Source organism: Phalacrocorax aristotelis, chromosome Z (assembly GCF_949628215.1).
Source record: "Phalacrocorax aristotelis chromosome Z, bGulAri2.1, whole genome shotgun sequence".
NCBI classification, from domain to species: Eukaryota; Metazoa; Chordata; class Aves; order Suliformes; family Phalacrocoracidae; genus Phalacrocorax; species Phalacrocorax aristotelis.
This window is the reverse complement of record NC_134311.1, coordinates 1070120-1142208: the sequence shown is the minus strand read 5'-3', so window position 1 is coordinate 1142208 and position 72089 is coordinate 1070120. Positions and strand designations below refer to the sequence as shown.

The window sequence follows — 72089 nt, the reverse complement described above, 5'->3', positions numbered from 1 at the left end:
GTGATTAGCTAAAAAAAATTCTAACTTGAAATTTTTTTATTTATTTATAGTTACAGCAAACAGGCTGGAAAAAGAGATGTCAGGAGATGCATAAAAGAACTTACTTTCAAAGAAGGAAAGAAAAGCAGGGAAAGGGAAATACTAATTTTTCACACAACATTTTGAAGGTGGCACGTGCCTCTGCTTCTGAGCGCCTGGGGATGACAGTGTTTTGTCCGGGGGGAGCTGGGTGCAGCAGAGACCCCCTCTCCCCTGGGCTGCCCGGCGCTGCTGCACAGCCGTCGCTAGAGCTGCCGGGCAGAGCTGCTGGGGCCGCGAGCCCAGCCCAGAGCTCGCAGAGCAGGCACGTGAGGCTTCCCTTTCTGAGCTGCAGGAGACCAAGCTCCAAACACCAGAGGCAACAGCCTCCCATGGGGTCCTCCAGCAGATCGCGTCTGGCTGGGGGTCAGCATCCCACACACATGCGAAGAAATAAGGCGGGAACAAAGGAGTTAACCAAACTCTTCCAAGCCTTAAAGGTTAGATCTTTGCTCAAGCTGAGGTGTGAAGAGGGAAAGGGAATAGTTATTTATCCGGAGAACTTTTCCCATCGCATTGGTTCCAGGTGTGCTGAGGCACACGGCCCAGCACTGCCTCACGCGATGCCCCACCGCCAGGATCAGATGATCCCCCTGGATGGGGATGGGGATGGGGACCGGGAGCTGCACAAGGTGAGGAGACAGGCAGGGAAGGGCACAAGCCCACACCAGCATTTGGCCTGGAAATGCCAGGTTTGTCTGCAGGCGGGGCAGCGGCGGGGGCTCCGGCAGCCCTTCCCACGGCGGGGGTACCGCTGCGGCACGGCCCAGCCTTACGGCTGCACGGGTGCTCCTGGAGCCATGGAGACCCTCCAGTTAAGGCTTTAGCTGTAGCTCCAATCACAAATGTAAACTCTTGATACACCAGTGCCTGTTCCTTTTGCTGCAGTCTTGCTTTTTAGAGTTAAAAATGCCACTCAAATACAAGTTCATCCATGTCCGTTGAGCCCAAGTGAGGATGGTCAGTGATCTCCACGTGGTTACTCGAGGGAGGACCTTCCTACAAGAGTTACATCTTGATGCTGAATTCAGCATATAGAAAGTCAAAACTAGAAGATAAGAATTAAAAATCCAAGTCTTGGCTGCGAGGTGAAAAAGCCTAACACACACACACACACAGAGTGGAGGAGAGAACACACACACACATGCCACTCTGGTAAAATAACTGGAAACCACTTTCTCCTCGCACTGAAGCTTGACAAACCCATCCTGACGAGGCAGAGCTCGGGACAACCACGCTCCACACACGGCACTGTGCGGTGCTGCTGCAGCCCCAAAATACTCCTGCACTGGGGGCTGCTTAATCTGTCCTTACAAACTGCTTTTGGGCATCTTCTGAGAGCACAAACCCTCTAACCTGGGGCTCTGCAAACTTCGTGCATTTCTGACACAGGACCGGCGCCAAGTGCGGTTGTAGCATCACGCCGGCTCCTGATTCAGGGAATTGTCCATCCATGAGCCTAAATCTTACCTTGTGCAGAGTAACACTTCAGCGTCACCTTAAGAGCGATCCCAAACTTGCATGTTTTCCTGACTCAGTAGCAAGAGGTTATTAATACATGGCTGGGTTGAAGCAGCAGTAAAACCATGGAGGGAGAAACTACTTTTTTGAATCAAAGAGTCAAAATGTCAGGTTTTTTAAAATTCTATGATTCTGATTCTGTTATTCTTATTGTATTCTTGTGTGATTTTTTTTCCCTGGTTTTACTGATCTCTTCTGGCAGTATGTTTTATTTCTATGTTCAATATAGATTCAGAATATTTTCATTTTGTACCTTCCATTGATAATTACCTAACACATGGCAGTATGCAGCTGTTCTTTAAATGGGTACTAAACAGCCATGCAATTTCAAAACCTTTAAAAGGATGGAGAAAGGCACACTGAATCTGCCTTAATAACTCCAATTTCAAAATGTTTAAAAGAATGGGGAAAGCTGGACGGACTCTGCCTTAATAACTCACCGAATGTATTGGACTATCATCATACAACCGTTTTGGGAACAGTTTGGCACATGCAGCTCTAGCGCGTCTCTGCTCAAGTACAGGCTGTTTCTGCTGCAGAGAGCACTCCTCGATGGCTTTAGCGGAAAGTCACCGGGCTGGGACACCCTCTCCTGTTCCTCATCGCAGGACCAGACTCAACAAACTCTGCCCTTTTCTATCCCTCGTTTCTGCCTTGGTGTCTTCCCTTCTTTTCTGATAGTGCTGATATTTTAGGGGGCAGCTGGCCAAGTAACAGCTTAGCCACAACAAAAATAATTTTAGAAGTAGTTTTTCAGGCAAAGAAAACACCGTGTGCTCCTCTGTTCTTGGTTTAAAACAGTTTGGGAATAACTCCAGCTGAATTCATACTGAAGCAGATTATTGAAACTGCTCCCACCGTCGCATGTGCCACCCTCCAACCTTTCAAGCGGTGACTTTTTACACCACTTTGGCTTCACATGGGACTATCATGACCTGGGAAGTCAAAACAAAAGCTTACCTAGCAGCAGTACAGCAAACAGATGTGCCAGGTGTTTGCCTGCATGCATAACAACGGCAGTTTCTTCGGCAGATTTTATTTTGGCAAGCCAGGAAGAGCTAGCAATCGGTGGCACTTCTGCATGTTGGACACGTAGAGCACAAGACTCACATCCACCCCATTTTCTGCTGGCAGCAAGTCAGAACTACCGGGCAGGGGTGGGGAGGATAATTGGGATAACTGGGTCAGTGCCTTTCCCTTTGTAAAGGGAACCCATCTGTTTTCTTTTTGGCATTAGAAATACAAGATCTTCTAGGCCATAATTTCCTGTATGGCCTCCAGCACCATCGCAACTGTGACGGTACAAGAGATAAAAGAGTCAAAAGGGAGCGACTTAGAAAAGAAAGGATTTTTAGTTACAAGTGCAGCTCTGCATCTTATTTCCTTCCCTGAAATATCTGTTCAAAATGTACACTGACAAGCAGCGTTGTATAAAAGATTTCTTTGCCAGAGACACAATTCTGCTATCTTCTGGTGAAGTGCTAATAATAATTACCCCTCATTATTCCCCAATGTTACTGCAGCTAAGGAACTAAGGGATGCTCAAGCTTCAAGCTTTTAGTAATTCTTTGTTGAAAAGGGGAAAATTGAACAATAAAACAACTCCAGCCATATAGTCAGTTGTCTTCTTTAATCAAAAATTAATTAAAAAAAAAAAAGAAAAAGGAAATAAAGGAGGAAAAACAGTATTTTAAAATGTGGCCTAACCCCAGGTTTACTTTAAAAGGCATAATCATATGAGATATCCAGTTCCTGTGCAAGGACTCTTACAAGGGAGAGTATGTTTTGATGCAGTTTCATTTCCAATACGTGCAATACAGGCACTGAAGCTCTATGTATGGGAAAGGCACCATTAGAGTCCAGAGCTTTTCACTTTGCATGAATGGTTTTAGTGTTCTAGAAACAGTACTTTTCCAGTTCATTTCCACCTGAAATGGCTAACTCTGCCAACAGTGGCAGCGCAAGATACTCATCAAGCCGTAAGGCCAGGCCTGAGTTAATTCTAAGATCTCACATGTCGATTTATGCCCATCTCCCCTACAGACAACATACGTTCATTTTCAGGAAGAGTAAGGGCAGAAGACAAAACTGAAAATGACACAAACTGCACCAAAACATTTTCTGATATTTTAATTTCGTAGGGTAAAGGCAGGTTATGGTAATCTACCACCTCTCCTAATCCCCTCCTAATCCTGTTAGGCCTACCTGTAATACATTGGCAGCCCCAGTGATAAGCAGCGCCCTGTGATATGGCATGTTCCCACAAGATGCCGACCAGTTCATTCCTGAAGCAGATGTTGCTGCCTGGAAAACATTCTCAGCCTTGATTTTTAAGGAACCAGATCACCACACTTGCAAAGAAATTTGCAAGACATAATTCATGGGCTAATGGAGGTAATTGATGACTGTTCTGGGTCCATTAAACCTTTTTAATTTACTACACTATAGGCAAGACTTTAACCCCTCTTCAGGTGTACGAAGCCTATTCACTGACACACTGAGTCACTAATTGCTTTTAAAGTTTCATTACAAGCAGATGCCTTGCTAAAGAGCAAATATTAGTCACACTCTGATCAAGGTGCAGCTAGACATTTTGAGCATGAACCGATAGCACAGCTAGTGATGCGGAAAACAGCTGCTAATATCGGGACTGCATTCTCCTCTGTGCAGTTACAATTAGTATTGATAAACGTAAAGTGCCTCGTGGAAATGCAACCTCTTGGATGGGTAATCAGGATACTGGTGGAGAGGAAAGGAAGGATGGGTCCAAACATGAACCGTTGCCATTGAGCTCATTTTCTTCTTTCCTGATTCTAATGCATGGTGGTGAGACAGGCATCTGCCCAAGACACACTCGTGTGTGCAAGCTATTTGAAATTTACAAAATATTTAAGGTTAAGCAATATTCTACACAAGCTAATAATGATAAGCAGCAGGGTAGAAGACCTGGCATAATCAAGGCTTCTGTTTTTACACTATTGTGTGCATTGCTCTGTCTAACTCACTTTGTGTAATTAAGTACTTCAAGAAATGCGTTTCCAGTAGTCCAATTTCTTCCACCGGACACGGGCTTTCTAGAATGATTTTGTGCACAAACACTTGCGGCCTTAACCCGTTGGTCACAGCCTTATTTCAGACGAGTGTGTTCTGGTGCAGCTCATTAATTCAGCTGGTGATCACAGGTTATATGTGGATGAGAAGAGCATCACAGCAGATACTATGGAGGCTGAGCAGGGTACCAGTCCTGCGGAGGTCAGCAACAGGGCCCAGGGAACACAACTTGGGGCAGATGAGGACTGAGTATGTGCACGTACTTGAAAAAACCCACAACTGCTCTTCGCAGATAGCTGCTTCTTCGTCTTCTGCCCTCATCCCATTTTACTCCATCTGCTTTGCAAAGGGTATAAACCAAACTGGATTAATCCAATGCCAAGGCAAGGTAATTGCTGATGAGCAGTGTAAAGCATGACTTCCCAGGATGTCAGCTACCCGGCACCAACTGTCTCTGCTTTTCACCTAAGGGAAACACCAGGAGCTTTGCCCATTACATTGCATTTCCTGAGTAGTAAAAGCACGTGCACAGCTGATTTAGAGAAAGGGAGATATGCTGGAAAGTGTTGCTCCGCTTTATTTGAGGACGGCTTCTGTGCAGGCATCTCTGAAGAAAACTTGTGACCAGAGTAATTCAGGCGTGATTCCTGCATAGGCAGCATAGACAAGCTGCTAGAGAAAGGCTGTGCCACGTGTGAGCCTCTTCTCTGACCCCTCAATCATTTAAATTTAATTTTTCTAGATAATACAGCGAATGAACTGTTGTTTCTATAGTTGCTTGGTGAACTGTAGAGGCTGACTTTGTGAAGCATTACTGACGTCCACTTAGAAGAGCGTCTGTCTATTTTTTTTGATCTGCTCCAAAAGCAATGCCATGCCAAGTTCTGTGCAATGCGCGGCCCTGTGGACAAGCCCTGATTTGATTTCAAAAGCAAAACTGTTCTAGCATGAATTCTAGGCCCGTGGAAAGATGCAGATTTCTCAAATGTTGTTCCTAACTTAGGTGACATTCTAGAAATAGGATTCGGAGGATGATCTTTGGAGAGGCTTTTACAGGAAAACCTTCCAAAGGCATCTCTGTAGATCTCAAAAGAATTACTAAAGTCAACAGGAATGTAAAAGTTGAAAATGTAAGAGCACAGAATCTCCATGGGGTGGTAATGTCAGGTGTCACTCAGCATCTTCTGAAACTCCATCACTTAGATTTGGAAAAGAGATCAGATTGCAATTTTGACAGAACTGGCATTAGGCAGGTGCAGGAGATCAGCAAAAAGTTCTTTAAGAAATGACATTTATCTTTTTAGGCCTGCACTGCATGGAATTATCTGAAATCAGTAACAACTTTTGTAAAACAGAAATGTTGCATTATATGGCCAACTCACTGCTCATATCTTAACAATTTCTTGGAGGCATCCTGGTGAGCATTAATTTAAGAATTTCAACATTTTAATTTAAGGTTTTTTTAAAGATAGCCTTCCTTCATCATGCTCAGTGACCACTGGAGCTAAATAGAGCCTGAAAATATTTCCACAAAAAATTGAGTTTAAAAAGCTCTTTTTTTGGGTTGGGGTTTTTTTCACAATTACTCAGCTTTCAGCCTCTTAGTTCTAATTATTCTCATCACTCTCTGTTCAAGACAGAAAATCTGAACATACAAATATACAGAGGAAAAATAATCCCTGTTTACTCCATATTTATGCCTTTAGTCCCATGTTGCTCAAACCAGCTTTAAAAAAGATCATAAGAAACTATTCTTAGGCAACATCCTTGAAAGCCTCTCCTTGAAAAACAACCCTTCTCAGATATTCTGTTTTCTCTTTACACTTTTAGGTAAGAACAATGCGTGGAGAGGGAGGAAAAAGAAAGGAAAATATCTCCAGAACAGATTATTCAGTTGCCAAAATATTTACATAAAATGACAGCGAAAGAAAAACACAAAGGAAAAATCTATCTCATTTAATTATATTCTGTTTTCTAGTCTTGCTGGAGAGACCTTGAATGCATACAAAAATAAATCTTATTAAAATCTGTTTTTCTCATGCTGGTTATTCAGGCTAGTGGACAGATACTGTAGCTTGCAATCCTTAATAAGTCTATTAACAGTGTAATGAATGCAGCAGACCAAAAGGAAAGATGAGCCTTATTTTAGGTGCTCAGTGGTGCTTTTCATCAAGACCTCACACAATCACTCCGAGCTGCGCTCCTGCTTTTGTGAAAGAAATTGTAGGCACCTCTTTCTTTGGTTATCAAAAAACAGCAAAACCCACCCAAACACACAGAATTTGTCAGAATTCCTTGATGCAGGCACACCAGCCGGCCATTCACAGGGAGGCATAATTTTTTCTTCATAACGAGGTGTCAGTGGAGACTATGCTGAAAGACAGGGAGGGCAGCGTTACCACCGTGTGCCCTCCGGTTCTGGAAATGCAAAGGCCACCATTTCCAGGGGAGAGGAAAAAACTTCTGCATCAGTAAGGCATCAAGCCCAAATCTGCAACACCAGGAAAATATCCTGGAAGAAGCATTGCCCACCCCGTGGTCCTCTCAGCGGTGGCTTCCACAGAGGTGGCACTGGGCTGAGCATCCCTTCCTGGGTCGGTTAAGGCTCAAGAGGATAAGCGTGACTTTGTGATGGGTGTAGTAGATGGAAGCTCTGTGGTCAGAGCACAGACACACACCATATGCTCAGGACCCTTACGTTACTCATTCTTTTGCTGACTCAGGTTCCCCGTCTATGTGCCGAGATATTTCTTACTGCCTTCTGTGTATTGCAGAACCGAGGTGAAATTCATTGGTGTTTCTCAAGAGTTCAGATATACCTCAGTGAGACACACCACTTGGAAGATATATGGGTTGGGATGCCCAAGTTCTGCATGGCTGCCACCTGGCATCTTGCAGCTATTTGACACTATTTTGATTTATATCCCAGTGAGAAGAGACATGAGAAGCCTCCTCCACCATAGGACCCTTTAGGAGAAAGGGCCACTACAGCAGCCGGGCTCCTTTCCCAGGGATGTAGTCAGCATCCCTTTGTACATTACAGCAGAAAAAGCATGTGCTTTTTTATTTCTTTTTATATGGAGGGGTGCAAGATGTTTCTCTGGGCTATTTGCATAGTAAACAATTTAATAATACTTGAAGGATTGATTACTGCACAAAGGGAGAGCAAAAGTGTGGCCCGCCCAGAAGTGACACGTCTAATTTAATGTGTTTCTGCTCAGTTCCTGTGCAAGCACTTTATCAGCTAAACACAGTGCATTACCAAGGACCAAACCCAGAGCTGAAACCCTCTCTGCCACTTTTAGAGGTACATATTGTGGGCTGAAACATCTACCAATGCTTGTCGGAAAGCCCCGCCAGAAGCATACAAAGCTGTTTTGTTAACCCTGAAAGAATCTGACCAAGTTGGATTTAAATGTATAGTGTGTACATTGTTCCCACGGGCTCTATAGGGAGGCACGAGCGACCAACAATAGCTGAGCTGTGCTTGGGTCTCTGCCTGGGCCGTTCTTTGGTGCAGTGCTACCACCAGGCACAGGCAGGGCCGTGGGTGTTTGGGGAGGTGGGCATCAGTGTCAGCCAGTATTTCTCAGCCACAGGTCCTGCAGAGGCAGCATTGGGCTCTGCTTCTGAGCTCTTGCCTCTTCTTTCCTCCAGTGATGGATTTGACCCACAATTCTTATATTACATGAAGGCATGCTGGCAGAAACCCCCCACACTGAAGCAACAAAGCTCCACGGAGGGAACTACTCTCTCCTTGCTCCCCACCATCCCACTTCCAGCAGGACTTTCATTCCAGAAATTAAAAGATCTGGGAAATTCATAACCAGATCAAGCTGACTGACAGACACAAGGATGGGTCCCTCAGGCATAAGTTATATCGAGAAAAGCATTTTTGATGGGGGTAAGAGCAAGCCAGCAGAAGAGCCTGACCTACAACCACGACCAACAGAACTGCGTTTGCATGAGTGCCGTCTTTCAGGTTATCGCTTTGCATGTTGGGAACAGCCCCATTAAATCACTTAGATACTCTCGCACAGGGAAGGCCAGCAGAGCTATAGGGTATGTCACTGGGAGAGAAGTATATGAAGACTCATTTGCAGAATTAAGTATTTTCCCTCTTTGCTCTTCTGTGGCATCTTTCATTATAAACAGTCATTATAATAATGAATGTTTACAAGCCAAGAGAGAGACAGTAATTATTCACCCATTTGGGGAAACTGAAGCACAGATGGTCAAACAAACTATTTGTTTCATGGGCCCACATCATAAGTCAGTTCAGCTTACGGTCACAACTAGGCCTGCATTGTGACAAGTCATGGGGAAAACAAGAAGTAGAAACTGGAGAGCCACCTCCATGCCTTACAGTTCAGGGTCTCTGGAACAAGAGCTGGCCCAGGTCTGCAGAAAAAAACCCTCTTTCTCTTTCGGGAAGAAACACAAAACCTTACAGCTGCTCTGGTCCTGCGTGACTCATCTCATACTCCAATGTAGTAACTCAGATCCAGGAATACACCATCTGAACAGAAAGTGGTACACAAACAATCTCACATCTAGAGACAGATGTTAACGAACCAAAGACATCACTTGTTAGAAATACTTTACAAAAATTCAGTTGCTACAACGGTTGTTGTAAGAACTTGGAATAAGCAAAATGCATTAATCTGGGATGCACCTCTCCTTCCTAAACTCCATCTAAAGCTTAAATGAACCCAGAGTTTTGAGGTTTGGAAGCTCAGCCAAAACTTCATTAACTCATATGATTTTATCTTTATTACATCTTCCTCCGTGCTGGGAAGAACATTAAAGTTATCAAAACAGCTTCACCTGCTACAAGCCTGGTGCAGCTGAGCCAGAACGTGCCCAGCATTTCCATAAGATCAGGTTTCTACACCACAGAAAGAAATCTGGGTAAGCACGTGTGTCGATCATTACAGACTACCTCCTCTCTCCTGACAGCAACAGTTTACGATAATACAGAACAGAACACGTAGAGCAGCTCATGGGAAAGGTGAACAATGATTACTTTATCCTGCAGATGCAGGTGGACCAGTGGCAGCAAAACCCTGCCGGGTTAGGTGCTGCCTACGACACGAAAGCGTCCCTTTAGCACCGATCACCCGTCTCTGCACAGCATCATGCTCGCAGTGTTCATCCCTTTACACGGCCAAGTACGTACCACGTACACTGTGCCGGGCAGTGGTGACAACCCCGGGCTGTCCTATGGTAATGGTTGCTGTCCTTTAAACGCAGTCTGCCTCCTGTTACCTGGGGAAATCTGGGTCTGTAGTCTTGACAGAGGGAGGTGACCAAGTCCGTTGCGTGACTGCCGAGGAATTAATGCTGACAAAGTTAATTAGTAAATATGATAATTTGTACTTTCCCTGCGTGTTCTTTGATTTTACCTTTCTACATTTCTATCCTGTTCCCTGGGTAAACCTATTGAAAAAATGTCAAATTCTTTTGTAACTATACACAACTAAAGGCAGATCTTTGGGGTCATTCACCACATAAATCTAAGGATGAATTATTATACGTGACAAAAAAAGTTCTCTAATTGCCAGGAATTGGACATAAAGTTCCTGCTTGCTATTAGAAATCAAAGTTGAGGAAGGAGAAAATGAGACGCAAATTTAAGTACTGCTTTTAACAAGCAGCAATACTCATCAGCTAAAACACACAAAACCCCAGTTGTTGCCTGGCACTTACAAGACGCCTCTAAACTGAATTTCACCCTCTGTGACAGCCTGTACATTCTGTAACAACCTACAAATGTTGTTGAACATGAGATGAGCATGAAAAGCTGCCCTCATTTTTTTACAGATGGTGAGATCTGAGGCACGGCAGTTCCCAATTTGCCAAAGGTCATCAAGGAAATCGCTGTCAAGATGGGAAGGGGATCCACTCGCGTCTCCACGTGAAGGCCCTGAGCTTTACCCATGTCTGGTGGGTGTGACCTGTACTGGACCATGCCAGGAGAAGATGCTGTGCTGTAAGAAATACAGAGGTTTGGGGGTTTTTGGAGATTCTGGGGTCATAATGGTATCTGACGTTGCACCCAAGGGTCCAGCACCACTTCTTCTCCCACCATCCATGCAGTTTTATTCCTCACCTCGTGGTGAGTTATGCCCGAACTGAAGTTCTGGGTTCTTTGCATTTATGGGACTGAATTTTGAAGCTGCAGCTGACTCTTCTGCAGGGGAAGAGACTTTGCCCTTTAAAGCCCATGCACAGATCAGCTGTAGCCTGGTGTTTCTCCACAATAAGCATGTTTACACATAGCTTTTCAACTGTTTTAGCAACAAACTTTGGATCTCATGAATTGATATATATTGCTGTTCCACAGGCCACCTGGGTGGGGGAAAGCAATGTAGTTACTCTGTAGTTTTGAAATGACTGGAAATTACTTTGGAAGGAGCTATTCAAAGCTGGGTTGACTCTCCAATCCTCTGCCTGGGGACATAAGAACATTTCTGTACCTTTTTTTTTTTTTTTTTTGACTGCCTCTAAGTAACTTCATCTTTAAACAGCCCAACCAGGAGGATTCCTGCTGACAGCTCTTTTTCTTTTGTTTTTTAAGTAGACTTAATTTCCTGCCCTTCTCTCCCTTTGCTGCCAAAGGGGAGGGCTGCTGGTGCTTTATAGGAGTCTCCAGTAACAAAGAGAGGCATGAATGCTAATTTTGCCAGTTCTCAGAGTTGGTCAAAGAAGGTGTTTCCAACAGGCTGGAGGTCACTCTCATGCTGCTACTTAAAGGAGCTAATGGTTGGATTAGGTTTGCAAATATAAATTACAGGATTTCTAGCTTCACTTCCCCACCATCCCTATCAAATTGCTTTAGGTGCCGACTCAATGCCAGATGGCTCCTCACATGTGTCAGATGTCCATGCAGGAAATTCATTTCAGGGGCACTTCTTTGTTTTCTTTCCCTGAAGACGCTATGGATTCCTGCTCCCCACGGAGAAGGATTTTATTGATCTCTTGGGAAAGGGAATGCTGTTTAGATGAAGCTGCTGAAAGCCCAAATCCCTGAAGAGCAAGGAGCAAACTCAGCTAAACCAGACGTGCAACATGCAAGAGTGTGTGTGGGGGGGGTATTCCAATTTACATGCCTTTAAATTGGTTTAATGTCAATGAAGCTCAATCAAGACTTAAGAACTTGATCCTAATTTGCACTAAAGTTCATTTGCCATTGCCATAAATGTTTAGAAGGATCGTGAGGCTTTATTGTGGTGTTAAAATTGAAGTTGATGTAGTTAAACCAGGGTAAACTTCTGTGTGAATAATTACATGTGCTGGCTGAAATTGGCCTTAGGACTTTGGCTTGTGCTTGTAAAAAGAAAGTAATGATGTAAGCTAAACTGATATAAGAGGCTTAAACTGCATAAAGGATGTTCACTCGGGGATTTTTATGGTTCAACTAAATCATTTAAAATTAACAAACTATGTTTATAGGTCAAACGTTAACATAAAAGAAAACCTGGCCATAAAAATCATTATGTTGACCTCTCTGATGACGGGGCCACCCTCTGGAAACAACCGCAAAAGGTGCGTTCCAAAATCATCGAATGCGGCGATCCACAAATATTGGCTGTCTAACTCGGAGAGGCCAACGTGAGCACAGACACGGCACTTCTCCGTCCCGCACTGTGGTGGCTTCAACTCTTCATTGTCACCGCGGTGTCTTCCTCTGCCTGCGAGTGAGCGTCCACGTGCGAGGGCCTGCCAGAACGCCCTCGTCGCTGCAGGATGAGGATCAGGAGCCCAGAGCCTGGAAGTTGCCTGGAGCAGCCAGATTCAAGTACAGCTGCAGAAGATTAAAGCATCCTGGAGTCATTCTGTGCAATAAATCTTTCCTCTGCATGTCCCATAGCAAGTTTGGCGCTGTCTGCAGCGCGCTGCCGGTCAATGCGCCAGCTCCAGCGTTAGAGCATGGGATTAGAGTCGGATGACAGGCTGGAAACGATCCTGTAGAATTTGCTTTCATTCCAAATTGGATTTGCACCTACTAAATCCACTGAAATCAGAAGGGTCTCCAGATGATCGGCATTGCTGCCAGTTTTGAGAGGCGCGGTCAAATAAGTTCTAATTGCCTTCTGCTTTATTTTAAAATCTTATATTTTTTTTAACAAAAGCAGATGGAGACTAACACGTGAAAATAACTTCATTTATATTTGCCATGGGATATGGTTATTATTAAAGAAGGTGGCACTAATGATTATTTCAGAAAAAGCATCTATCTATATATCTATGTACCTATATATCTTTGTATCTATGTATCTCAATACCTACACCTGTATCTATATAGCTATTTTACATACAGATATATCAATGTATTTAGATATATGCATATATATCATGTCAATAATAGGAAGAATATTACCAGTTTACTACTTGGATTACCCTAGAATTACAGTGTCAACAACTTCCTTGGCATTGTATTAGTTTTACTTTTGGTTTAAGTGTTAGGAGAATAAAAGGCTGCACTGAAATTTCTCCACAAATTATTTTTCTGCTACTGTTTCTTAAAAACTAAAAATATCGCTTAAATGAGAAACTTTAAAAAAAATGTGAGTAACATAATTTCTAATAGGTAGAATGATTTACCCTGATGAGGTGATGTAGTGTGGATGCTGTGTTAGGAATAACAGGGCATCAAGGTTGCAGGGGCCGTGTCTACAGAGGGATATTAAAGACTAAAATCCTGCTGTCAGCAACTTTAGGAGCCCTGATACAGGCAGGATGCTGTGACACCAGTTTAAGCACTGTGTAATTAGGCTTGTCCTCAGCAGGATTCAATCAACAGAATGCTTCCAGTCTGCCGGCTGTTGCTCTGCCTTCTAATATTAACACTAAAAGAGCCAAACTGGTTTGAGCCATGGGAGGCAGGCATGGGGATGAAGTCAGGTCTGTCCCTGCGCTCCTCTCCCTCTCAAAGGGCCTTTGCTCTGCCCAGCAGACGCATGAAAATACCCTGCAAAATGATGGAAATTCATTGTAATTAGGAACTATTACACATACATATAAAGCTTTGTCGATGTTTGTGCAGTGGCTGCATGATTCTTCATGGGCAGTATATAGTGTAATGCCTCTTCTGGGACCAGTGTTTTGTGCTGTGAAAGCAGACTAGCAATAATGCCGACTGCGCTACAGACCTATAAAACTGATTGCAAAGCAAAAATCCTCCAGAAAAGTAGGCAGAGAGCACACAGTTAATGCAATTAATCACAGCTGCTCGTCATACAGGCATTTGTTATAAAAGTGCAGCCTTTAAAAACAACAGTTGCAAGGCCACTAACTTTTAAATTTCTCTTATTTCCCTCCTCTTTCTCCCTTGAATCCTTTCATATGGTTTTAGCTGAAGACTGAGGTGTATGTGATGAAGTGCTGGGCACTAATGAAGTCACCATGTATTTGGATTTCTATCTATAGACGGAAGGGGGTGTTCTCCTTACACCAGAGCTCCTGAAAGGGATACTGTCTGGATTTGAACCAAATGGGACACGGCAAGCTCTCAGTGCAGTGTTTGGAGCTGGTTAGAGTCCAGCTTCTTGAGGGTTTGGGGTTGGTTGTTTTTTCATAGCTCATTTCAGAAAAGCTGCTGGCACAGTCTGGAACTGAAGTAATCAAATTAGGTAAATTAAAGTGGAGTGGGAAACCTGAAATAAAAGATACAGCACACAGTGCAGAGGTTACAGCTCTGCAGCCTCATTTTGTCAGCGCCCAGTCACCCCTGAAGAAAGCATGAGTGAGGTGGGCGTTGGAAACCAGACATGGTGAAAAGGATGTGGGGTGACACAGCTGGGATGCAAGCGAGGGCACCTGAAGGGGGTCTTTCGGCAGACACACGGCAGCCGGGCTGGCATCACCTGGGATGTTGTGTGCAACACTGCAGGGCACAATCTAGCCGATTCTGTGAGCTCTGCACGGAAGCCTCCTCCTCCTCCTCGCTGGCCACCACTGCTTCCTCATCCCTGCTCCCCTCGGGCAGGAGGAGCCACAAGCCCTGGGCAGCCGCTGGCCCAGGGAGCAGGAGGACGACAGGAGGGGAGTGCTAAGAGGTAAGGAGACGGTCCTGCCCTGCCCCAGCCTCCACCCTGCTGCAGGGGAGAGCGGTGGCAGTGGCACATCCCTCCCACCACTTTGCCTCCAAGTCTTTTCCCATTAGAAGTTATTGCTTTGGTTTTTGAGACCCGCCAAGATCAGACCACGTTAAGAAGTAAGGATTTGTGTGTCTCTCGTGACATAGTTTGTAAAGTGGCTGTCAAAAGCCTCGGAAATTAAAGGAATACAAAATTATCACAATGCTCTGCTGTGTTTTTCCCTCTTCTCAAGAAGCCAGCCACCCACTGCCTTACCATCTATAGTCAAGAAGAACTTAATTGAAGGGCTTTTCTCCTGAATTAGTCCAGATAAGAGTAAGATGAAGCCATGTGAAAGCTCCTTAAGAGCAGAAAGAAGTACCAGCTGCTCCCTGAACCTGTCCTCCAGCATCTGAGGACACAGCTCTTCACTGCCCAGAGCCCCACTCCATACAAATGTCCCCCCAAATGCCAAGAATCAAGCAGCCTTTTTAATGCCGACAGCAAAGCAGCCTTTGCCCTGTGGGGAACAGTTGGTTCAAATGAAGTGAAGGCAGGACAGGGGCCCCAGATGGTTCCATGAAGAAAATCACGGCGAAGGCCAGAAGGTCTGTGGCTAACTCTAGCTCTTCCTAGTTGTGTTCCTAGTTACCTTTACAGATAACCACAGTGAGGCTAAATTAACAAACACTGCCACCAAAGGCTGCAGAGCTTTGGCTGGAAGGCATGGTGTTCTGGAAAGCTTTTGGACAACACGACAACTTCTCGGAGAAAGGCACGCACAAAAGCAGGTGTAATTCCAATGTAAGAGCCCAAATACAGCACATGAGGCTTTCTGTTGGTACTCACAGTCAAAAGAGGACAGCCCTAAAGAAAAGGCACGGGCTTCACACTGCGCTGATGTTCGTGTGGACAGTTCAGTCTTGGATTGGTGACAAGAAGGGGATGGTCTCAGGCATGAGCATCAGAGTCAACAGCCTAGAGCCATGCCGCGAAACACCCATCCAACCTTGCTCAGGATGAACCAGGCCTCAGTTCTGCAGGTGTAAAATGAGGAAAGCACTTCTGGAACTGGTTAATGACTCTGTGAGATGCGCTGGTGGCGGACACGCTACTTTGAAATAGAAAGTTAGACTCAGTTGTACACAACTGAATTCAGAGTCAAAAGAGTTATTGCTGGTACTAAGGGGGAGGTAGGAACTGGCACTGAGCATGAAAATGAACGCATAGAGGTGATAGGCTGGACTGTCAAAAAGTGCCTAAATCACTTTTGAAAGTATAACCCAAAGGTCCTGGAAATGTTCACTTCAGGCTCTGGCATGTCAGAGGATGCCTCATCCATCAACCCCTCAGAAACCCCCTCTCAGCCACTGTAAGTGCCCAGGCAGCCCACTCAGCCTGGACCCTGGCCTGTACCAAACCCATATGAGTCTACATCAGTTCTGCACCCTGCTTTTACTCGTGTGCTTCAAGACGTAGAAGTACTTTGCATACTTGTCAAACCAAGACTCCTGCTGGGAAGTTTTGTGTTAGGAAGAAACATCTGCTCACGAGCAGCTGTAGAGAGCTGCTCATGCAGCAGGATCGATTTACTTCAGCAGAACTCTCACACAAACCTACCTGTTTTAAATCCCTAATTAAAAACCCAGTGGACATGCTCAGCTCAAAGTATTTTTTGTTAGTGGCTAAGGGTTTTGCTATAAGGTATCCCTAAATACAAGATACATTGCATTGTCCATGATTTTGTTTTATTTAAAGAAATAGAGTAGTTTCCTGAGCACCAGAAGGAACAAGGCCAAGTTCCCTGCAGATTTGCATCTCTTGCATGATTGACTTTGATGTCAAAAGGAAGCAAGAGCTCCATTTGAAATTTGCCTTGTCACTAGAGAATTTATAATGTGTCCTTTTCGCATGAATTCTTCAGGGTATTAGAAAAAAACTGTTTGATATTTTCTATAGTAACTGCAGCATTGAAAGGCTTTTCTGCTTGGCTGCCTCTTTCTTGCACCCTGTAGGAACTTTGCAACATCTACAGGTATGTAACTGAACCTGGATAAGGGAGCTGAACATTATGTTGGGATCATGACATACATGATTGCTCTGTGTCCATGCATAAGCTTTGGTTGTTGTTGGATGGTTCAGCACCTGCAACATTCAGTATCAGCCTTTTCTGCATTCCTATACAGATATGAGCAAGATCACTATCTCCCAAAAAGTTCTTCCTATACCTGCCTATTATCCGACCTATGGGGTGACTTTGCAGTAGAACAGGCTTAGTGTTTCTGGGTGTTGTTTGCTGGAGAACGGGAAAACAAAAGCCAAACTGCAGGTTAACTTCTTGAGTTCTGTCTTGCCAGGGTTAGGCTTTCCTTTCCTGGGGTTTCTGACTTTATTTGGATTAATGCTGGATTAATGCATTCATCCAACTCAAAGCCAAAGGAGACCAAGAATATCCAGCCTAACTTCCAGGCTGATCCCTTTTATCCAGTTACTCCCCTGCTGAGAGAGATAATCACATTTCTATTGAGTTATCTGTGTTCCAAAAAAGTGATTCCATCTTTACTTCAGGACTTCAGGGGAGCACCCCTTTCTCTGGACGTCTGACCTCAGTGATTCTTTGCCTCCCTCCTTATCCGTGTATGATATACAGCTTCCTGTGATCCTGCTCGTGACATTAGCAAATCCTTCAGGATGCCTATATTCCTCCCCCATCAGTACTTTTTGATTATAATCAAGTCACCTTGTAATCTTCCCTTTGACAGACCATTAATGCATTGAGCAGTACTCAGGCACACTGCTCAGCTGCCTGGGCAAACAAATTATCTCTTCCTCTGAAGTTTTTCCCACATCTGTGCGAGCTATGGGGCATGGTTGGGATTCAGGCAGAGAGCCTTGCCTGCCTGTGGCTCCCAGAGAGGTCATCCCCTTCCAGCCACCGCTGCCAGCATTGCCACGCGCTGTTGGTCACTGCCGGAGTTCACCATGCTAATGTCAGTGGTTTGAATGGTGCCTCTGCTCTGACCTGCCACGAATTAGGGAAGTGTAGCCAGGGCAGCATCACCACAGTCCTCCAGAGCTTTTTGTTGATGATGATGAGCTCTCACCCTGCAGCAGCTCAGCAGATTCCCAGCTCATCCATCACCCCACAGAATGGTTTTGGTGCCTTTAGCGTCTGTACGCAAATCTGACATCTGCTGAATCTGACGTATGTCACCTATAGGAGAAAAAACACTGATTTTAATTATTCCTTGGTCTATAAATCTGACATTTTCCCTTTACAGGACTGTGGTGTGGTGCTTCCACCCTAACCCCTTGTCATGGTTTAAACCTGGTCTGCAACTCAGCCCCACGCAGCTGCTCGCTCACTGCTCCCAGTGAGACGGGGGAGAGAATGGGAAGATTAAAAGTGAGAAAACTCATGGGTTGAGATTAAAACAGTTTAACAGGTAAAGCAAAAGCCACATGCACAAGCAAAGCAAAACAAGGGATTCCTTCACCCCTCCCCACGGGCAGGGGGGTGCTCAGCCATCCCCAGGAGAGCAGGGCTCCATCACAAATAACGGTGACTTGGGAAGGGAAACCACCATCACTCCCAATACATCCCCCCTTCCCCCTCCTTCCCCCAGCTCTATATGCTGAGCATGACGTCATACAGTGTGGGACATGACTGGGGTCAGCTGGGATCATGGCCGTGTCCCATCCCAGCTCCTTGTGCCCCACCAGGCCCTCGCTGGTGGGGTGGGGTGAGGAGACAAAAAGGCCTTGGCTCTGTGCAAGCTTCTGTTCTGCTCTTCCGAGAAAACTTCAAAGTCACTGTTAAAGGTTTATCCCATCCTGCAAATGATACAGATTCATCCCAGCAAGGTGGTTTTAAAGACAACAGGATCTTGGGCTCTAGCTCCACTGTATTTATAGGGACAGTTTAGATTTTAAGTGATAAACTTTGAGATCAAACCCATTCTTTGAGGACACATGGCCAAACTTGTGTTTGCCTCAGTTACTCATTTCACTTGGCTTTCCACCTAGTCCTCATCTGGCTCGGGCAGCCAGCAAGTGCCAGCAAGCATCCAGCTGTCACTTAATGAGGAGTAATAAAACCATCTCTCACACAAAGCTGTGCAAGGATGGTACTCCACTGACCAGAGTAAGCCAGAATGTTGCTCTGCCAGCCATGGAGCTATGCAATGGCCACGGTTCTTCTGTATAATTTCCTTTGGCACTGCCCATGTTCCCACAGGACCGAGGCCAAACGCAGCTGTACCTGCGCGGAGTGGTCAGCACATAGCAAGGAAGCCTTGTCCCAGGGCCAGACCATGATGGGCAGCCGGGTGGCTGTCCTCCTGCTGGGACAGACTCCCCACCAGATCATGGACAACCCTGCCAGCCTTCATTTCCCACCTTTGTAAGAAATTACCCAAAGGCCTAAGCTTAGCACATATGTATTTGGACTGCATTTGCTGATGATGGTAGTTGGGCAACGTGGTGTGTGTCATGGCAACCTATTCAAATCTCTTGCATGCGGAGGTCCCTGGGAGCAGGAGGGTGCAGGGGGCTGGGCAAGCGCTGCAAGGAGCATCACGGATGAGGGAGGAAGCACTCCCGCAGCCTGGGCTCTGGCTCTGCCCGGCTCAGGGCCAACATCACGCACAGAAACACCTGCAGGTCCTGTATGGTGAGTTGGTCCCTGCTGGACCAGTTGCTCTGCAAGGTGCTGTAGCACACAGACAGGAGTAGGGTTGGTGGAGGGTCATTCACTGTCGATGACGTCCCTTCAGGAACTGCTTTTAAGAAAAGGATGCATTTTATCACAAACAAACAATTATCACAAATATGAATCTTGATATGGGACATCACAGAGATGCACTGGCTTTCCTGGCATCTCTTTCATTTCGGCTCACTGATGCTTCCCTTTCAAGCACTCCTTTTCTCCCTAACCAGCTTTTCAATTCCCACTAGCTGAGGGAAAAGAGGTATTCAGCTTACAACTTTTGTCTACAAAACTTGGAAGTTTACCTGGATTTTCCCAGAAGCAAAACCTCCGTCCAAAGCTCCGTTCCTCTTCCTGTCCTAACAAGGTCTCACATGGGGGGTCCACCACCTGAGACCCAGAGAATTTCACCTGCCATTTGATTCACCTGGCACTATGTTTAATCAATCTACCCATTAAAATTAGCTTCCTGCTAATTATTGTTTTTTTCAGATGTTGCCAGAGAAAGAAATAGATCATTTCAGGCAATAAATGAGGGGAACTGAAGAGAAAACTCAGCCCAGGGTAACCTCTCCAGCACTCTAGGTTGCATTGAAGCCAGGCAAGACAACTTTGATTGTGTCAGAACACAGCTATTGTGAACAAAGCACCCACTGTCAGTGAATCAATTGAAAATCACAGCTCTTACAAGTCAATAGCTCAACTATAGACCAAATGACAGAAAATTATGTGGACTCTAATAATGTCAGAGCAGTTTTTGTAACATGCTCCTTTTTTAACTCATAATTCCATCCCAAACAAACTTTCAAAGTAACCAGCTGACTTCAGACACTTGCCTAAATAAATCTGGTGGCAGCAGAAAACTCGCCTTACTGCCTGGACATCCATCTCCTCTGAGATTTAGAAACAAAATCCCAGTGCTTTACCTGCTCATTGCCTTCTGCCAGATGCAGAGCGCAAAACTCACACCTGTATCACAAAGAAAAACACACAGAGTATTTTTAATGAAATTATTTGTCTTTTCTTCTGTGCCAAAGTCAGGACTGGGGTTAGAAACAGAGACATGGCATGAAGATACCATGTGAAGCCTTGTTGATAGTGCTTCGCCCCAGCTGGGGCTAGGAGGCAGCACTGGAGGGTGTTAACAGAGGAAGGTCTGTCAAAGAGAACCAGCCAACATTTAATTTTCCGTTGTACTTAGATAAACTGTGCTCAGGCAGAAGTCTTTTCTTGAAGGATATTCTAGAAGTAGGTGCTGGCAGTTTGAATTGAGGGCCTGGTTACTTAAATATAAAACAAAACAAAAGAGGAATGGTTCCCAAGATGCCTCCAGCAGACTCCAGCTTTCTTTGGAGCTGGTCCTGCCTATGCCCAGCTCATGAGCCACCTCTTATGCCAGCCAAGGCAGAGACCTCTGGCAGGTGCCACAGGAGAGGGCGAGGGGGTGGGAGGGCACCAGTGCTCACACATGGAGATGGGAAGGTGTCCACCCCAAAGACCATTCCTGCAGCTGGTGGCTCGTCCTTCATTAGCACAGATCTGCACTACAGCAAAACCAGTTTTAGTAATAAAAGTCATAACTGCAAATATACTTTTTACTGTACTACACACCTTTTGATGAGGCCAGATGTCCAGTGGAGCTGAAGTACTTCAGGAGGAAACACTGATGCTGTCTCAGCAGTGGGGAATCTCCCAGCCATCTCGAATGAAGAAGTGCGATTTTAAATTACAAGTTTTGCAGCCACGGAGTCCTCTGCACGAGTGACAAACGTCAACGTACTCCAGGAGCACGATGCCCTCTAGAGTATTTGGGCTGAAATAGGTGTTTAGTTCAGATCAAGAGTTTATGTCCAGCACACGCCCGTCACTGACCACACTGAGTGTGTGACTGAAGTTAAAAAGTGATTGAACTACTGGAAATGTATCTGGGGCTTCTGCACATCAATCACATCGTGCTGCCACACCAGTTCGCTTTGGAGCTGGCATGTTGGCACTGGGGTTTGTACCAGCAGAGCCGATGGTCTCTGCTAAAACAGCTGTAAAGTGCAGATATTTTCACTCCCAGGTTGGCTCGATAGAGTTGAAGCAGGGATTGTACCCAGCCCATGGGAAGCTGACAGCTAGCAGTGAGGTGGCCTGTCTTGCAAGCTCCCTGCAAGGTCAGCCAGCTCGCCCACCACCTTTTGTGGCTGAGAAAGTGGCTGTTAGAATTTCCCCTGCACAGAGGGTTTTGCACATCAGTTCTGCTGCATCGGTTCATCGTTAAGAGCATCTTGGAAAGGGTCCAACTGGCTGTTCAGCAAGGACTTTGTTTAGTGCGTGGTCTGTAGCCATACACATCTATATGACATGGCAAAACGAGAGCTCTGCTTTCAGAGAGCACATGGGCTTTGGTGTGTGAACTTTGCTCCAGCATCTTCTCCCAGCTCTGTAGGCCTGAAGGGCCCTCATACCCAGGGGATGCCAGCCAGACACTGCCAGCTAGATCTGTCCTACACATTTGCCATGAATCCATTTTCTCATTTAAAACATTGAGCTTCTGCATCCCTGTCAGTGCTGTAAAGGGGTGGCTTTTTTTTTCCTAAGTAGTTTAGTGTGGATCTGTTTAAAGGTACCATTAAAGAACTACAGCCATTTTAGCTTGACTGTGTTTAGCAATAGGTACTCTCCACAAGGTATTCTCTGTCCAGAGGATTAAATTATACATTCTCTCCAGCACAGAATTTCTTCACTGTGTTCATAAAGCCCCAAGTCCTCATTTCTCACCACTAAGTCTGTGTTTCTGTTGTGAATATCAACTCAGCTATTTACATCTCTTTTCATCAAAAGATTTCTTATTTCTACAGACTTCTGTTGTCTTGCTTACCACGTTCCCTGGTGCAAACACAGCACATAAGTGTGCTCTCTTCGCAAGTGTTCTCCTCTCACCTAGAGGAGCCCCAACAACATGAACATCCTTGTCTGGCTCCCCAGCCATTTGAGGCGAATGTCCCCAGGAGCCCGTGCTGCCCGCGTTGCCTGTCGGCGAGGACGCGACAGGCTGTGCCAGGATTCGCTCCTTTCCCAAGATGTACAGCAGGAGATGCACGTTAAGCAGTTCATTATATGTTACAGTCATCTGACAGCCCACTACTGACTTCTTCCCCTGTAGTTACTGATGGACATACCTGGCAGAGACTATTTTACACCCTGCAATGACTTTGTCCTCATTCTCTCTGAAGCAAATGCTATAGATTATGTTGGCATATATTACAACACCGTGAAAGATATGGTGGAGTGAATCTCCTAGCTGACATGTGCACATCTTCAAAACGTCGTAGGCAGACAAACATGCCTTGAAGGACCAGGTAAGCACCTCAGTTAAAGGTGACAAATGCTTGCACATTAACTATTTTAATTAGGCAAAGCAATCCCTTTTGGTCCAGCTGTTTCATGACAGAGCAGAAAGAATTAACAGACAATCCTCCAGGACACAGAGGTAGGTCCGTCAGTAGCTCCAACGTGTACATTTAAGATCGATTTAATGGCACCTTCTCTGCATTTATCAGCTTTAAAAATGATAGTAAAGAGTTCGCCAAAAAGCGTGCCCATGTCTCTGACAGCCTGGCTCAGCCCCAGCTACTGAAGCAGTCTGTAGACCTCGGTAGCCTTGGCCAGTGGCCGCTATGGGTGGCCAACATCCACGAGGTGGAGCTCCAGACGTTACGATGAGCCCTGGAAGGACCCTTCATCTTGCATGTTACACGTTTTCTTCCTCCTACCTCATGCAGAACTGTGGAGCTGTGGCTGGGTAATCCATTTTCTTATTAAATGAGTGCTTATTTCAAACAATAGCCTCGAGGGTTTTCTTTTCCATCTGTTTCTCTGACTTTACATAGTGCCAGTTTGCACTCTTGTTCAATCACAGGAGCTCTAAAATACAAAATACAAACCCAAGTGTCATCTTAGAAAATGAGGCATAGTTGTGAGCAAACAGTGTTAGGTCAGCTTCACTTTCCTCTCATGCAGAAAGCTGCAGAAGGCAGAGATTGTTGATTAATTCAGACAGTAGATAATGACAGTTAATGGTAATTGACACAGGCAGAACCATGCTCAAGAATTTCAAGTGTTTTGCTGAAAATTTTTAAGTAGTTTCCACCTAGCCAATTTCTGTCATTGTGGCAGGAACGTAAGTGTCTTTCCTGCAGCCCTGGCACAAACGGGTCACGGTAACTTTAAAGGATTGAAAGCAGAATGCGTAATTAGACTAATCTTACCTACCTTTACAAGGGACAGTTTGTTCAGATTTTTGCTTGTTTTTCTCATCAGGTTGACCGTAGCAGCGCTGATATCACCAGAGGCAAGCCAGAAAGTTATTTTTCTTTCTGCAGATTACTGAAAAGTTCCTGTGTTTCCATGAGCGATATTACGTGTGCTCCCTCTCCCTGTCTAACCTTTGAGACTCAGCCCCGTGAGCATGAGGCAGATGTGCTCAGCCTGTTTTATCAGCGCCTGCCTGGCCCTGCAGATGGGCTTTGAGCCCATCACCCCAGCCCTTCGGCACCGGTTCGGAGAGGGGATGGGGGTCTGCATCAACACGCTGAGCCTGGACCCTGGTGGGTTTTGGGGCAGAAGGTGCCGGCCCTGGTGGGCTCTACCCCAAATGTCAGCATTTTGGTAACATTATATTGCTCATTCAAACACTACTGAGACAAGGTCCTAAACGCTTAGCACATTGCTTTTCCTGGCAACTGTAATTAATATAAAACAAAATAACAGCCACTTTGATTAGATGTTGTTTGAAATCTGGTGGGTAACCATCACCCTGCTCAGCTCCGTCACCCTTCACCTGACCCCGTTAAAAACAGGCGAGTCGAAGGAGGCCCCTTGCAGGCTGCTGGGCTGCGGATGCGGGGATGCTCAGTGCCAGCCCAGCACCCTGGGGCACTGCCAGGGACCTGCTCACCCCAGGGACACGGCAGAAGCAAGAACCCTGCCTCTTGAAAGAGCCCCGTACGCTGGTGTACGTCCCACCAGATGTGCTTAAATTCCTCTGCTGCTGTTCAGACAGAGATGTTGATTTTCCTGTCACTTTTTGATGAGTGAGTCCTTCAGCTGGAACAGCCGCTATGTATCTGTCACCTGGCTCTGACCTCCTGTTACGGGCGCAGTGACTCACTGAGGCAAAGCAATGCAGTAACACGTGAGGCCGCAGCTTTACTGGCAGGGTGACGTTCCCATCAGGACTCATCAATTAGGGTGCTAATTCACTTCCATTTCCAACTGCTGGAAAACATTACAATTTATTTCAGCCTGTGCAGGAGGGCAGGTTTTGCCCTCTGGACAAGACCTGCTGCTTCTCGTGCCCTGGCTTCTCATTCTACCTAATGACCTCTGCTCCTCAGCTGGTGCTTCAGCTCTCACCCCAAGTCCTGCTGTGTGGCCCAGACCGCCTCGCTGGCTGCTATTTTGCTCTGACCCCTCTCATCACTCATGGTTAGACCTTTGGCATCTCTCGTGCCTGATTCCAGGTGCTTTGCTCGGAAGGTTGGTTTCTGGCCAGGGAATGATAACTCGCACCTCGACAGCTCCTGCTGAATGCCTCCGGCTCAGCCAGTCCTCAGGGACCCAGTTCAATCACCGCTGGAGCCTGGCTTTTGGTGCTGCCGGACCCTGGCTGGAGGCACTCGTCAGGAGGGGGTCAGGCATCTCTGCAGTGCAAGCTCACCCATACAGGTGTGGGATGAGGTGGAGCACTTTAAGAAGCGAAGCACCGGAGACTTGTGCCTCTGACCTCTCAGAGCTGCTCAAGGCATGACTACAAAAGTAAGCAAAGGGCTGAAAAAGCCTCCACCAAAACCCAGAATAACATCAGCCAGATGGGACGTTGGAGAAGGAAGGCAAAGAGCTAAAAGCGTGGGTATAAGAGACACTCAAGTCTCTCATACCTGTGCTTGTGTGCTACATCTTATAAAATACATATCTCAAGATTGAGACACATGAAATATTTTCTAAATGAGGAGTTACACTATGTGTTTACACCTGAAAAAATGTTCCTTGAAGCTCAGTATTGATCAGTGATATTTAAGCAATGGTACCGAGAAGCTGCCTGCGGCTGCCGTGACCAAATCTGACAGCACCTTCATTCCCATACCTGTACCCGTACCTGTGATGCCGATGAAGGCAGGCTAGCAGGCAGGGCATGCTTTAGCAAGCAGAACAGCTCCTTTCCCCATGTGCACCAGGGAGACAAGTTGGGGTTAAATGTCCCCAAGACTCACAGCGGCCACAGAGGTTTAATCCCTGCGAGCACAACTGACGTGCGGTGGGCAAGCCAGGGGGCACAGTCCCTAAGCGGGGCAGGACAGAATAAGGGGGATTTTCCCCATCCCAGGCACATACCTGTGCTTTGTACCTCAATGGATCTCTCCACAACCCGATCCACCTGCAAAACAGCAATATTTGGGGCTGCCCCCTCCCCAGGCAAGGCCTTCAGAGGGGAGGGAGGGACGAGAGGACAGTGGGTTGAACATCTTCCTTTCCAACAGCTGAAGTTATGATGCCTCAGAGATGTTGCTTTTATCGTTGGTTTTTTTTCAGTTCAAGTTTCAGTGCCTCAGCCCCAGGACTGAGAGGGAGAGGGCAGCGCTGACTCGACCCCCCGCTGCTGGAGAGCTGAGCTGCCTGCAAGGCTGTTTACATCTTTTAGTGGAGGAGCATGTGCCTTAAATGCATTTATTTATTTCCCTGTGTTCCAATACAAACAGTTTCACAAACAGTACCCCCGTGCAGGTCAGGGTCCCTGCTTTCAGGCCGGAGGGAGCAGCTGAGCCCCCACCATGGCACCCGATGGGGCTGGGCGAAGGACCTCATCCCACCTGCAAGAGCCCTTACCCCAGGGACAGGCTTGCTCCCCGTCTGCCACTATTTTGGGCCGGGCTCATCCCACTCATGACATGCAACATGTGCAGGGGAGCCCTCACCGATGCAGCTCTTCCCACTCCCGAACTTTTGCTCAGGTGGCATTAAAAGCACGGCAGGAACAGCAGCAGTTCCTGGCTTTGAGCATAAATACAGAGCAAAGGGTTGCCAGCTCTTCAGGGAGTATTTGCTTATTGCTTTGAGTTACGTTGTGTTTTGCGAGGGGGATTCATGCTCTGGGCTGGAAACTTCTCAGTGCCAAGTCCCGGCATTTCTGACCAGCATCGAGCACCTCCCGCTAGACCAGGATTTGCAACCTGGCAGCAGGATTTAAGGTTAAACCCCCTCTCCATGAGTTCCTGCTCGGTTTAATGACCCCAAGACACCTGACCTCTCTGCCCTGATTCTCCTCCCATCTCTAATTTGATGCTGTGGTTTCTGCCTCAGGAGCCAGCTGATGAAGAGTAAGCTGCTGAGCATTTCAACGTGCAAATTCCTAGGATGCAGCCCTAATCTGTCTGATTTATAACTACCTTGTTTTCATGAGGATTTGTCCTCCTACCAGCTAACGAAGTAAGAACAAAACAAATCATTATTTTTCCTACACAATTCACAGTGGCACAGCCCTCTAGAAGAAGATGTTTCTTCTGGTCTGTTTTTCTTTGAAGGATGTATTCAGTGTGATCGTCAGGGCATGTCATTACTGAGCTCCAGTGTAAAGGTGAGCCGCCACAAACAGGACTATTAACTTTAAAATTCTCAATAACTGGGTCTTGCTATGGAAACAAAACTTCATGCAATTTGTATGCAACAGTGGCTAGCAGTTTTCTGTTTGTTTAGTTCCTGGGTTTTTGCGGTTGTGCTAAATACCAGCCTTTTTTTAAACCTAACTCCATGTATAGAAAACTTCCATAAAATTCTAATTCTTCTTACTTATGAACCTGTTTTTCATATACCAAGATGAAGTTTTGAGAAGATAATCTAATAGTACTTGAAGAGATCACCTGTTTAGGAATAACAGGTTACAGGGCAGAGACAAAAAGTTATTAGTACCGTCTTCACACCTGCCATATTAGTCAGTAAAACAGAAGTTTTCCCAACAGAAGTATGTTAATACATGCAGGTACAAAATTTTTTGCACTCAGAAAATCCTGCTCAAAGGAGGAGCACATTTTGTATGTAACATATACACACAGTAGTTCCTTCAAACCCCGTTGTCCACCCAAAAGTTTCCCCTCTCTCATGCAAACGGGGTTCCATTTTAACTGTGGTCTGATTAAAGCATTTGAAAGTTTAGCTCGGACACAACCAAACAATTGCAAATAAATATGGACTTATGGTATTGATTCAAATGTACTTCCACAGTTTATTATTATTTTCACAATAACCTAAGGAGAAAAAGCCCCCAAGTCCCTATCCTGCAAGTTTTATATCAATTTTACTATTATGAGACAAGGGAGACTTAAATAGCGTGTCCTTAGGAGTGGGGCACCACAGCCCAAGGTGAAGGGAAAATAGTTTTAGCTGGCGGGAGACTTGTTGGCTATACAGAAATACGGAAGGATTGAATAAATCACGGTATTTATGCACCTCAGGAAGCAAGGAGAAACACTTCATGCAGCTAATGACAAGGGGGCAGTCAGCCTCTTTGCAAGTTCACGCTTTAATTAGAAACAAAACATATGGTCTCGAAGAGCCGAAGGAAAATGAGCAACGCTACTGAGCAATTCTTTCCAAAGGTCACACGGCGATATGAAAATTAAAAAATTATTTTGCAATTCTTCACAGTAATATTGTTTTTTCCTCCATTTAACTGATGGCAAAATTGAGACTACTATTGAACTGGTGTGCTGTAATTATTTCATCAATAGATAAGATGATTCGGTAAATAAAAAAGAGCAAAAGGTTTTCATGCTATTAGTACTTTATCATTGACTATTTCAAGCTTTTATCAAGTAGTGAAAATCAACCTTTATTTGCTTAATAAATTCTTATCCTAACGTGTTGATTTTATCAAAATTACCTTCTCGGTAAAGGGTGTAATTTTCTGGTGGCAAAATGAAGGATGTTCTCAATACTGGTAATTGTCCAATTATTTTGTACAACTTTTATGTTTTAACAAGCTTGGTGAGTTTCAAGGCAGCCTGGGTGCTCTGCATGGTTTGTAAGCATGCTAAATAGGAAGGCACCTGGCAGCGTTATAATTATACACAGTCCTCTTGCTAACCAGGAAAATTAGACCTGAGCGCGTTTTTTCTTGCTGAGTGTGAAAAAGACATCACAATTTCACACACCAGAACACAAAACAAACATTATCCAATTCACTTTCCACTCCAAAAAAACATATTATTTATCAGTGCCTAGCAGAGGACAAAACAAAGCCCAGTGGAAAGAGCTCTGCGTGGTTCAGCGGGGACAACTACCACCAAAAATACCATGACTTTGGGTGCAACGTTCAGACTGGACGGTTGGTAGCACGGATGTGCTGTACACACGCGCGCCCACAGATACACGCTCTGCTGATGGAGACGCCTACCCTGGGAAGGTGGGTGCTCGTCCGCAGCACGAGGAAGACGACTTGTCCCTTGCTTACAGCACGGTCACTCCCACCAGATTAGCTGCCAGCGAGTACAGCAGCAAGGGGAGCAGGGAAAGGGCTGGTTACCACGAGCTGCCGTGCACAAGGCAACACGTAACACCGGTAGCACCCGCGAAGACTGCGCAAAACCTGAGCTGTGAGCACTGGGATGTCCACGTGCATAGGCAAAACCTTCCTGCGTTTATCTGCTCATCCACGGTCACATTTTTACCCTTTCCCCATTCCCACCTCAGCTTTTCTTGCCCTGTTACCTGGCATGGCAAGGAACACAGGTAAGGTTTTGCAGCTGAACGTGCTGAGAAATGAAGAGCCACCCAAAAACCATGATGCCCTCTGCGGCTGTGCTTCTCCAAAAATACTGCGTCTTGTTGTGTGTAAGAAACAATAAGACAACAAAAAGGTTTTGCATATGAAACAATAAAATGTACTGGATTATGGTACCACACAACCTTTGTCACTGGAAAGACTAGATGAACGTTAACACAGAAATAAAACACAGGTCACATGCGGTCATTTGCACCACCAGTAATTTAGATGGCCAAAACCCCCAGAGCAGCGAGAAACAAGTGTTGCTTGACAATGTTATTGATTTTCTTATTTTGAAAGTATCACCAAATAAGCACTAGAGGGCAAGGTTGAAGAAGAGCAAAAAACAACCAGATTTGGACTGCAGTGAAACACTCGACACACTAATGAAATTTCCTTCTGATAAATTAATGTAAATCGGGCTTGGAAGGAACACTCTCATTTTAAAGTTGGCTGAAAGACTATAAAAAAAAATTATAAGTGACAATATAGCTAAGTGGGGAGGGCTTGTTTAATACAATGGCAAAGGGATAGGTGTCAGGGCTCATTCTATTTAACATCCTCATTAATGATCCAGAAGAAGAAACAAGCAGCGTGTAATGAGATTTGATACTTGGGAGGATTGGTTAGCGCTGGTGAGAGCTGCAAATTAATGCAAAGCAACAGACACCAGGATCATGGGCAGAGAACAACAAAAGGCACAAAGCACGCGGGTGGAAAACAAATTTAATAAAGAGAAACCTGAGGAAATTGCAGGCAAAGGAAACATCACTTCAGTAAGAGGAAACCTAGGAAGCAGTGACATGGGAAGCAATTTCATCAGGAGAGCAGATGGGTTACACACCAGGCTGTGCTGCAGAAAAAGCCGGGGACGCGTAAGGCTGTGTTGTCTAGCGGGGACCTCAGCCGCCCCCACGTCTCGGCACTGTTTTGGAGGGCACCATCGTGCCCAGCTGCTCCGTCCTGCGCATCTCTGCTGCTGCCAGGCTTCAGAAAAGCGCAATAAAAGTGGTGGCAAAGGACCCGGGTGGCTCAATCTCCGGGAAAAGCCTGAAAGCGCTGCAGCTTCGCTGCTGCATCACAGCTTGGCAAAGCCACGGCTTGGAAAGGACGGGGGAGCACAGCCGTCACCTATGCCTGAGGAGGCGTAGGAAGGCAAAATGCAGCTCAGAGCACTGAAAGCACAGCTTTGCCTGTCAAGCTGGGAGGACGCGGCTTTCCGAAGTACTTGGGCCGTAGCATATATAGAAATCCTCACACTGAGAATATAAGAGCAACCTGAGTAAATTCTACTGAAGGCAAAAACCTATAAATTCCTATATGGTTAGCCAGATGGCAATGATTCAACATTAATATCTGCCTGAAAAAGAACAGCCTTCCACAAATAAGGTTTCTGATTTATCTGAGCTAAGAAAGGCAGAGGGACAGAATAGAAAGAATATTTCCAAGCAGTTATAGGTGGTTACAGGCTCTGATCATATAGCTCAAGTAATGCAAGAGGCATAATAAACTCTTTCAGATGACTTGGAGGCAGACTGCAGCCCCCTGCCACACCAGACGAACAACTTTCCATTAACCAGCGCTTGCTGAATACCTTGGAAAACCAGAATCTTCTAGAAAACCTATGAAGGGAGCAGCCCCCCGCAATACTGGTGCCATTCTTCAGCTTGTCTGCCACCATCTTCTGCAGGGTCGGACCTTAATTATTTGCAGACGATGGCATCCCTCAATACAGACTCGTGAATTGCATGAGCTTTCACAGGCACATGGCTAGCACAGACAGCAGCAGGGCTTTAATGAGCAGTAAAAGGAAGGGCATTTGGGATCCAAAACCTCATGGACAATGTGCTGGTTCATGATTTGAGCTGCAGCAGGAATTAGGTGTTGTTCTGCCATCTTATTAGCACTACCTGCTTGTTAAAAACTTGAAAAAAAATTCCTGGATAAATTCAGTAACAGCTTCCTGACAGCGCTGTCAGGTAATTCAGGTGTGTCACAAATTCATTTCCAGTACACCCACCTCTACTTGCCCTGCTCTGAATTTCAGCAGGGCCATAGCAGTATATCAGCATGAAGGGAGCGCCTCTCCAGGCACCCCACGTGTCCACGCAGCTGCAGCAAGACTTTTAAAATTCTTAAAAAGTTAGAAAAGAAGGCAGAAGGGCCACAGGGTATTTTTTATCTCAATGGAGCCTCATAGAACAGAAATTGAAGCCCAGAATCACAGAATCACAGAATCCCAGGTTGGCAGGGACCTCAGGGATCATCTAGCCCAACCTTTCTAGGCAGAGCACAGCCTAAACAAGACGGCCCAGCACCCTGTCCAGGTGACTCCTGAAGGTGCCCAACGTGGCCGAGTCAGCCACTTCCCTAGGGAGATTATTCCAAGGGTTGACTGTTGTCACCGTGAAAAATTTCCCTCTGGTGTCCAATCAGAATCTCCCCAAGAGCAACTTGTGTCCATCCCCCTTGTCCTCTCCATGTGACTCCTTGTGAAAAGGGAGTCTCCATCTTCTTTGTAGCTACCCCTTAAGTACCGGTACGTGGGGATGAGATCCCCTCTGAGCCTCCTTTTCTCAAGGCTGAACAAACCCAGCTCTCCCAGCCCACCCTCGTATGGCAGCTTCCCAGTCCTTGGATCATCCTGGCGGCCCTTCTCTGGGATAAGGAGTAATCCATTCATATTCACAGGAAAAATTAGGTACTGCAAAGAGTTAATTCCTCCACATCGTACGGGCAGGGAGAAATCCTTTGGTGCTGTTGGTTATTTGTAATGTCAGAAGTACACACTGATGTTCCTGAGGCTCGGCTGCCGACAGGACCAACTGGGGAACTCAGGAATGATCAGACCCTCTCCTAGGCTGGAACAGGCGGAGCCCAGTCAGCAGGCAGAGCTGCCACAGCAGAAGTCCGTGGAGCTCAGCAGACCCAGTGGCTGCTCAGCCATCCCTCCGCTGCTTGGCCCTGACTCCCCACCTCGCTTTCCAGACGAGAGCGGGCGGCTTGCTGCCTGCGACGATGCGCGCCGGCCCCGTAGCCGCTGCAGGAGGGGAGCTGTTGCCCATCTAGCGACAGCCATAGGGAGGCTCCTCCCCAGGGTCTTCGCCAGCTTTGCTGTGAGGTCGAGGACTTTGTGCAAGCCAGGACCTCATGGTCACCCGGCCGCGGGCAAAACCGCTGCTCTGGTGGCTCCAGGGAGGTGAACACCGTGCTACCATCTTCTTCCCCAGTTTACCCTCTTTGCAGGATATGCTGGAACCCCTTTGTCCATGGCAGGCGCTGCACAGCGTTGGCAAGAAGTGCCTCCCACGGGTCATCAGAAACCTCCAGCTGTTCCCAGGGGTCCTTTTTCAGATGACCTCTGCATGCGAGAAGGGACTCAGGCAGACCTGCCGGCGGAGGGAGCTGCCTGTCTGAAACTGCCAATGCTGCAAGGCAGACCCTGCCCTAGCAGAGGAGCAGCAAAGGCAGTGAGGATCTTTCTGTGTCTGGATGTTGGTGGGATATGGGTGTCTCCGCCTCTCCTGAGCAGAAAGCAGAGCTGTGCCAAGGAAGGTGCTGAGCAGCATCCAGGGAACAGGAGCTCTGGAAGCTGGCAGTTCCCTGCAGAGTTTGCAGTCTTTTTGTTCACAGCAGAAGAAAGCAAGCCATTCTTGCAAAGAAAATTCCCAAGGCTGATTGTGATTCTTCAGAAAACAAAAAATGAAGGATCATGACAAGAGCACCAAACGTGAATGCCATAATCACAGGCATGGTCTTTGCCACTCCAAATTGTAAAGAACAGCTGTTGGGTAACCGGACAGAGAGAAGGAGTTGTGATTATTACGATTACTGCCAGACTGGCTGGATCTATCTGCACAGAGAAGTCTCTGCAAAGCATCCCACTGTTGTCTGACACCCGTATCCTGCCTTCACCCTTCATCCCACTGGATTCTGCTGACTCCAGCCTGCTCAGAATAGGCACTGTCCCCACAGCCTGTCTGCTAGCTGCCTCATGCAGCACACCTTCACCTTGGTCAGGCTGTGTTTATCTTGAAGTCAAAGTATTATTAAGCATGGAAAAGCACTGCTGTGGGTTGACATATTACCTAAACTAGAAAACATCATAAATAACATTTTAATCTGGCTGAGGGTCTTCCAAGCAACCTACTTGTCAGCAGTAGCAGTTAGGGCATGCCAAGAATAACCCCGAATCAGAAGGTTTCTGAACAGCAGTCACACACAGATGGCACAGCAAGCTACTAAACATGTGATGTCTCTGAAGATGACTCAGCCTTCCGCTCTTTCAGGGTAAACAAAAGGTGATCTTGCCTCTCCTGCGTTACTTTTCTGGTTAGCTGAAGTGCTAGTGCTCATCTTTCTCCTGGCCATCTGCAGGCTGGGAAAAATTAAACCCTAGGACAGCTGGTGGAACAAGGCAGATGTGGCACTCTGCTCTCCAGTTGCTGCCTACAAAGGAGCATGAAATGTCGTCACTGGAGGAAAAATAATGCTACCCAAGAGAGGAGTTAGTGAAGGTTATCTGTTTAAGGTTTATATTGTTATATACATAGATTCATACATGCTAGTATGTGTATGTTATCAATAATTCTAGAGGAGAATGGCCATTATCTTCAAGTTGGGTAGTTCTGTTTCACATCTCACAGTTCTTGCCTAATTCACAGCTTTCTAGTCCTGTGGTTGTCCTTATCTGAGGCTGGTTACAATCTGGAGTCTGCTTTGGTACCCACAAGGGAACCAACATATTCCCACATACTATGGGACCCGCAAAGCTCACACACAACGTGTAGATCCTATTGATGGTCATGATATCCAAATGCATGAGATAGATATACCGTGTTTTGTCATCAATTTCACTGCATCAGAAATGCCCTGGAATCCAAAACACCATGTTTCTATTTAAACATGAAAGAGAGGAGGAATGTTTGGACTGCTAGAATGTCTTGGTGAAAACATAAACCAGTAAAACAAGTGCTTTTCTGGTATAATTTGTTCTGTTTGGAGACTCAATATGAATTATACTGGCAGCATCACTGTTTCATTGATAGTAAGTGCACCTGGACAAGGCATACCAGAAAACACCGCCCAGCACAGGTGAAATCTCAGCTGTTTTATGATCGTAGATAGGTGGAGATCAGCAGAGAGAAATGACTTTTTATTTGGGCATTTTGGCAGGAGACTTTAGCCTGGGCAGGGTTGGGCTGAGCCGAGGTGAAATACCAGCCTGATTCTGTCAACACTGCAAGAATTACTCCAGGTTTCACAGGTTATTCAAGTTTTCCCAGGTTAGGGAAAAAGATGCATTTTTGCTAAGTCCTTGTACATTGTGTAATCAGTTCCACGCAGGTAGCCTCTAATGGAAAATCACCTTCAAGCATTCGCTGAGGGTAGAGGGCAAGGAAGATGCCTCCCTGAAGCAAGAAGATCATTCTTTTTTAAATTTATAAAGTCTATGGGGTTGTTACCTCTTTTTTGTGATTTGGTTCTTTGAACAGACTGAGTGACAGCAGCACTGCCTGATGGAAACGAAGAGCGTGAGCAGATCAGCTCCATCGTGACTTAGGAAAGGACAAGCTGATCGGACCCTGTAAGGAGACAGGGTGAGCCTTTTTTATGTGCAAGGTGCAGTACAGTAAATTAAATCTCTTCCTCTTCCACTGTTACTTCCACCCACACAAAGAAACTAATTGTATGACTCTGCACACTGCAGATGCAGGCAAACAGAAGACACTTGCAGGCTGAGCCTCGGCTTTGTGCTAACAGAAGATGATTATGCTCAACCTAGTCCATAATCCCCTAGCCACACTTCGCAAGGCACGCAGGGATATTTTGTTCCACAGAGACAATATGGGCTGGGGTTTAAAAAAATCCAAAGGGATTTAGGTCCTCAGCTGCTATCAAAAGGTGGAGGAAGTTGGGCTCCTACTTCTTTTTTTGTTTTTTCAAGTTTCAGCAATGACACAGTCCTCCACCAACACGCCTTTGCAGGAACAATGTGATGCGGTCGTGCCTCAGATAGGTGTGTGTAGGGTGTTTGAATGGTGTGACAAGCGGAGCTGACACAACTGCCATTAGCTTTGCTGAGAAAAGTAAACATAAGCATCTCTGAAGGCTGATGAATGTTCCTAAAAATGGATAATGGCTTAGACTCTTGGTTGGTGTAAACTTACAGGGGCGAAGTCAAGGAACTGAGCTGATTAACACAAACTGCAGAGATGATGAACCTTGAATAACTGGAAATGCTGGGCTTTGGATTTTATAATTAGAATTCTGGTAGGAAATGGAGACATGAGAGATCAAGAAAGCAATGAATTTTGTTACAAAACAAACGATATCTGACTCATCAGCATGAGCAGCAGAAAGATCTTTAAAATTTGTCCTTTGAAGCCAGGGTAATGCAACTGAAAACTGCCTGAATAAAGAGAATAGAAAAGCACAAAACGCACTCTTTCTTGTCTGGGTCTTTTCCCAGTCTGTCATCTCTTTCCTTTCTCTTCCTTCCCACTGGTACGGAATAACACCCAACCCAAGTTATTTTTAGGTAGTTTCATTTCTCAAGTGCATGAGAACATTTGGAGTGAGCCTACAAGGACATTGGAGTTAGTCAAAATTTATGTCAAAGTAAGCATCAGCACATCTGTCTTCAGACTGTTCTTCAATCCCAATGCATTTGCACACACCGTAACATGAAACTAAATTAATTATTGTAATATCCGATGCTCTAGCGTTCTCTGAACTTTGTAAGAAGACTAAGGTTGCACAGGTTCGAAATGCCTAAATATCTGAAACATTTAGTAGAACATGAAGTTAAGCTGTATGGAAGTAAGGTCTCCAAATGTACAGGGCTTGTCTGGGGCTCTGGAAAGGTTGTTTCCCTGATGGAGAAAATGCACTTCCCCGAGGGAAAGTGATTCACTACACTAGGTTGAGCCCCAGTACACTGCAATGTAAGCAACTCATGAAACTCCGCTGCACACTGTATGGAAATCCAGGCATGACTCACGACACTTAATATAGAATTGCAAGCGGACTTTTGCAATAGCTAAGCCGAACTTTAACAGCACATCCCCTTACTCTGTGCAGAGGAACCCTGGAGGAGCAGTCCTTTCAGACTCAGCCAAGCGCTCAGTCAGGTACTTGATCCCATACATAGGCTTAAACAGGACAGGAGAGCGATTTAAGCAAGCGTATACGATTAAGCACACTTTTAACAGTTTTACATCACCTGCAGCATGTGCTTAAATAACTGGCTAAACTGAAGAATGCCCATCGTTTTCTGGGTTGATTTTCCTCAAGCTTGGGGAGTCACGCATGGTCTTTACAGAGAACAATCCTGGGCTGAGATGGGAGATCCTTGCAAATTTTCTGTAGCGATCCCTGGCCTGGAGAGTCCCCATGGTCTGAACAGATGCTTAACAGCTTCAGCCTAGCTTTTCGAAAGCACTGAGCAGCTGCACCCAGCTGCGCTCAGCACCAGACCGGGAGCAAGACGGGGAAAGAGACGAGCACAGCATTCACACTGCCTGACTTTGGACATGTAAACTCAGCACCTGAATTAGGCGTGTGATTCAGAAGTGAGCTGCTACGTACCTCATGAGACAGTCTCCTCTACAGTGTGACTCAGAACAACCTCTGAATCCCACAGGTGGTCTAAAGGAGACTGTTTCTATTAATTGTAAAAGAAATCTAAAGAAATACTCACAGTACTATGAATACCCTTCCCTAAAGAATTTCAAATTCAGTGTTCAAAGCCGTGAAGGAACTTTGACTGCAGTGTTTCCACAGGAGACCCAAGGTCCAGCATTTACAGTGCCTGACACAATACTTACCTGTTGTCTTACAAAGCCAGCATTGCTTGTCTAAACTGCTCAAAGCTCCCTACAGGGTTACGGCTACTTTCTGCGTAATAACTGTAGGGTTCTTTTTCCATTAGTGCAACTGCAGAAATACAGAATTCTTTGGCAAAATGTACCTCAGCTTTTAAAAGGATTATCAAATGAACAAATCTCCCTTCCTCCTCCACCGCCCTCCAAAACAACCTGCATCATCCATGCTACTCTGACGCAAAATCCTAGCTGAAATTTAACTTCAGACTCTGTTATAGCAAGCTCATGCTGCATCTTCTTGCTCTTCATGTTCTGCCATCCAGCAGAGCTTACACGGAGTCACGTAAACATGGGTGTACATTATTTTCATGTAAAGGTATAAGCAATGAATTGTTCTGACTTCAGGCAGCCTGACGTAAGTCACTGGTTAAGCAGGGGGTTTGATATCTACAGGTATTCTTAGAAAAGTTTCATTCAAGGGTGGTGCACCACTCTAAAGAGGGGCAACTGAAATACAGTGTAAAAGAGGAGAAACTAACAGCCACAATTTTTTTCTAAACCCTCACTTTTTAATATGTCCCTCACAAACTGTGACCTAGCATGAAGGTGACCGAGATCCCCACGACCACAACCTGTGGCACCGGGCTTTGCCTTGAAGGCCTGGCTGTTTGCGATGCTCTGCATCACACTGTCACTATTCTGAAGAGCAGGACTAATCCGCCAGGTCTAATGGAGCTGGCATATGGCTCTTCTCTTCGCCTAACCTTTATAGGTCTGCTTCACACGAGCGCTTGGTGGGTCAGTGTATGCGAAGCTGCACCCTTAGCTCTAAGTGCATTTCCTTATCAGAATATATGGCACTGCATTATGCTGCACATTTACGGGTTGAAAGACTGACTGATAACGCGGCCATAGTAAAACAACATGGTACATGTAACAGCAACCGATTAATTTGTTTTAGGGAAAGAACATGACATCAGAAAGAAAGAGATATATGCTCAGCTACCTTTGATTGGAGGTAGTCAAACAGCTGAAATGATATAACCATTAAGATATGCTTTCCTGATAACTACCCATATTCGCTTATTATCTATTTATTTTTCTCTGGTATCTTAGTAGGACTTGGAACATATTCAACATATATTTTTTCCTGTGGGCATTTACTGCATTGCTGGAAGCAAAATTTCTCGTTCTCTCTGGTTACATTATCCTTATAAATTGCAATAAGAGAAGCAGTATTTTTAATGAGTACTTGTGTCACTAAATAGAAGAATGTTTACTGAAATGATCTCTATTAGTGCCTGGTAGGGTTGGAGTTTGAGCCCTTTCAGTCTGCAGTCAGAAGTGTTAGCGAGGTGGGTAGCTGGTTCAGAGCAAAATACACGTTTCTAGAGTTGTCCCTTTCTAAAATGCTGTCGTGGATGGCGTGGCTCCTTGGGAGCTCTGGAAATGGACTTCCTGAAAAGACAGATTTGATCAGGCAGGGACGTTTTAGGCTGTGCAGACATTTTGTATCCGCATAAACACACAAGCAGCGTTCCCTGTTATTTTTAAATTATAATTATTTTCAGAGCTGAACTAATTATTTTCAGAACAGAACTAATGTGGGAGCCGGCTTCCCCTCGGTTTGTAATGTCTGGAAAATTGCAGTAGCGGTAGGGGTCGGTTTGCTCTTGCAGGAGGGACAGTGCTGCTCCTCCTGCTGCTCGTAAGTAACCTTCAGGTGTTTCCCCTGCCTGTGAATGTGCTCTTTTTGTGAACAGACTACATCCACTCCTGATTTCTAATACTGAGATAACTCTAGCATTGTATTTGTAAAGTCCCCTTTTCTCTCTTGAAACAACTTTCTTTTTACTGAAAAAGCTTATGATTGTTCTAAGATTGAAGTGACTCTGGGAGAGGAAAGAAAGGACACTTCTTTTGAAAACTATATTTCCAAATTTGGAGCTACAAGGTATGACTGATCAGAAACTCTGCTTGGATAGCTCAAAACAACTAAAGCTAGGCAGTTCAGATGCAGCCTGACATTTAAAAAGCAAGCCAACTTGAGAGAAAGTCCATCGTTTAGGGTGGATGCAAGTTAATATTGCTTGAATGTAGGCTTAGATTTGTATTTTTATGCTACTTCAGCATCTATTTTCTATGCCCATTTACTAAAAGTATTCCTGCTATGGAGATGTAGCTTATGGAAAGCACAAAAGGAGTCTTAATCATCCTTAGAGCATTTGACAGAGCAGGTTTTGTTAATTGAGCAGCAGTTAGTTGAGACTTGAGAAGCGAACTGAATGGAAGCGTGATCTCCAGGTCCTCAAGAAGTTACAGCTTTGGAAAGCAGACCCGTTCTCCTCTGCAGTGTCCGCTCAGACACGACGTCCTTTCAGCCTGACCGTGGGAGAAGGGGGTTTCACGGCGGTGGCTGCATCTTTCTGGTCACGCCTGGGCACCAGCGCAGGTTAGAGTAGCCCAGCGAACACCCTGAAGCGTGCACGCAGCTACACGGCCCCCACAGAGCCTGCTCCTCGCGACAGACCGGCACACTGCTGCTGCTAAAAAGCAGTTCTGCACAATATTTCCAGCATGTAAGGGTATGTAAGGGCTTGTTTCTTCACTGGCTTGAAACGCGAGTAGTGGGATGGAAAAAACCAATGAACATTTTAACTGCCAGTGCTTTGGTGCAAGGAAATGAAGACCTGCTTATTTCACTTGACCCCCAGTCATTTTGCTGTATTATCTCATTATAGCGCTTCTGACACACACGCCTGTATGCGAAATAGGCAGAATACTGTAATTCGGAGACACTGGATCTGAATTACGGACAGTGCTGCTGCCACCGACCTCCGCAGCAAATCGTACTCGGCTGTGGCCATGAAAAGCAAGCGCTCCTGGTGGCGAAACCCTCTGCAAGTCTTCACTTTCAATAAATCACACATTCCGCACCCAACCCCCGTGACTTCCTCAAGCCATTATTTTCAATCCTAAACTATATTTCCCAGTCCTTTTAAGTCAACAGCTTGACTTTATCTTACTGTTTTCTTTACAAATGTCAAGACCACACACTCTGAGCTCTGCCAACACACTGTATTATGCTACTAGTAGACAAATTTTAACATCACATCACATACATGTTGCGGTTGCTGTTGGAACATGCCTTTTAAAAAATACCTTTATTGGATGAAATTGTCTCTTTCCCATGAAAAATCTGGTTCTTTAATATAATTTATTATTATGCCTTTTAAAATTCTGTCTGTTCAATAAAATCTTTGCTATATTATAAATACCTGTAACGAAAATATAATTTAAAATTCTGAGAGAAAACATTTTTTCCTTTTACATTTTTCACAAAACCCACACAGGCACCAAGGAAAGACTAACAATAAAAATAATTTACTCCTGTACAATCTACTCTGGGTTGGAAACATTCAAAAGAGAGATTTTAAACTTGTCTTCTGATGAAACTTTGGATAAAACATGGGAACTGATCTTAAAACAAAGGAAGGTCCTATGTTTTCCACCTGTTTAACCTGAAAACTTCTTTCAAGGGCTGATTGAGTGTTCCTAGTACTTTCCCCGCTGTAACATACCTGAATGAGGACTGGCTCAAATCGCCGTTATCTGGGGGAACCAGCCTCTGAGCCTCATTGCACGGGACTAAAACTGGTCCTGCCTCACCAGATGGGAATATTTAGCGTAGAGATTAACTCCTGGGTCTGAAAATTAAACATTAGTGGAAACAAGTTAGTGCTCTCACTCTGCAACAGCAGCAATTAGAAATTTTTACTTTTTGCTTGTTCAGTAGTTCTGTATTGCCGCAGAGCTTGTGTGTTGAAGGGAGCACAAGAAAGCTTTCTGATTCGGACCACTTGCAGGGATTTTTTTGATCCCTTCTAATTCTAAGCAAATTTCTTAGTAAAGAGGGAGCGATTCAGTAAAAGAGACATTCAATGGTGGAGCTGATATCTTTGAAGTATGGACTAGAAATACGGAAGAATTCTTCAAATCAACTAAGCTCAATCTATTTGAAGCTGGCAAAAAGGTGGACAAAGCCCAAGATAGGCATAAACCCATCAAAAAGAATGAATAAGCAGAGATTATAAATCCTAAATCTGGTAATACAATTTCCAAAGCTATCTTTAAGCAGTCCCTTTTCCCATCAAAGAAGACTTAAGTACTGTTACAGCAAATAGATTTACCTTTAAATTACAGAATTTAGCGTGAAGTTTGAAAAATCTCTCTCTGAAGTGATGAATTATGAACGAAATGCTGAATGCCCATCTTAGAGACACTTGCATCATTTTAAGGAATAGACAGTGAAGGAGAATCAAATATTTCTAGAATGTCTAGAAAACACGTTTCTATAGCAGACGAGAGGAAAAGAAAAGTACAAACAAGTCAGCACTTGTTTGGATTATCTGCAGTGAGATAACTATCCCCTGGGAATCTTCATTTCCTTGTTCTAGATCCCCTCTAATTTCTGAGTATCAAACACTGCATTGGCTTTTTTTTTATATATATATTATGAAAAGCAAAATAACCTGTCATTCCTGACTGTGACTTTAAAGAGGTATGTGTGGAAAACTGCCTGTTATATGGCTAATGCCAGGGAGCTGCCCACCCCTGGGGCTTTCTGACAGCCACCTCTGCTTCCTCCTCTTCCACCTTCCCCTTCCTTCTGTTCCTCTCCCTCCTCCACACCCCATGCACTCTCTCCCTCCATTCCTGAGTCCCTTCTCAGGGTATTTTTTTTATTTCACACCTCTTCCCACCCATTATGCCTCAACTTCCTAGGCATTTGGGAAATGTTACAATCTACCACAGACACTCCAAGATCCAGTCTTTCAGTGGACTTTGCTGGTAGAGTTATCCTTTCTCTTCCACTTTGGTCCCAGTTCAAGGAAAAGACAAAGCGATCTCAGCTTTGTTGTCCTGACCACTGCAGACACAGGCACCTCAGGAGGCATTTATATTATTTAACTTTAGGAATGTAACTGAGGTTCCACAGACAGGAGGTTGGTCCCTCAAAGCTCACATAGTCGATACAAATTGATCAGTACTCCATCAGGTAACTCAGAACCATTGTAAGGGCCAGCCAAGTGCTCTGAAGAGCTGTCTATAGGACCCTCTCTATTCATTAACTGTGTACAGCCTAGCAAGAGTAGGCTCGTAATTCAGGCACTTCACTTGGGTAGTTAAAGTTAGGTGGTGAGAATGACATCCCGTGGTCTGGGATGCCTCATCTGGGGCTTTTTTACATTACTGTATGTCTGTCTGTAGCCTAGATCGTGAATAACTTCATCAATGTTCATTGATGCTCCAATCCAACTCCAGCCTCCCAGCTGCTCCTTAACGGGAGAAGAGAAGGGTAAGGGAGCATTGCCGTTTGGAGAAGGAACAAAAAAACCTGTGATGGAAGCAGTATTGGCTGTGAGTATTAAATCAGAATAAATGTCAAATATAAGAAAGACTGCAATATTCATTACAAATCCAGGGATGAGACTATCTCCCCATAGCTTTGGCAGTTCGGTTCAAAACTGTGTGGTAATTCAGGCTTTGAATCCTACTGCATACTAAGTGAATAGGGTGGAAGAATAAGTAACACGAAAATTGTTTAAAATAGAGCATTAGGGTTTTCAGGGGAATACTATTGCATTTCAAGCCTGAGGGGGCAAATCTACTCTGATGGTAATGAAGAAAGGCTATGAAAAAAGCTATTACTGAAAAGCATCCGTTTACTGCCTTATCCTCCCACACCCGTTTTTTCCCTTCCTTGATATTGGTATTAAATATGAAGCAATCAAAGCAGCAATCACACAACTAGAGCATACAACAGACTTCTGAAAAAAATCTACAGGTGGGGTGGGGAGAATGAATATTTCCAACTCAGTGTCATACCCTATAGTTTAGTTTCCTTCATTTATAATATCAACCAAGGCTTGCAGCAGTCTATCATCTCTATGCTTGTATGGTTTGGCATTGTAAAAAAGATCAACGTAGTCACTGTACAGACTTTCTTCTGAGTCTCTCAACTGGGAGGGCTTGTTTAATTTTTCGAGGGCTTGATAGAAGTGTTCATATGGAATATTTAACTTCTCACTTGCAGTCTTCTTTGGCAGTCGCTTCTGAGCCATCTGTCTGCTAAAAGCACTTTGCAGTAAATGTAGCATAGCTTCTGATGGAATTTTATCTTCTGCTTTGTCACTGCTACTACTAGTATCTTCTGTGACTGTGGGTTTTTCACTGAGATTCTTCTGTGTGGTGTGGTCCTAGAATACAGATTAGCATAAAAAAGGTTAGGTGTCAATGAGAAACTGACTGGGTTAAGATTTGCTCTGATTAGTGATTTCCATCTATGTGTGGGTACATGCTATTTTTTCATTCAGAAGGCACTTACCATCCAGAACAAACTAGACCATTATACACCAAAATAGACTATCAAAAGGACCATATTGTATAAAATATGCAGTCCCCCATCAGTACAGGAAGTTATAAATTCAGGTTCCAATTGGCAGGATAGTACCTGTCATTTTACAGCAGGATTTTTCCCCGTCTTAAGAGGTATTTCTGGCTGTACTGTGGGAGACAGCTCCTCAGCAGTCTAACTGAAGGCAGTATATGCAGTGATGACAGCAGCTTTGATTGTGCCACATGCCCTTGTGAAATGGAGGGAGCCAGAGAAAGACAGTGACGTCTACAGCTAACAGGTGGCCATGACACGTATCTTGGAAACCTTAGAAGACTAAGGCCAGATACAGATGTACAGAGTGTCGGTGAGAGGCATGACCTCGTTTCAACAGTGTCTATTACACCTCCACTGCTGACACAGTAGCATGTGCTGCATAGCTAGGATTGTCTAACTGAACACTCGTTTTATCTTCATCTGGTTTTTACTATGTCCGCCAATATTGTCCTGCAGTACCTCCTGAATCCACTTTTACTTTCTTCCAATTTATTTTCTTGCACGTGGCTGCCACACCTGCAGACACTTATTTAACGGATTTAAAGACCGTAATCACGTCTCCCTCAATCTTCTCCTTCATAACCTGGCTGAGGAAGGTTAATCTCTCTATACTTTATAGACATCCTAATTACTTAACAGGGAGCCAAATTTATGTGATGTGATTCATAAAGTATTCTGAAGATGCTGACATAACCAAGCATTGTGGAAATGTAAAATACAACCATCCCGTGCATCCAGAAACCCACGGTCACTCTCAGAAGCCCGGAGCATGTTTAGAACACTCTACCTGAAAGGTAAAGAAGGGGTGACAAGGGAGCTAGCAGCAACAGATCCACTTAACCAAACCCTCTGAATTGGTGAGTCCCTGACTTCTCTCATGTCTTCTCTTACTAACTTCCTTCCAAACTCCCTGGAAGCACTCCAGCAGGCAAAGCTCCTTTTGGATGCAAGGCTTGTTCCCACTAGAATTACATCAATTTATTCTGTCTGTCAGAGGTATATTCCTCCCTCCTTGTACCACTCAACTGCATTAGCTACTGAGTTCACTGCTTTAGTAGCAATTTCCTCTTTCCACGCTAAAGCCCTTAGATGTTGGTGTATGAAAACAGAGACTAATAAAATTATCAGTTATTGGCATGGACAAAATTGCAATACACAACTCAGAAGTGGTCGGGGGCTAGACGAAAGGAATACAGAATGAGTATGTATCTTCTTACTAGGAAAAAATATCATTTTCTTATAAATCGAAAAATACATAAGGAAAAAAAAATAGTGTAACACTACCTCTACAAAGTCTGTCATCTTCTCCACTCCTCTTCTGTCGTTTTGCACAGCATTGTAGGATGTGTATACACGCGGCTGCTTCATGTGTTCAGGCTGGGTAGCAGTGCCATGCAAAATCAGTTTCCAATTTACAATCCTTCCTTCATTTTCTATTCTTCTGGACTAAAGGACAAGCATGGCATTAGCATAGGTTCTCAGGACATAAGAAGAGGGAACAGGACACTTGATCGTAAAGTACACAAAGGTGACTAAAATAAATTATAAGGCTTTCAATATCTAAATTTAGACAATGATCTGTAAGCACCAAAAGACTGATATATTAGAGACGGGATATATCAGAAATGTGGGATTTAATACAATGGCTTAACTACTCCAAATATTCACGTTTTGATGCAACACAATTACTAATTGATCATGTAAGCATCATTGGAATTTTGTCATAACACAGAATGCTAAGAATTACCAAAACAGTGTTTTGTGTTAGTATTTGTCCATTAAGCCATTCCACAGCAATTTCCTCACAAAAGTTACCACTGGAAAAGTAATTACGAATAATGTTATGTAGTGGTGTAAAATAGCAATGTGAAACACAGCTTGTGGAAGCGAGGAACAAATGTTTTGCCCATTAGGTTTGGCAGCAGTATTTAAATAGTAAAGAGGAAGACACAAGTACAGAGAACACCGAAACCTTATTTTACCAAAGCTTCTTTCAGAATTTTTGCTTAGTCATTTAGTGACTGAAAAGAGTTGCTGAAGCTCTCCTTTTCTAACAGAAGACTACACCAAAGTTTACACACACAGGTTACACGGCAACTAAATTATAAGTAACTCTGCATGTGAGTCTGTGATTTCAGTCAGTGTCATTAATGTGAAAACTTATTTCAGGAATCACAAACCCTGCAAGCTCAGGAAGGAATGCGTTACATCTTGAGGACAAAAACCTTGGTTTATTGTAAGTTTCAGGAATCTCTCACTTGAAAATGGAAAAGGAGAGATAATTACAAACAACATGTCCTTCTTAACTTAGTTCCAAAAAATGCAATATATTAATTACAAAGAGTAGGGTATCTGTTACCATGGGGTTATCTGTAAGCCTGCAGTATTAACACTACACTCCTGATAATAATATTTACTTCTACTGCCTTGTCCATCTGCTTAGCACTTGGCATTATCCTCCTGTTTACAGTTTGAGGCCAATAGGGGTTAGAAGCTCCATATCCGATAGGAAGCATTAAGTTTCTGGCAGGATCTGACCCCTAATGCAAGCTTATTAACAGACAACTTCAATGAAATTCTCCAGAGGTCAGTGTGCTTGATTACTCTTTCTCTGAAGAAAATTATTTTTCAGTTGCCTATAAAGCAGCTTTATTCTGGTGTCTCACTGTTGTAATCCATATCCTCAGGTGGTTCTAGTAAACTTACCTATTTCATATCTATAGATTTTTTGGCTTTAATCTTTAAATGTTGCTCAACAGTAATTACTCTAAGAAAGAAGATAGGGAAAAAAGTATACATCTAACAGTTCTCTGAGGTCACCAGAAATTCATTAATTCAAAAGGTTTTGTGTTATTGAAAATTATGCACATGCACTAAGAGAAGGCTAGATCTACCCTGTGTTCTTTTCTGCAGAAAATCCTAATCTGCAGTTAATTGTATGTTAATTCAATTACATATTTCACTCCATGAATCACAGAAAATTATATTAAGTGATTTCTATTGGTGACATATAATGTGTGAAAAACAGAGGCATGATATTTTTTTGACAGTTACATGTCAGTGAAATGAGGATAGTCCTTTGCATTTATGAAAAGAGCAAGATAATCTGACCCTATCTTTTTTCTTTCATCTTTAATCCAGAAAGATATTTGTGTAACCAAACTCTTGTTGTACCTTGCTTAATGAGAAGACTCACTATTCAACATGCCTTGCAGTGGTTAGACATAATTTTTTGAGTTAGCTTCCAAACATAGCCAGTTAGCATACAGACATACTTACCACATCAGTAATTCTTAAAACCCAGGTGCCTGTTGGATTCTCTCCCCATGTGTGAACAGACATGAAATCCCAGTTCTTAAAGCCATTGGGAGATTTATCTCTCTCTCTCTCAGCCAGTAAGACAGTGCTGGTCCCTGTGTTAGTGCAAGAGCAACAGTAGTGACTGTTCATACATGCCCACTTCTACTTTTCATATTGCTCAGCTTGCACACCATCTAGTGCATAGGTAACCTGGAAAACACACTATTTGATCGTCGCTTGTGGAACAGGAAACATGCTATTTCTGAGCAGCGGTTCCTTTAATTATTTCCACAGCTCTATTTAAGAGCATAAAAGCTAACACCTTAGGCCCACTAAAAAGGAACATCTTGCTTAGTGTTCGATCTCTAACACTAAAAGTAGAGATGCACATAAAGAAGCACAAGAAACAGGTCACACACAAACAGTATTTTCCACTGAACAATTCAGGAACCTTCTGAGATGGACATTTTGAAGGCAAACCAGTTCACGCAGTACTGTGAAACCAAAGCCTTATCCTGAATTCACAGAATCATACAGAATCACAGGTTGGAAGGGCTTCATGACTGTATTCTTTTTTTTTTTTTTTTTGGTGAGTGGATGTAAATTGTTACAGCCTGGAACTCCAACAGGGTGAAAAGCATTGTTGTTATTATTACAAAAAAGCTGCAGTTCACAAAGTATTTCTGCAGCAGAAGAGATCCTACTGCACAGTAGGAAATTTGTTGTGCTTGTTTGCTTATAAGGAGAGAGCAAGTGAGCTATATTTACATAATAAGGAGCAGAGAAGGCCCAGGGAGCCTGATCACAAGCTATAAATATATTTAAAAGTAACACCAAAAATATAGAATAAGAATGACATACATTTGGTAGTACTGTTTTGCAGAAAAGTGGAAAACAGTAAGAACTAAAGGGAAGAACAGCTTAACCATGATAACATGATACAATAGCCCAGGCAGCAGCATTTGACTGTTGCTACCTCAGCTAAACCCACAAAAATACATACAAAGATGAAGAACATATTACTGTCGTCAGTCTTTCAAAAAGAGGAGTTTTTCTAAGATGAAACCATGCTTCCTACATGTTAGCAGTAGAACAGTGTCTTGGGAGGGGAATACCAATATAAAAGTAGAACGAAAGCTACTGTTGCTGTCATCTCTTTGATGTACCTAGAGACAGTCCGTGTATTTACTCCCAAACTAAAACTGACCTAAGACAGAATTAAATTTGAAAATACCACCAAGAGTCAAGGGTAAAACACCTCACAGCAACATTGCTCCCATAAGACAAAAGGCAAACTCAGAAAATTAAAAATTAAGGTTAGGCTTAAAAGGAGTCCCAGGCAAGGTAGGGTTTGGAAATATACTGTATGTACAGTATCTTAACCCTGCTCTCTAGTGAGGTCCTGCAATAATGATATGAACAAGGCTCTACTGGTTTATTATCTGTAAATTGCTAGATCAGCCTTTAATTTCTGTAAATTAGATTAGCCTGATGTTTAAATTCATACCTGAAAGCTTGTCTGTTTTTTCTAATGATATCAGTTGGTCTAACAGATCTCACTCTCTACAAAGTTCTTTATATTCATTCTCCTTTCTGCTTTTTTTTTCTTTTTCTTTTTTTTACTCCTTATGGTGTTATTTCAGGGCATTGCCAAGATAGCCTGCCATATCCTAGCATGTTTACTGTAGTTGTACTAAGTGCCTAAGAGACACTGTGTCTTTAAATACACCAATGGGGAGACACAGTCACATGAAATCTAGGGAGTCGGATACCCTGTCTTCCATCAGTTTCTTAACTCACAGTAAGGCTGATAAGCACTATTGGACTGTAATTTTTTGTCCGCCCAGAACTCCATTTTCATAGGTCCTGTTGCCAGAACAGAAACATAGGAAAAACAGTGCCTTCATTTTCTGAAGTATGATCTTCAAACCTCTTCTCACAAGAATAACCCAGAACACATGGAGGCTGGAAAAGGGTTTCAGAGAACCAGTTCTCTAGTCCCCAGGATGCTTTGTCCTCACACTCACCTGTTGGAGGTGACTAGATTTGTCCAATGATATATTTAGCTCTTTTTAAACTACTGAAGAACACAGAGGTGGTTTTTAATTAAATAAAAATTACACACTACAGCAACACAAACAAAGCATGTCTTTGTCTCCTGTACCTACCTGATGGAGATACCAGAGTGACATGAAGATCCCCTCTGCGGGAATACTCAATCGTTGCCTCAAGCTGCACATGCTCCAGAGATGCAATGGCGTTTTCTTGACCCTCACAGGCTTTTGTGGGAATTTCAATCATGACTTCTTCATTTGCTCTTAATAATCTGGCAAAATTATAGGAGCTCTTTGACTACTCACAGACACTTTTGATTCTGGATCATTATGTTAAGTGCAAATGACACTTTTACACCCATTTCAGAATGATGAGAAAAGAAGAAGTAAAGACCAATTCTACATTTGTTATTTTTTTTTAATGCTCCAGTAAAAAACATGGGAAGTTTTGGAAGCACAGATAATACCGAAGTGGACTAAGTGATACACGCTGCATAAGACAGACTTGTGCAACACACCCTGGAAGCAAGAAAGCAAGTTTGATAATCAAGGGTTTCTGTCAATACTTCATTGTCCCAGAGAGGTTACAAAAAACCAGTCTTTGCTGTCAGCTACATCACAGGACTGTATCAGAAGGTATACCTTTTTCCCTCATTCAGAATTCCAGAAGAGCTGTTATCATGGAGTTAAAATACTGCAACAGGCACAGCCATTTCAACCCTTTGTAGTCAATGCCATCTCAAGAAAAAATAAGCTGTATCTTCTGTACATTCTCTGTACCGCTACTATGCATAGCTTTCTCTGCACAATTTTCATTAATTCTATTGAGAAAGGGGTATCTAAATCTCCACATAAATAACTCTAAACTCAGAATAATGGGATCTTTGTTTTTATAACGTAACATAAAGAACTGCAATAAAAATACATAAACAGCAAGTATTACATACATCAGTACTGGATCAGCACTCTGTGGAAAGGAAAGAGCTCGTAAAAGCAAATTGACAGTAAAATAGCATAAATAATAATGTTACCAAGCAGTGACACTCCAAAAGACTGTAATATGTTTCTACAGGCAGATATTTGGTGCCCTTATACAGTATCATTTCGATCTTTAAACAGCTGTATTTCTCCTAGACAACAAATCCATAAGTGAAAAAGTGGAGACAAAAACAGTCTAGATATCCTTATTGATTAACCAGCTTAATGACTAACTATAACCTACCCGTATGTTACCCACAGAATCACTCATTCCCTTCAATCCCTTCAATCAGGTTGGAGGGACCTCAGGGATCATCTCGTCCAACCTTTCTAGGAAGAGCACAGCCTAGACAAGACGGCCCAGCACCCTGTCCAGCCGACTCCTTAAGGTGCCCAACGTGGCCGAGTCAACCCCTTCCCTGGGGACATTATTCCAAGGGTTGACTGTTCTAAGCTTAGTTTAGGCTCACACTACACTGGGAGCACTTGTGAATGTGGCTCCTAAGCCTTATCAGTGAGCCTTTGAGACACTTGTGTCTCATAAGAGACATGCTATGGATGTGAGTAAAGCTCAATATATCACCCTGATTTCAAATACACTATGCCTGTCACAGGAAAAGAAACATTAAGACTAATTACTGATTTTTTTAAAAAAAAAAATCACCAGGAGACTCTGGTATCTTTTTATTCATCTTCTGATAGCAGTCTAAACATTCATAATTGTCTGATCGGGTTCAGTATCACAGCACCATCCATCCATACGCTGCCTGCACGAGCAGACATAATAATCTTACTCTTTGTTAAGGCTTCATGCTAGTAATTTCCATCAGTCTTACACTAAAAAAAGCAAGCAAACCAACACTGCTTGCCTGCCCCTGAGGAATACAGTAAGGCAAAACCAAATGAATCAGAAGAAATCATGGAACCTGGCTGAGAGCAATCTGTGCAGAATACTGTCCTTCAGGCTTTACTAAAATAGACTTAAACTTAGTTACTCCTGATGCAAATTCTTACCTTGGTTCAAAGCTTTTGTCTTTGACAATACACTCTCTCTTTTCTGGTACACCTTTCCATCTTTTGGGATCAGCTAAATCTACCAATGCATTGGCATTGAGTAGTCCAAAACCAAATCGGCTGTTGACCATCAGTCCTGCTCCATTCTTTTTCCATCCTGGATTTCCAGCCAGCGGATCATATTCTGAGGTCCACACTACCAAGTGCTGCATATCCCTCCATGTTAGATTTGGGCTGTGGAGAAAATGTTTCTGGTTAATTTTTTCAGGGCTATCTATCATTTTTTTCTCAATTATTAGTCTGCAACAGAACATGCTTTGAATGTATATGGCATCCTATTATTTTAAAATATAAAGCATGTTGCATGCTTATCCTCACAATACTTCTCCAGGTAGACAAGATTTCTGTGTAAATGAAGGATGGGTATCTAGCAAGATGAGAGTCCAATTCCTCAAAATTATTCAGGCATTTAAGGTTAACTAGCAAAACTAGTATTTCCCATCAGCCTTTATGGGACCTGGACTTTGAAAATTCACTGGGTATTTGATGCTATCCATGATTAAGAGTAGTAAAATATGCCCCTAAGTATTTAAAATATGCCCCTAAGTATCTTGGCTTATGTCACCAACAGAGTACAGAATTACAGAATCATAGAATCATTAAGGTTGGAAAAGGTCTCTAAGATCAAGTCCAACTGCCAACCCAACACCCCCAGGCCTCCTAAACCACGTCCCCAAGTGCCATGTCTACATGTTTTTCAAACCCCTCCAGGGACGGTGACTCCCCCACCTCTCTGGGCAGCCTGTGCCAGTGCCTGACCATGCTTTCAGAATAGACATTTTCCCTCACACCCAGCCTAAACCTCCCCTGACGCAGCTTGAGGCCGGTTCCTCTCGTCCTGTCACTGGTGACTTGGGAGCAGAGACAGACCCCCCCCTCACTCCAGCCCCTCTCAGGCAGCTGCAGAGAGCGAGAAGGGCTCCCCTCAGCCCCCTCTTCTCCAGGCTAAACCCCCCCAGCCCCCTCAGCCGCCCCCCAGCACACTTGTGCTCCAGACCCTGCCCCAGCCCCGCTGCCCTTCTCTGGACACGCTCCAGCCCCTCAAGGCCCTGCTTGTCCCGAGGGGCCCAAACCTGAGCCCAGCATTCGAGGTGGGGCCTCACCAGGGCCGAGCACAGGGGCCCCATCCCTGCCCGGCTCCTGCTGGCCACACCAGTGCTGACACAAGCCCGGGGGCTGGTGGCCTCCTTGGCCACCTGGGCACTGCTGGCTCATGCCCAGCCGGCTGTCAGCCAGCACCCCCAGGGCCTTCTCCGCCGGGCACTTCCCAGCCCCTCTGCCCCGGGGCTGGGGCGTTGCCTGGGGTTGGTGTGACCCAAGGGCAGGACCCGGCACTGGGCCTTGTTAAACCTCACACACTTGGCCTCGGCCCATCGACCCAGCCTGTCCAGGTCCCTCTGCAGAGCCTTCCTACCCTCGAGCACATCAACACTCCTGCACAACTTGGTGTCGTCTGCAAACTGACTGAGGGCGCAATAGAACATGGAGCTGAACCTACACCAAATACTAAGCCTACGCCCTAATGCATGCCTGAAGTGTCTTCCATGAAAAAGCCATTTTCCTGTCCTGTCCTGTTCTTTTTACCCTCTCTAAGTCATACATTCTGACTATCAGCTCTACAGGATTGGAACCTGCCTGCTCCAACACTCAAGCTTGGGTACCTTCCATTTTATGTCTCATCTTGGCAGAAAAGGTTCTGTAAATTGACTAAAGACTTAACTTAAACTCCTGCAACCTATTGTCTTCAAACCATGTTCTGCTGATACACATGCAGCCTCACTGCTTTGAAGTGCAGTTGACCAGAACTCAGTAAACAATTGCTGCCAATGCACAAAATGGACTAAAATTCCTCAGTCGTCAATTTTACTTACATTGGTTCTGCTTTACTAAGAAGGTGTTGGGGCCAGTAGCTGCTTATTTTTGTCATCAGGCTGAGCAAGTCTGACTGACAAGCAGCAGTGCTGCAGCAGCATGAGATGGTGCCACTTTCAGATAGACAACATTTGGGGGAAGATGGCAGGGTGGCTGACAGAGAGGCATTTCAAAGCTAATTGTGTGACATCTTACTTTGCTTCCAGCGCTAGAGCAAAAATTCCCGCTGCCAGTGGTGCGGATGCAGAGGTCCCAGTGTGAGTCTCTGTACATTCATTGTGAAGATCAGCACTTGTCTGACAGAAAAGACAAAAAAAACAGATTGCATGAATAAACAGTTGTAAATACAGTCATGCCCACACTCACAAACATAACCATGTATCCTTTACTTGGTGCATATTACACATTCCTCACCAGCAGAAAAAGTGATGGATGTTTAAATCCGTTCGTATTTCAATCCACTCTTTTTACTTCAACTATAATTTTTGTATCAAAACACTTTGTGTTGGAACAAAATACTCCCACACTGAATATCTTATTTTATTCTAAGGTTTCACAATAAGTGTTTTAGGCTTACTGGTGAATCATAAAAACAGATCATTGTGTTGGGCCTAGAACATTTAAAATTACTGCTTGCTAGAAAATTACTCATAGGATTAGTATTGGTGTTCTGCTCCCACTTCAACAGAAGAACTATAATTTGCAATGAAACACGTGCTTTATTTGGAAATTAAATACCAAACTCATCTGCCCATGTATCTACATCTCGGCTATGAAGAGAAGCCACTTAGGAAAGACTATCTCCTGGCTATCTTGGAATGACATTGCTTTAATCCACATCCATGTAGTTTATCATAAAATTAGCATCCACCAGGGCTGAACAGAAATTATAGGTACTTCAACATTATTTTATCACAGCAATTTTCTTCAGTACAAGTTATTTCTTGCACAGTTAATGAAGACGTACAGACTGCTCTGCCTCCTTGCTGAGCGCCTTGTACAGGTTTGGAAACACTATCGTTGCTGTTGTAAGTGGGAACTCAGGAGCTGACAATCTTACAAAAGCTAATGGCAGGGTATATCAGATGTACTGACTCATACGGTACACTAACTTCACAGGTTCTTTTTCCTTTTACTCTAAATATCTCTTTGTCTGCCATTTCTGAATAGGACCATATCAAACTTCGTGCAGAGTCCTCTCTCATGCACAAACAGCAGACAAATTCAGCATGCGGATTTAACTGCATTGACACGATGATTTTGTTTAGCCATTGCTTTACAGTAGAAGGTGTTCCAGGAATACAATCACTTTTAGGATTACAGACCCCTCAGTGTTTCAAGGCAAAAGCACTAAGCATGTAACACATAACGTAAAGCAAGCACTCGAAACCAAGCATTTAAGAGCTCTCACTTGTTATTTGCGTATATAATACATTTCTATGTTTGTTCTGAATCTAGTAAAAACAACCTACAATTCTTTGGTCAGTATAATCCCCACTGCTGTATGCTGTGGCCAGAGTTGAAGAGCACTTCTCTGCATACCAGGGAGAAAGGCCTTGCTGAGAAGCACTGCTAATGGAGATAGTGTAGATACTATCAGTGTAACCATCACAGTCACAGTTGTCACCCTGACGGCCTCCGTTCCCAGAAGCCCATACAAAAATGGAGCCTTTTCCATTTCGGCCCTAGAGAAAATGGAAATGAGTGGTTATCAAAGAGATTTTAGTCTCTGTAATGTATTCGTAACAACTCCCACCACCACCCAAAAAAAAAAAAAAGCCTAATATATCACATTTTCAGGTAGAAAAGGACAATTTTCCATGAGTACTGTAGAAGACAGAGTCAGACAAAATGAGCTACTTGGGGTATCCTACTTCACGCCCTACAGTACATCTCTTACTTTGCACGGTCCGGGTTTAGTAGGTACAGCAATTTTCCTCAGAATAGGTTTTTAAGTTAAAAACAGAGTCTGTGCTCAGCAGGTAATTCTTCCCACATGCTGATGTTTTGGTCCTGAACATTTCTAGGAAAAAAGCCCTTTTTTTTTTAAGAAATGGCAAGTTCATCAGGGTTTATTTAATTTGCCTTTCCTGTAATCACAATGTACAGGTAAGCAGTATAATGACGTGCATGACATGACTTTTCCACCAATTTATTTTTTTAAGGAAGCCTTTCACATTTAGCACTTACTTGCTGAAACACAGCGAACCAGCAAACATGTCTGACTGAAAACCCTCCCGTCTCTAACAAATCTGTGGGCCAGCGCCACCAGTCTCCAGACATTCCCTGCTTTGATCTCCAGAGTCTAATGAGGGAGCTGCAGCTAACAACTGATGCTGACAGCATGTCAACCACCACGGCTATCGTTAAGGAAAGGCGTATCACCCTATCCAGTCTTAAGCTGTGCTAGTCCTTCAGTGGAAAAAAAATCTGTTTTGTGCAAATAGCAAAAGTTCATATGTTGTTCATTATTAATATATGTACACTCACTGGAAACAGCAGCTGAAACACAGATTTTTATCATCCCACTCAGCAGAGATTTGATGTTATTCATGCAAGTGCTAAGACATTTGCAGCACTTAAAACATTAACAATAAAGAAAAGTTAGCTGTACACTTTGTGATACAACTGCTAAAATGGGAAGGACAAGCGACGTCAGTTGCAGAGAAGGAGGTAGTATCTTCCTTTGTTGCAGTCCAGAAAAGGACTGGTATGTCTAAACACCTGCTTTGATTTCACTTATAGTGCCAGATGCACCTCTCAGATGCTTAAGGTTAAGCATACGCCTAAGTGCTTTATGGGGTGTCAGGGATGAAAGCCGCTGGCATCCTCAACTCTGGCTGACTTTAAGCAGAATGGAGACCATCCAGATCCTTGGGAAAGGAAGCCTGACAAATTAATGGGTAAATTTGCTCCTCTTAAGAAATAAAACAAGTTGTGACACATTCTTCACCAAATAGCCCGCTTTTTCAGAGTAAGACCACTGAACTTTAGTTCCCTAATTATTGCCTTTAATTCTCCCTCTTTTGCTGCCTACCTAGGGACTTAGATCTGTTTATCACCACCCCACTCCTCCAGGTCTCCATTCTTTCCTCAGAGAATGTTCGCCAGCTGTCAGACCCTTCCTTCTTCTTGCCTCCTTCTGTCTGCTAACGTTAACTGCCCTTTTTCCAAAACCCTCTTTCTCTTTGCTTCTGTCCTTCAAGCTCTCCTCCACTTCTCTCCTCTCCTGTCTATGATTCAGTCTTCCTCACTCTACTAGTACCTGTTCATCTTTAGATATCTTTTCACCTCACTGGCAAGAGCAAGACCAGTCTATCAACACATCCTCGGTAGCTCTCAGTTTGCACCCTACTTATCACCCGGACAGATCTAAAGAGGATAACAGAAAAAGGAACTGTAAAAACATTGTTTCCAATATTCTTCATCATGCATTTTCACTCTCTTCATTTTAACTGGATCATGATACGCACCAATTTATAAACTAATGCAATTAACATAAGACAAGCCCATCCACAGGGTGCTAAAATGCATCACTCTTTCACACAGCAAAATATTCACAAAGCAGAAATTTTATATTAAATTTTATAGGCTTTCAGTGCAGAAATCCAATTACTGTTCAGTGCAAAACAAGCAGCAGAGAAGGGTGGGGGTAGGGCGAGACAAAGGCAGCAAAAGTAAGGCTGGAAAAAGCAAGCTTATCTGTGGAGAATGGCACCTTAAAACCAGCTTAGAAAGCTCTAATGGTGCTTTTTTAAAAGCCCTGCTCTGGCTGGTAATTTCTGTGACCTGTACTATTAAAATCTATTGCCTCCTTTACAAATACGTTTGAGCAAAGAAAGTACAAACCATTTTCATTTCTTTCCTGAAATCAACCTTTTTAAAATTCTGTTCTCTGCCACATTTTATGGTATCTTTCTATGAAGTGTCATACCTGTTTTATCCCATACTCAAAGGCCTTCTGTGCCAGTCTCCCAGGTCCCTCCACAGTTTTACCATCATCATTAGGGCCCCAGCTTGCACTGTAAATATCCACGTGTTCTGGATTGAAACCGATTGAGCTGGCTTCAATAGCGTCAGTGACTATTCCATCCAGCATACGTATACCTTAACAGAAGAAAACAAGCAGACTGGATTTACTTTCTGTTCCCTCTTCTTTGTCTTTGTTTTTTGTTTGTAAAGTTTCCACCAAAATTAATCAATAACTATTGCAACCAGAGCCTACTGCTGTTCATGTAACACTCAGGACAGTCCATGTCAGTGGGAAACAATACACTTACCCTTTATTTGCAGAGCTCAGTGCTCTCTACAAACATTAAAAAAAAAAACCTCTTAACATCTTGGTTACCTCTTACTTACTTCTTTCCCTCCTTCTACAGAAAGCCAAGAAGATGATGTTTTGCTTACTGTTCCTGCTGTTTCTTATTGCATTGAGCTTTCTTGACGCTTTCTTCCTCTCTGTTAAATCTGTAAAAAACAATTCTCAAACTGCTAGCATGTCACTAAAATTAAATAGCTTTTATTAACATTATCTTCAAGAGTTTTAAGAGTTTTAATTCAGAGATGTAGTTCTGAATGTTCTGACTGAAACACTCTGTCCTCACAGTTGTTAAGGTTTTGCTGTCTTTGTGATGTGCTTTTTGACTAGCTCTTCTGTCTTCACCACAAAATATTCTTCACTGTTGTTTTATTGCCACGTTTTTTCTACTGTGAGCAATCCAGAGATGCTAGAGATATCTAGCCATTAACATTTTATTAGGAACTGCATGATCTAATCTTCTTCAGAGCATGCCTGATCTCAGTGGTACTTAAAATTCAGTGGCAGACAGCGGTTCATCTGCACTGGATCTCTTGCTCTGCAAATCCCTAGCTCTGCAGTAACATTGCTACCACTGTCCAGCGCTGGAGTAGGATAGAAACAGCAGAAGTCTGGCAAAATTCCCACTATGGCATGGCTCTCCCAGCAACAGCAGCAATATAAGAGCCACAGCAGTCAGGAGTCAGCCTGTGTTTTCAAGCAATAAAAATGTCTGGGTTGTCTTGAACTTGGCAAGTTAGTACTACAGCAGCTGCACCATTACTGGCAGTTGGTGAATTATGAGTACTCATTTTCTAGTATTTTCCACAAAATGAGGATTTTTCCAAAGCATGGCAAGCAGAATATGGTTGTTCTATAAAAAAAAAAAAAAAAAACAAACCAAAACCAAAAACAAAACCCCCAGAAAAACAGCCTTGCCCCTGCAGCTCAGCATCTAGTTCTTTTCCTATACTATGAAGCAGGAAAAAAAAGACTGTGAGCATAATTCTCTTCCCAAATAGCTGGCTTCTAAGACCTGTAATACCTCTGAGACAAAGCTGGGCTTATTATTTTATATTAATTAGTGGCAAAAACAGACAAACGAGTTAATCCACTCAACCACTGCTACTCCACTATCACTCACAAAGCTGGGAAAAGAAACAAGGTACATCCTAAGCCTCAGATACTAAAACATCACTCACTCTGCATAGGCTTAAACTCGTAACATTTTAAATACTCATTTTTCAGTTGGCTCAGAATGGTGAGATTCTGTCATACCAGCGCACTGTGAGCAAAGATCTGCCTGTGTGGAAACAACTGCAAGCTCCGGGTGCTAGCTTGCAACACATAATGAGATCCTGGGAATGCAGAGAGTAGTGTGCAGCTATTTCCCACAGAAGAAGACAAAGACAACTCTGCAGATAAATAATGTAATAAGAAAAGAAGAACACTGACAACACACTGATGAAAACAGTTCAAGAAAAACACCTGCTGTCTTTTCTTTGTGACCTCCAAAAATCCTGCTTGTTTAAGTCAACTCAGGGATCTGATGACTGCAGTGATATTTCCCTAAGCAGACTCCAATTATGTCCTCTTGCATAAACTCTTTCTTATTCTTGCACATGTCTGCTCCCGTCATCAGTCCCACAAAATCAAAGAGCAAAGCCCAAGGTAATTTCAGACACATACATGTATCTGCCTGGCAGAAGGCTATTTTTAGCAACATGTCACTGTGCGGGAACTCTCAGCCCAGTCCTTTGTAAAATGGAGCTTCTTAATCATTTGATTTCCATGGCAGCACTAGAGAAATATCATAGCACAGTGCTATGGTTAGGTATGCATGAATATACATATTCACCCCACTTTACTCCAAAGGTGATTGATACACGTGCATTTCTTAGCTCTACGCAGAACAAGAGAGAGGTGGCTGCAGAACAAGAGGACACTGAAAGGTGTCACTTTGAAAACTGGCATTAAGAATTATTTTTTTTTCACACAGTACACAGAAAACCCTATGGGATTCAGAGCCACAAAGTACTGAAGAGACTAATCAAGGTTTCAGAATAAGGCCAGGTATTGATATGACTAGCGAGAATGCCCATGATTATTAAAGTCAGTATTTTCATGGAAAACAAAAAATTCTGCATTGAATGTTTTGTTTTACCCCTCAAGGCAAAGCTAAACCAACCCCTGATGCTGAAGATCAGAGAACAAGGTATTCCAGATGTCAGGGTTCCTTTCCCTAAAGCAGCTATTGCTGAGTATCAGCGAGAAGGCATTGGCTGTGGACCGCTGGATTTATCCAGTATGGCAATTGCTACAAGCAAAGAGCCACTTACAGAAGTCATCCTGAACTAACGTCAAACAGAAGTGTGTAATGCATCATTTAATGGATTTTAAAAAAAAAAGAGACAAAAAGAACTGTGAAGAAATGAATCTTGTATAGCTTGGAACATCAAAAAAGCCTTCCAATGTTTAGCCACTCCAAATTTATCTGAATCTTTTGAAGACTTCTCCTATCTTCCATTGCTCTTTAAACACATTTTTGTTACATCCCTATCTTAATCAGGCTGGTCATAAATAACAGCTTACAATTTCTTTCAACTCTTCTATTCTTCCTCCTTCCCCCCGTGCAGGTATAAGCAGCTTTCTGGATAATTTGGATTGCTGGACTGCTTCTCCTCCTGTTATTTTCCTTTCGTAGAGAAATCACCCCACACAGATCTGTAGTTTGCATTTGCAAATGAAAACAGAGCATATGCAAATAGCTGTGGAAGAATCTCCTCCGTAGATGCAAGTGCCTTAAAATATGGGCACAGAGGGAGTTCCGGCATCTTTGCAGCTTCATCCATTTTGCCCTGCTTTGAAAATGCGGCGTCTTCGTCTTATGAGTGAGATATTTTATTTAAACAGAGCATGACAGCGTAATGCATATTGGCAAAGGCAGACCGCAAAGCTGACATCTATGACAGCTCAGCAGAGTAAATGGGAACCTACAAACACGAGACCGAAATAGTGGGAACAGCAGTTATGGGTGTCAATTGCCATTCATCGTCCCTTTGTTTAAATGGAAAACAGGAGTAATGCCAAAACTGGGCCTGTACAAGTATCTTCCTCTGAGCTAAAGAACCATTTGCAACTGATACTTTGATAATGACTATTTCATAAACCTCTAATGGATTAAACTTCTAGTCACTGCTTCATATGGCAATATTGATTGACGGGCAAGCAAGACCCTACTTATTTTCAAAATTAACTTATGATGATAGTAGAGAAGTAAGCTGTTGAAACAAAAACCACAGCAGTTTGAGTATCTTGACTGACATGACCTTTCAAATGTAATTGCGTAGATGGAAACAATATGCTGCAAGCAAGGGTGGTTATAAATTTGTACATTCTTACTTTCACTCTGCTCAGTCCCTCTCCTCCCCCACACCACCAGGATATTACAGGATAACCAATTATAAGTGAGTCCACCATTCCTTAAAAGGTACAGTCTTATCTCTGGGTACAATATAGGTTGTTGCTATTATTATTATTATTATTACTACTACTACTACTACTACTACTACTATCATCATCACCACCTATATTGTGGTTGCTGTTGTTGTATATTCTACATATATTCAACTAATAACCAAATTCCAGAGGGTACGCTGACATTCAAGAGATGCTCTTGTATAGATGCAATGCCCTGCACTACGGCCAGACAGGATTTTGTAGCCTAATACCACAAATTTGTGTTTTCTGAGAAGGACCACTCATTTATATTTCAGATTAATGGCAGCTGAAAACATTCAGCACTTCACAGAATCTGACTGGTTTCCATTCATATTAGACATCTAATTATTTTCATTGTCTTACCTCCAACTTTGGAATTGTAGGCTACCCCAACTCCACATTTTCTGTTGTTGGCTTGCATGGCAATTTCTCCTGCACACCGTGTTCCGTGCCTGAATAAATATAGTAGGAATAAACAACATCTCATAACATCTTTGTGTAGCATACACAGACTCATCAATGACCTTCTTCACTTGGTGGAAGTCTTCCTTTAAATGAATGCAATGCAGCTACTGAATAGCTTTTGAATTCTATTGACATGATACAAAAATAGTTGTTTCTTTTAGACTTTAATCAGTGTAATTTTACCTAATCAACAATCAAGAGATCATTGTGATGAGATGATAAATACCTAAGCTAAGTCACACTGAAGTCCATAGATCTATTAGATACCAGTATTCTAGCAGAGTGCAAAAGTAGCATAAAATTACGGGGCTAAGAAGCTGCCAAACTTCTTCAGACAGAAATATGAGACAAGTCTTTTTTAATCACACACTTAAATACTCTTTTTTAATGACTGCATTTATTTAAGATTTCAGAAAGTCAGCCTTTAAAGTATCCTCACCATTGCTAATTTTTTCTTGTAACCAGCCATTTTCTATGCAATTTTTTTTTGCCATAGGTGATTCTTATTCCACAATACAGAAAACCTTCACATAAGTGTAATTGTAAAAGAGTTATATTACTTAATACTACAGATTGTTATTCAATGAAGTGTTTGAATGCCTCTGGGCTGAATTCCATTTGCTTATTAATAAAGATTAGAGGTAATACAGGTAGATTTAAGAGATAATACCATCAGAACAAGAGGATAATGGCTTCTTGCTCTTAAATAACTTTGTAACAAAGTTGAAATGTAATTTTTCAAATGTCTTATTCATGGGACATTTAACCTTTGATTGACTGGGGTTTTTCCCCATGCACTGATTCGTGTTGTGGATGTTATTGCATTGTCTGAGAGACAATAGGGAACCAGTGCATCAGTTCCTTACTGTATCTTCGTTGAGTAGCTGCATGCTAATTGGTTTAAGAAATTGACTTCTTCTGTGTACCAGCTTTTCAAGAGGTCCATTTTCTTCCCTTTCTGATGGACAAAATCCCTCCCTGAACTACCATGGCTACACCAAGGTGTGACAGACGCATCAGGATGTTCCACAGAGTATCAAAGAGGTAGCTCTAGAGCAGGTGTCAGAGAAAATTCCACAAGTCCACTAAGTGAACTGGCTGGTTGTCTCGTGTTCAAGCCTTTGAAACTTCCTAGGTTATTACCTTGAGGACATTTAGGCCAAATCTGGTCTAAATAAAGCTTCCATATTTCTCAGAAGAGACAGAAAGATTGTCTCAGGAGTGAATGTAACCTCCTCCAGTGTCATACCCACATGAGAGGAGGTCAGAAGCATGACTCCACCTGTGATTGCCTGCACTGAGCTAGAAGCTATTCTGTTGGCCCAAAAGGTACTGCCAACACTGGAAAACAGCATCCTTAGCTACAAAAGCTGACCTGAAGGGATGGGTTTCTTGGTAGGTTCCTCTAAGACACAGTCTCTTCCAGAGCCCTTCATAGGAGACATTTTCTTTTGAAATTCCCAGTGCAAAGCAGAGAGCTAAAGTCAAAATCTGCTTAGCGAGGTGAACGACACCTCGGTGACATGAAGAGAGTGTTCCCTTCAGCTTACATAAACATATCAGTACCTTACACATACACAGATATGAAGAAACTTTGGACATTATAGGCAGATTACAGTTACGAAGCTCTTCATCTGGGAACTTAATTTCCTTAGGTTCCAGTGTTTGTGCCAATGGTGTCTGTAAACTATTGTGCAAACTGAAACACAGGAGGTTCCTTCGGAACACCAAGAAACTCCTTTTCACTGTGAGGGTGACCAAGCACTGGCACAGGTTCCCCAGGGAGGTTCTGCAATCTCCCTCCTTGGAGATATTGAAAAGCTGGATGTGGTCCTGGGAAGCCTGCTCTAGGTCTCCGTGCTTGAGCAGGAGCTTGGATCAGGCGACCTTCAGGGGTCCCTTCCAACCTCAACCATCCCGTCATTCTGTTATACAAATTCTTCCTTTTTATTATATGATTGTCATAGGGAACATACATAGATACTCCCGCATTTGCATGTTCTAACACACAAATTAATAACACACTTTGGTTCTCTTCACACAACAAGACTACTCACTTGTTTTCATTTGTTGGGTCATATCTAGGGAAGGGATCGTGATCGTTGTCATTGAAATCATAACTTGCCTGTGGATCCTACATTAGAAAAAAAAGAATTATTTCGCACCACTGGAAAATGCATTTTAAAATGTGTAACAACATGGGTTCTAGGGTCTGTATTTATTTATTTGGTGTGGCTCATGTTGACAGCAATCAAAATGGTAGAATTTGATGGGCATTAACAATTCCATAAATTTTTCACGGAGCTTTAATAATTCAGCATTAAACCACTATATATGAACATGCCTGGGAACTAAACACACTGAGGGGAAAAAAAAAACAAAACCAAACAAACACCCCCCACTGTCATTGCTATGTAACATTCAGCTTCCTGTGGCACAGAGCAAATATTTCAGTCTCTGTACTGTAGGAGCTGACTTACAGAACAGACAGCAAGCTGCAGAAGAGTGTCTGTATATCAAATTTACAACTGATTAATTTATTCCATATCATTCTAGTGCCCGAACTCACATAGTTAGCGTAGATGTCAGTGTGATTCCACTCCAAGCCATCGTCTAGTACTGTGATGACAACACCCTTGCCTGTAATCCCTTTTTGCCATACAGGAATAACATGGAGATCCAGTTTGGGCAGGGATGGAGTTATTCTTGTATCTTGCTGGGGGAAAGAAAGGATTAAAGTACATCACCATTTTTATCCATTTATACTATGCAGGTTCACACTTGTATTTTAAATGTGCTCTAAGACAACCCAGCCTGAACTTGTATATTTTGCTCAAATTTTGCAAAGATAAAACAAAAATTAGTTTCTTCAAATCCTTGTAGCACTGGAAGGTTTACCCCATGACTTGAAGATCCCTGAAGACCACCTCTGAACAAAGAGCACCTTGTATTTATTGGAGGAAGGCAGCAGAAACATGGAAATGGTAGGGATGTACCGATGAGCCTTGGAACACTGAGTTAATGATCAGACCTGCTAATATTTGCGCTTTTCACTTGATGAGAAGCCAAGGCAGTACCTCACAGTGCAGTGAGCTGCGTTTTCTCCAAATGTGTTTTCTCCTTTGACGTTCAAGTTAGCCAGAGCAAAATAATTAATGGATAAAACAATTAAGGTAGTTGTTTGGTTAGGAACAACTGTGCTGAATCACAACTTTCTGTTTACTACCCTCATTACTGTTCCTGTGGTAAATCAACTGGAAGCATGATTCATCTATAGCCTTCTCTTCCACAGCAAGTAGTTTGAAGAGTAACTCCTAAATGGGTCATTTTTCCTCTCTAATATTGAAAGTGCACTGCATACATCTAATTTAGAAAACTTCCTTACAAGCCCCATAAAAACACAGATGTAAAAAAGCATTTTCTTTCTCTTTCTCTGTGCATAATTGCATTAGCTGATTGCAGGTTTTTCACCTCTTTGTTTCCAAAGGAATGTTGCATGTAATATGAGGCTTAAAATACCAAATTTGTTATGGAAATGACATTTCTTTATTTTACACTTTCTCTTCTGACTGTTGCTGCTCAGGGAATTATTTGAGATTTCAAATTTTGTTCTCTAGAATCCATCAGCTAATAATTTTTTCTGGTGATGTGTGAAGTTACACTGAACAGAGCTAAAAACCGTTGCCATCAAATCATAATAATAAGGTAATAATAAGTTAATTACTTCAAGGCAAGGAATATATTTTGGAAGAAGATATTTAATGCATTTATGCATTTAATCAGAAAAAAATCAATGTGTACCGCAAACAAGGGTAAGTATCATGTTTCTGTTTCTCACATGGGAAAACTAGAGGGAAAATAAGTGAAAACTACAGAAAGGTAGAAAACTGTGTCTCCTGGAGAGGAAGACATTGCTGTTTTTACAAAACTGCTTTTCTGAACTCCGTGTGTGTTTGTGTACTTGTCCCATACAGACATCTCGGAAATTTCCTGCTTCCTACTGGAAACAGGCAAAGAAGCAAACAGATATTCAGCTTCAAAGAAAAGTTAAATTCTTAAAGATAACTATTTTTTATGTTGAAAAGAAGTCTGCAGGAATCTTCACAGAAATATTTTGTCCTATGTGGTTTATAACTTATTTTTCCTAGCTCAAACAAAGGAAAGAGAGGGCAAAGCATTATATAAAAAGCCTAGAGTTTGGTCGGTTTTCTCAAAGCTGAACTGAAGAAGAGAAAGGTATTCCCAGATACTTGGGCCACATTTGAGCTTGAGCTTTCTTCTTGATTTGTCGTACCCATCTTTAATCCCTTGCCTATTCTGAGTGAAAGCAATGAAGCCCAGACTGAAGGTAGAGCTGGATGCATAGTGGAAGTACAGGCTCTCGAAAGAAACCATATAAAACATGAATTATCATCTGTATTTCTGAGTTGTCACATGCAGACAGAAATTATAGAGATCAGGAAATTTCTTTTCCTTGAGGTTTTGAACATGTGAGCTACGGAGACCCCCTTCTGTTTAAATCCTAGTCCAAGAGGCTGAAGGTGCTTGTCACGTGCACACATATGCTTTTATTTTCGCCTGGAGTGTGCACTCTGCGCTGCCAATTTTAATAAAGAAATACATGGCCAGCCTCAGACACGGTAAGGGACTTCTTATATGCCGACAGCAAATATTTTAAAAATTACTATTAAGTTAGATTTAGCTGTTACACTGCTTTCTAATATCAACCCCCATCCTAAGCAGCAGCCTGAACTGGCTTTTAGAGTCTGCACAAATGACACTTCAAAGAAAATAGAAGGTTGCCTGGAAATATTATCACAGAGGTCCATCATTTTTATAGCATATGCTAATGAGAGGGACTCTTCGTTTACTCCCTTCAGCGCCATCACTCTGATACCAGTGAAATAATACAGCTGATAGCAGCACAACTGAAATTCACCATCCCTTCCACACTGAAACAAATTCTTACCAGATACCACTGCTGATTCCACATAGGATCGTTGAAAAGATTTTCTGCTGAGTCTCTCATGGTGGCACGCTTAGTTCGCTTTTTTTCATATTGCTGCTCTGCCCATGACACCTATAATTATTTGTATAAATATGACAAGTAAGCCTCTATAGGTTAGGACTCTCTTAGCCTAGAGGGTAAGGGGTTTCCTCACACAGCAGAATTTTGATGCCTAATGCAAAAGGAACAATGTTTGATGCAGAGAGGAGGATGATTTATACTGTAGCATACAGTGTATTTTGGGGAAGAGGCCTTGGTGAAATCACAGTACTACAGATAATTCATAGAAGTTAATTAAGTACAGGCTAACAGAAGAACTCCTGTGAGTGCCACACAATGCAGGCTTTCACGTCAAACGAGTAGTATGGTTAGAAGGTTATCTAGGCGGTGGTGGTTACCAAAACAAGCAAAACTGCTTCTTCCTCCTACCTACATTTTAATGCCCACCTATTTCTACCAGGAGTTAAAAGAAAAGAAGGATTGTCTCAGGCTTTACTCTAACAATCATAATGATGCTGTTACTCATAGCCCAGCTGGACCTTCAAGTCTCCTCCCCAGTGGTGTTTTGAAGTGTGATCAGTTAGTAAGCTACAAAGTTTGTAGTAGTCAGTGTGATAAGTTAGTAAACTACAAGTATTGGATTAACTTAATCACTGGTATAATTGCACTTCCACTGAAAGGCAAAATGCTTCAGCGTGTTTTGCTAAAGCATCAGTCCAATGAGTTGCATAGTGTTTGTGCACAGACACAGCTACCTCTAAGTCACTAGGCTGCGTTTTAGAAGCATATCCTGCTTGGTTTCCTTGAATGCGTTACTAAACTCAGTTCAAATCAAACCCTGATTCTGAAACCCATCCCTGTGCTGCGAGCTCCTTTTGGAAAGGGGAATAAAACGCTATTCACTGCTAGCACCTGGATGGTCACTGTGACACAGATCAAGTCGGTGCTTTTCATCCCAAATTCCAGGCCAGCAAAGCAAACTCAGGTTCAGTAGATTGCCAAGATCCTGCTATAAGCCTCATGTGGAGGACGCCTCGGAGCTAACCTTTCACTTCAAACATCTGAATAGATTTCATTATTTTTCACTGTGATCCAATGGCTTTATGGTCCTTACATCTATCACCATATTTGAAACAATAATGAGTGACTCAGAAATTATGATAAAAAAAAGTAGACTTGATTAAAACCTAATTTTTTATTGAGAGTCTAATGAAAGTTCACTACAAGAGCATAAGCACTTAGAAATGACAGCTATACCAGGCATGTTTACTGAAAGCTAACGCTGCTCCCTGTGCTATGCATTTAGTGCTAAAACCCCTACGAACCATAGTTAGTCACAGGAGATGAAGACACCCATGCAGGTGTAAGTATTTGAAAGTACCCTATAGATATCCAGGGCCATACATAGTTGTGCGCACGTTCGAGCAATTACCTTTACCTCTCTTCCTTGCCCAGAGCAAAGCTTGGCCTCCTCATCACCCAGCAGTAATTAACAATTGATGACTTCCATGCTTGTTACTTTTTTTGATGTGGACAACTGCACTGAGGGAAATGAGCTGAAACTACCAAGCCCATATGTCAGACAAACAAGCCAAATGTTTGTCACTCAGCAGCTGGGTGAGGTTCCAACCATCCATCTACGGCAAAAGCTGAAGGCCCTGTGCCAAATCTCCAGTCGCTGATATATAAAGCAGTGAAAAAAATCTTGATTCAGGTCTCCAGCAAGACAGTAGATTTAGAAACTACTGCAAATACTGGAGAGGGTTAGGAAACCAGATAATTATATCCTTTCAATGTATTCACAGCCTTTCTCTGTGTTACAACAAATACTGGGACACCTATAGGAAGCAGATAAATACTCAGATGAGAGCCAAGTTTTACCCCAGCTTTCACACTTACCATACCGTAAAATTCACGAAGGCGTTACAAACAAATGCAGGATTCCCTTCTCTCTCCCTTTCTAAAGACTGAATTTAAATCTTTTTAAATAGGCTGCTGCTGAACAAGAGTAGCTCTTTGGAGCGAAGGTGCGTGTATAACTACACAGCATTACATGATTGCTTTGTGTTTATATACTTACGTAATGACATAATTACATCCCATTCATTCACATAGTTAGTTTGCATACTAGATGGTAAATAAAGGGAAATTAGAGTAAATTTAGCAAATCACCTGCAGCACTTTGAAGCTCTGCTTTTGGATCCAAGCATGTAAGCCTGCAATAGTGTTTGGCAATAATGTGTGTTAACACAATTGCTTCCATTCTGCTTACAACATTAGAATTTGGTATATTAAACACGGTCATGTTTCCCTGTTTAAGAGACGCATCCGATGTAATAAGTCCAAAAAAGGGAGGAACTGCAACCAAAACTCCATTCCCTGGCATTGAACAGCTGATCATTGGTATGTGTAAATCAGAACGCTAATTTACACTAAAGCTATGGTTTTCAACATCCCCAGTTTAGAATTATTTCACCTAGAGGACTTTAACTGTTAAACCAGCGTTTGCAAGGAGATAGATGGGAGCATACCGTTTCGAAACGGAACAGGCAAAACAAATACCCTGCCTCATCCCTCTCCTTTAAGTCTCCTAGCTACGCATAAAATATTTCCTCCCAGATGACATTTGCATCCAAAACCTCCAGATAACCGATTACTCGTTCTCAAGTGATTTGTCCTTATGTGATAAATTGCTGGTTTTCACAACTGGGTTACTTCATGTTTTGGACTGCTCGTATTTTTACAATGATTGCTGCAATAATGCTGATTTGAAATTCAAATTTCCTCATTCTGAAGTTCGCCAGAAATTGTTTTTAAGAGAGGCTGACAGCATTCTGGTCTGTTCCTTAAATCTGTCACCCACCCCATTTTCTCAGTATGTTAACAAACAGGCATGCTTCTCTCTTAAGCAAAGGCAAATAGACGGGGAGTCTGCTTCACCAGCGGATCGTACCTCAGAGCCCCGGCTCTCCAGTGTGCCTGTCTCTGACTGCAGCGGGATCCCAGTGTACCCAGCTGCTGCAAGTCTAGAACCTGTGATGGATCCTTTCAGAAGGAGTTTTGGCTTGTGAAGGAAGAAGCAAGTCCAGCAAAACCTCAGGCCTTTTCCCCTGCTGCTTTTTTTTTTTTTTTAATATTCATTCACTTTAAATCAAATCTAATCCCCTTGGTAATTGCACAGACGTGGCCTGATTAAACCTACTGCATCTATGGATTTTTACTTTGAATCGAGCCCTGTGGCTCCTCATCCATATTTTCATCAGACACACATCATCTGAAATTCAAAGCCTGTGCAATGCTGCAGATCTTAAATCTTAATTTGGAAAGCACTTGCAAAAAAATTTGGTAAGAGAGGGTCAGATTCTGCCTGTTAATGACAGAATAATAAAGTATTATTCACACGAGTATGGAGGCTGAATATATTAGACTTGCAAAACGAGGAAAGCCTGCCTGTGACCTCATTACAAAGCTAGCAATAAGGAGACAGAATAAACAGAGGGCATGAAAAGGAATAAACGTAACACTCACCCGCTCATCATCAGAGAGTCTTTTAGTGATATGAATGGCACTTCTTCGAGACCGCCTTGGATGGCTTTTACGTCTGAATAGGTAGTGATTTTTGAGTGATCCAATCTAAAAGACAGAGGCGTACTTTAACTATCGAGAGGTATTTCCCCACTGCAAACAAACATCAACAATCACAACCTGACCAAATTCATTCTCCTTAAAAGAGGAAAGAAAAGAGCAAGAAACTATCCTTTAGATATTGTAATCTAAACTGAAAAACACTCTTTCAGGTAAGAAGTGCTTATCACAGCCAGTGTGCTGCTGGAAGAAACTGGGGGAATAATTTCACTCAAGCTAGTGAAGCAGCAGTCGTTACTACTACAGAACTCAGTAAAGATGTACCTGTAGTAGTGACCAGCATACTCAGAGACAAGGCTTGACACCGACACATTTCAAAGGACAGGTTTTACGTAAGGCCACATGCCAGTTTTATCTGCTCTTCCTGGGGTTCAGCTGAACAGGTGTAAAAAGCTTCGTGTGGCTTCATAAACCTCACTGCGGGGTTTGTCTGTACAGGCACCTACTGAAGTGGCGTCTTCACTGGTGCAGTGGTTGATCACCCTGAGAGCTGGGTGCACCCCGCCAGCTTTAAACACCCCTCTTTCCTAAGGAGGGGCTGTTTGAGTGGGGGAGAATCCACTGACTCCAAAGGCAGAAAGACCAAACGCACGGAGGGGGGATTGCACCTCGGTTTGAGAGTCCGAAGGACATGACCGTGCCTGGGACGCGGGGCTGCGCGTCCCGCACACCTGCGTGGCAGGGGTTGCCCACAGCACCGGGCACACCTGGGGAGAGGTGACCCGCAGCACCCGCTCCCAGTCTGCTGCCGGCGGGTGCTGCGGGCCACGGCGCGGGTGGGAAGCGGCTCTGTGGAGGAGTGGGGTCCCCAGCGCGGCCAGACCGTGCTGCCTGGCACAGGACCCTCGTCTGGAGGTGGGACGAGGCTGTTACCTAAAGCCGGTTACTCATCCCTGACAACGCTGACGTCACGGCATCCCAAAAAAGCGCCGGGAGGGCCGGCTGGAGAGCAGCCCCGAGATGGCGATGGAGCCGCCGGGGGCGGAAGGGGTGTGGGGGGGCAGGTTGGGGGCGGCGCGGGGCCGGAGGCAGAGCTGCCCGGACCCCTAGGGGAGCCGGGGCGCTCTGCCCGGTGCCTGCCCGGTCCCTGAGAGACAGCGAGGGTGCCTGGACGGTCCCCTGAGGGACAGCGGGGCTGCCTGTCCGACCCTCCCCGGTCCCCTCAGAGACAGCGCAGGGACGCCCTGCCCGACCCTCCCCGGTCCCCTCAGAGACAGCGCAGGGGCGCCCTGCCCGACCCTCCCCGGTCCCCTCAGAGACAGCGCAGGGGCGCCCTGCCCGACCCTCCCCGGTCCCCTCAGAGACAGCGGGGGTGCCTGGCCGGCCATGCCTGGTCCCCTCAGGAGGATCACAGTCGCCCCGCCTGATCCCTGCCTGAATCCCTCCGGGAGAGCACAGTCGCGCTGCCCGACTCTGCGCGGTCTCCTCAGGGAAAGCCAGGTGCCCTGCATGGACCTCGTCAGGGAGAGCCGGGCCCCCTGCCCGCGTCCCTCAGGGACGGCAGGAGCGCCCTGCCCGCTCCCCTCAGGGAGAGCCGTCCCCGGGGCCGGGGGGCGGCGGGCGGGGAAGGCGCTTCAAACTCCCCGGAGCCCCGCGCCCGGCAGCCGGGCAGAAGTTTCGGGGCAGCGCTGAGGAGGGCGTGAGGGAAGCGAGCCTCGGCGGGGCAGCTGCCCGGGGCTGCGCGGCTCAGCGCGGCGGTCCGCCCCCCGCCCGGCCGTACCTGCCCCACGAGGTCGTAGTCCAGCTCCTCCGCGATGGCTCTGGCGGCGTCGGTGCCCGCCGGGATCTCCGCCGCCCACTCGTTGAGGAACTGCCGCTCGGCGCTGCCGCCGCGGGTCAGGCAGCAGGCGGCCAGCAGCAGCGCCAGGGCCGCGCACCGGCCGGCCCAGCGTCGCCCGTCCATGGCCGCGGGGCGGCGGGGGAGGGCGGCCGGCGGCGAGGCGGGCGGGCGGGCTGCGGCGGGGCGCCGCGTTGCTAGGCGAGCGCGGCGGAGCGGGGCGGGCGGGCGGCCCGGCGCGGGTCCCTGCCTGCCGGCGCGGCGCGGCTGCCCGGGGCTGCGCGGCGCCCAGACCCTCCGGAGCCGGAATGGAAATGAGTGCTTACACGTCAAAACGACGACAGCCATCCTGACGTCAAGTATACCTGGCCCCCGAGCCGGGGGGAGGGTGGTAATTCCCCCGGGGGGGCGGTGGGAGGCGGGGGGGGGGCGGGAGGGGGGCGCGGCGTGCGCGGGCGGGCGGGCGGCGGGGGCGAAGCGCGCCGCGCCCCGGGCGGGTCCCGGGGGACGGGGGCGGCCCCTCCCCGCGGCGGCAACTTAGCGGACTTGTCGCCGCGTCTGTGTGTCTGTCCGTGTCCGTGCGTGTGTCCCCT

The 72089-nt window shown here is 44.1% G+C and overlaps 1 protein-coding gene across 1 annotated transcript; it reads right to left on the bottom strand.

Moving 5' to 3' along the window:
• Positions 1-40135: 40135 nt before the first annotated feature.
• PCSK1 (proprotein convertase subtilisin/kexin type 1) lies at positions 40136-71774 on the bottom strand. The gene is made up of 14 exons (XM_075078911.1): positions 71440-71774; positions 69603-69707; positions 66036-66146; positions 63636-63782; positions 63124-63200; positions 60965-61053; positions 56738-56910; positions 54276-54488; positions 52999-53099; positions 50872-51105; positions 48994-49151; positions 46805-46938; positions 44810-44971; positions 40136-43331 (listed from the first exon to the last, which is right to left on the bottom strand). Exons 1-14 carry the CDS (start codon positions 71620-71622, stop codon positions 42969-42971), a joined length of 2250 nt encoding a protein of 749 aa, XP_074935012.1. The 5' UTR covers positions 71623-71774; the 3' UTR covers positions 40136-42968.
• Between the last annotated feature and the right edge of the window lie 315 nt (positions 71775-72089).

Coding starts and splice junctions, on each gene's coding strand:
- PCSK1 (XM_075078911.1), bottom strand. CDS start 71,622: ATGGACGGGCGACGCTGGGCCGGCCGGTGCGCGGCCCTGGCGCTGCTG. Junction 63,783..66,035: donor GGAATCAGCAGTGGTATCTG/GTAAGAATTTGT, acceptor TCTTTCCCCCAG/CAAGATACAAGAATAACTCC. Junction 44,972..46,804: donor TTTTAAGAATTACTGATGTG/GTAAGTATGTCT, acceptor CTTGTCCTTTAG/TCCAGAAGAATAGAAAATGA.